At 49.4% G+C, this 72,089-nt stretch overlaps 2 protein-coding genes across 5 annotated transcripts; both read right to left on the reverse strand.

Moving 5' to 3' along the window:
- Positions 1 to 13,430: 13,430 nt before the first annotated feature.
- On the reverse strand, positions 13,431 to 43,033 carry TOR4A (torsin family 4 member A). 4 transcript variants are annotated; one of them, XM_066580026.1, is made up of 3 exons: positions 43,015 to 43,033; positions 18,541 to 18,603; positions 13,431 to 15,086 (listed from the first exon to the last, which is right to left on the reverse strand). In XM_066580026.1, the coding sequence occupies exon 3, from the start codon at positions 15,015 to 15,017 to the stop codon at positions 13,764 to 13,766; it is 1,254 nt and encodes a 417-aa protein (XP_066436123.1). In that variant the 5' UTR covers positions 15,018 to 15,086; positions 18,541 to 18,603; positions 43,015 to 43,033; the 3' UTR covers positions 13,431 to 13,763. The 4 variants fall into 4 exon arrangements, with proteins under 4 accessions (XP_066436123.1, XP_066436120.1, XP_066436119.1 ...); XM_066580023.1 differs by lacking the exon at positions 43,015 to 43,033 and adding an exon at positions 36,722 to 36,858; XM_066580022.1 differs by lacking the exon at positions 43,015 to 43,033 and adding an exon at positions 20,495 to 20,671.
- Positions 43,034 to 67,000: 23,967 nt separating this feature from the next.
- On the reverse strand, positions 67,001 to 69,954 carry LOC136579990 (putative uncharacterized protein DDB_G0285119). The gene is made up of 6 exons (XM_066580130.1): positions 69,930 to 69,954; positions 69,389 to 69,841; positions 68,999 to 69,327; positions 68,488 to 68,898; positions 67,901 to 68,379; positions 67,001 to 67,649 (listed from the first exon to the last, which is right to left on the reverse strand). Exons 1-6 carry the CDS (start codon positions 69,952 to 69,954, stop codon positions 67,001 to 67,003), a joined length of 2,346 nt encoding a protein of 781 aa, XP_066436227.1.
- Positions 69,955 to 72,089: the final 2,135 nt, after the last annotated feature.

The following is a 72,089-nucleotide window of genomic DNA, read 5'->3' on the forward strand; positions in this document are numbered from 1 at the left end:
CGTCTGCTATTGCTACAAGATTATCTGTTGCTGACTCCTGGCTTTCTCTCATGACTATGTTACCCACCTCATCTCACCATCCTCTTGTACTGTATACCGTGATTACCTGTTGCTGACTCCTGGCTTTCCATCTGACTGTCAGGGTAAAATTCTAAGTACAGCACCAATCAGGCCCACCCCACTTGCCCCGCTGCCGGTGGTAAGAAGAGACACCACACGGAGGTCTGGTATAGTTTCTCACACGGGACATGGCTCTCTGCCGTGCTTTATTACAGATTACATGAGATCTTATACCCTTTGTCCCATCACCAGCAAGGGGTGATGGGCTCATAACCATATATGGGAAGTCCGGATTTCCGGCCTGGGACAGTGAAAGTTATGTACATTTGAACATCTTGATATGGGCTTCTGGGAAAACAGCCAAGCACGCGGCCTTCGTCCGATTATTCTTTGCTGTGTTTAAAGATACATTTTGTCTTCGCCTGGCAAGGCCTCTTGGCATATCTGATGTAAGGCGACATATAAGTTTTTTTCTCATTTGGAATTGAATAGAACTTGCATATAGGTATAAAGCATAAAAAACATATGGCAATATATACATATACCCTCACATGACTACTCTCCAGTCCTGCGACTGCTACACCTGAGGCTCCACCTTAGTGCCTGAACCACTACAGCAGGTTTAGAGCCCATTAGTGAGGTCAGCAAAGGAGCGTATTGGTCACTGAGGGGTTAAGGTAATCCAGTCCGTGTATTGTTTATCCCTTTTACACAGTTATGGCTACGAGTGACGTCCTTCACCCCAATTTCTCTACGTCAGAGGTGGGGGTCTCCGACAGGGACGTGGCAAACTCTTGGTAACGTCTCTCCTCATATCGCCTGTGTGTTTCTATGTATTTAGGTGGACAGTCCTCTAGCAGCCCACGTGACTTTATGAAGACCTCTCCCAAAACAGACATTGTCTCCTTGCCCTCAATCAGCGCCCAGCCCTTTGAGGCCCCACGCCCGCACTAGGGTGCTAATGCCTGAGCGCTAGCGGCTTGGCGAACTTTTACACTGTCTATAGGGCGCTGCAAGAGACAAGATCACACAAATCTCTGCGGCCATCGAAAACAATTGGTTGCATCTCGCAACGCGCAGAAGTCGTGCAGGAGAATCATCCATGTAAATACAGGCTCTCTGGGAGAGATTGCTCATACTGTTGTCAGGGGAAAGCTGTGCAGTTGCAGAAGTCACAGCGACCGCCAGTGTTGTCACGGAGTTTCTCACTGAGGGTCATTGATGCGCAGCGTCCCAGTCGCACCCCGCAGTTCTTGTTTTCCTGCTTTCGCAACATCATTACTTTTTCAATTTTCGGGTGACGTCTACATGAGCAGTGGTGTCATCCAAGGTACCGTATAACGTGCTGGAAGACTTGTAAGAAATGTATAAGTGGGGTGCAATGAAAAAAAACACACACAATTGCACCGTTTTTGGGGATGGGTTATGTTTATGGCATTCATGTTACACCTTGTCTTTATCCTGCGGGTCGGTATGAGAACAACGATACCAGATTTATAGAGATGTTCGTATAGTAAGGCCTCTCTCACAGGCGTCTGTTAAAACACTGTGTATTAAATGCGTTTTTGAATGTGTTCGCTAGTGTTTGACAGCTTCTTCACGCGCCCCATCATTACAATGCTGTAAGGGCTTACTTTTGTGGGGCAGTTTGTATTGGCACCAGGTTAGGAAACCTAAGACTATTTGCTAGTTTTTTATTCAATTTTTTTCTTGGGAAACAGAGTGACCAAAAAAGAGCAATTCTGCCATTGCAGATTTTTTTCTGATGGCGTTAGTCATGCAAGATTAATAATGTGATATTGTCAGAAATGAAACCAGGGCGTCCTGCACTCCAGCCGGTGGCTCTCACTACTGAGCCATCCAGCCTGTGGACAGCACCCTTGCTAGACTCTCAGCCTTGTTCCCTGATCCCAGTTATCTAGTTCCTGCCTCCTGGTCCTGACCCGCCTCTGTTCTAGATGGCACTTCCTATAAAAGCCTAGCCCCGCCACTCCTCAGTGCGTGATTATTCTGCTCCACAGCATTGATTGATCAGCTACCCTTATGCCTGCTATTGTAACAAGACCTGATACTAACATCTGGCTTTTCATTTGACTACGTTACCCGCCTCATCCATCTGTACTGTAATGGAGTCTGTAGTGGCCACTCTAGGAAGACAGATTACGGAGCTCCAGGAATTTGTGCCTCCTACCAGGAAAAGGTTGCTAGTATGCAGCGAGAGATTGAGGGATTACACAGGCAATTCCTGGAGATACGCAATCCAGTGCCAGACGTCTGCATGCCACTGCCAGCTAAATCTGCAGAACCTTGGTTTCCCAAATCCATGCCAAATCTATTTTCAGTTGCAGCCCACCTTGTTTACCAGTGACCGGAAAAAGGTACTTTTTATCAATAACCTCCTCACTGATGAGTTGCTTGCCTGGGCCTCGCCATACATGGAGATCAATAGTAATCTTCTTGATAGCCTCAATGCCTTCACGATCGCTATGGGTCAAATCTTTGATGATCCGAACCGCTGTGCTATGGCCAAAGGGAGGTTACACAACGTACGACAGGGATGACGTTCTATGGAGGAGTATATGGTGGAATTTCGTCACTGGGCGAATGATACCGCGTGGAATCCAGCTGCACAACAGAGCCAATTCCATCGGGGATTATCTGAGTGGCTAAAGGATGAACTTTCCAGAGTGGAGACCCCTGATAACTTGGAAGACTTCATTCAGCTGTTCATCCCGATTGACCAGAGACTTTACAAGCAGCAAAAAGAGAGACAGCGGGAACTCCTCTGGGTTACCTACAACCTCTTCCAGTTCTTTCCAGGCCATAAGGATGTATATCGATGGACTTTATAGTGGACCTACCCTCCTCCAAAGGATTGACTACCATCTTTGTTGTCGTGGACCAACTCGCGAAGATGGCTCACCTCATTCGCGTAAATAAGATTTCCACCGCCGAGCACATTGTGGAGTTGATGATCCAGGAAGTTTTCCGACTACATGGAATCCCTGATATCATCTCGGACAGAGGGGTTCAGTTCACCTCGAACTTTTGGAGACACTTCTGCATGGCCCTGGGAACCCGTGGGTCTCTCTTCTGCCTTTGATGCTCAGTCTAATGGCCAGACCGAGAGAACAAACCAGACTCTGGAGCAGTATCTCTGCTGCTTTATCTCTCATCTTCAGAATGACTGGATGGATTATCTATCAACAGCTGAGTTCACGTATAACAATGCCCAAAATGGGTCCAATGCCCAGAGCCTGTTCTATGCCAACTACAATATGCACCCTGTTTTTATTCTTGGCCTTTTTGCTAACACTCCTGTCCTGACAGTCAACCACAGACTGGCAGCATTGGCAGACATTCAAAAGGAATTAAAGGAGGCTTTACGGGAAGCTCAGGAGGCCTACAAAGAAATGGCAGACTAACACCGTCAAGCAGCTCCCCTTTTCTGGGTTGGAGAGGAGGTATGGTTATCCACCAGGAATCTGAAGACTCATATGCCTTCTCCAAACTTTGGCAAACGTTTATCGGACCTTTCCCAATTTCAGCGAGGGTCGGCCAGGTGGCTTTCCACTTGAAGCTCTCAGGCAGCCTAAGGATCCATCCAGTCTTCCATGCGTCCCTACTAAAGCCATTCCGGAAGAACACTTTCATGGGGAGACAGCAACCGCCTCTCCCTCCTGTGAAGGTTCAGGAGCTCGGTGAGTTCATTATTAAAAAATCTTGGAGTCCCGAAAACACTGAGTAAAACTTCAATACGTGGTGCAGTGGCAGGGATACTGGCCAGAGAAAAACTCTTGGAAGCCAGAAGAAAATGTACATCCTCCAAGGCTCACAGGGGAGTTTCACAAAAGGTATCCCGATAAACCAGGCCCTGGGATGTGTGGAGGTCATCCTCCAAGGAGGGGCCAACTGTCAGGACTGTCCTGCACTCCAGCTGGTGGCTCTCACTACTAAGCTATCCAGCCTGTGGACAGTTCCCTTGCCAGACTCTCAGCCTTGTTCCCTGATTACAGTTATCTAGTTCCTGCCCCCTGGTCCTGACCCCGAATCTGTTCTTGATTGCACTTCCTATAAAAGCCTGGTCCTACTATTCCCTCAGTGCATGATTATTCTGCTCCACAGCATTGACTGATCAAGCTCCACTTCTGCCTGCCGCTCTGCTATTGTGACAAGACCTCCTGATACCAACTTCTGGCTTTTCATCTGACTACGTTGCCTTCCTCATCCATCTGTACTGCAAAGCGAGATCTCCCGTTGCTGACTCCTGGCTCGTCACCTACTACTCTCCAGACCTGCAGCTGCTACACCTGAGGCTCCAACTCAGTGCCTGAAACAGCCAAAGATATTTTAATGAATTGGATCCTTACGGATGCAGGGATGCCGATACAGATGGACAGCTATGCAGCATGTCCCGTTGCAGCAGACTGGCAGAATGCTATATGTTGGAGCACCGCACAAGTACACGATACCGATGAACCACCACTCACACACAAACCACATAGTGGGCCGCTAAGGGGAACACTTACTATTGGGACCTGAGAACAGTTAAGAGTTCACAGGGATAGAAAGTGTGACAAGGGGCGGGGCTTATTGGACAACATTGTGACATTGCTCTTGATATCCTCATCGGAGTGCCAATGTGATCAGTCAGCGGTGCTATAAATACTGCGCAGACAATAAGGCATCTGCTTTCACAACACGCATTGACATCAAGCCAGGGTTATGTATGCGATGGGTGTGTAAGTGGAGAGCCGCTCCCATTATCACGGATCACTTCAGTTATGAAATACTGTAACCTTGTGACCTTCGCTGTAACCTGTGTGGAGGATCACCACAGCAGCACAGAGTACTGCAGGAGTGGAGAGCGCTGCTCCTGCTGCAGGCAGTGACCTGCTCATTCATATGATTGTTAGTGAGCGCTGCACACAGGGTCACGAATGCAGAGATTGGCTGTGAGAGGGGTGCAGTCCACAGCAGCACAGAGGACTTCATGAGAATCATGCGGGTCAGAGGGGAACAGTCTGCCCTGATGGAGAGAACCTAGTAGATGCGAAGAGACTTATAACACCGTCCGTGATCCTCCGGGACATGTATGCAAGAGGCAAGATGGAACAATGTCCCCCCTGTGAGCCCCGGGGCGTCACTGAGCTCATCCTTCTGTTGTCTGACGTGTTGCATCACAATACTGAATGGACAATTATATCCTGACAGCAATGACATCACTGGAATCACCGAACAGCTAAATATAGCGCCACCTACATCACCTACTAATCCCGTATACACAGAGCGAGACTATCCGCCCCAGGCAACACTGCGCCCTACAAACACTGCCTATTAATAGCATGAAAAGCAACCGCAAAGTCAACCACCCAGAATGTAATAGAGAGATCACTAATCATCCCTACCGCACTGTAACAAGAGTAATGAGCCATGAAATATAAAACTTATCACATATTGTACAAAGGGGACAGTATCATAGCAGTTATATTCTTGTACATAGGAGCAGTATTATAGTAGTTATATTCTTGTTACATAGGGGGCAGTATTATAGTAGTTATATTCTTGTACATAGGGGGCAGTATTATAGTAGTTATATTCTTGTACATAGGAGGCAGTATTATAGTAGTTATATTCTTGTTACATAGGGGGCAGTATTATAGTAGTTATATTCTTGTACATAGGAGGCAGTATTATAGTAGTTATATTCTTGTTACATAGGGGGCAGTATTATAGTAGTTATATTCTTGTACATAGGGGGCAGTATTATAGTAGTTATATTCTTGTACATAGGGGGCAGTATTATAGTAGTTATATTCTTGTACATAGGGGGCAGTATTATAGTAGTTATATTCTTGTACATAGGGGGCAGTAATATAGTAGTTATATTCTTGCACATAGGGGGCAGTATTATAGTAGTTATATTCTTGTATATAGGGGGCAGTATTATAGTAGTTATATTCTTGTACATAGGGGGGCAGTATTATAGTAGTTATATTCTTGTACATAGGAGGCAGTATTATAGTAGTTATATTCTTGTACATAGGGGGCAGTATTATAGTAGTTATATTCTTGTACATAGGGGTAGTATTATAGTAGTTAAATTCTTGTACATAGGGGGCAGTATTATAGTACTTATATTCTTGTATATAGGAGGCAGTATTATAGTAGTTATATTCTTGTACATAGGAGCAGTATTACAGTAGTTATATTCTTGTACATAGAGGACAGTATTATAGTAGTTATATTCTTGTACATAGGGGAGCAGTATTATAGTAGTTCTATTCTTGTACACTGGGGGCAGTATTATAGTAGTTATATTCTTGTACATAGGGGGCAGTATTATAGTAGTTATATTCTTGTACATGGGGGCAGTATTATAGTAGTTATATTCTTGTACATAGGGGGCAGTATTATAGTAGTTCTATTCTTGTACACTGGGGGCAGTATTATAGTAGTTATATTCTTGTACATAGGGGGCAGTATTATAGTAGTTATATTCTTGTACATAGGGGGCAGTATTATAGTAGTTATATTCTTGTACATAGGAGGCAGTATTATAGTAGTTATATTCTTGTACATAGGGGGCGGTATTATAGTAGTTATATTCTTGTACATAGGAGGCAGTATTATAGTAGTTATATTCTTGTACATAGGGGGCAGTATTATAGTAGTTATATTCTTGTACATAGGGGGCAGTATTATAGTAGTTATATTCTTGTACATAGGAGGCAGTATTATAGTAGTTATATTCCTGTACATAGGAGGCAGTATTATAGTAGTTATATTCTTGTACATAGGTGGCAGTATTATAGTAGTTATATTCTTGTACATGGGGGCAGTATTATAGTAGTTCTATTCTTGTACACTGGGGGCAGTATTATAGTAGTTATATTCTTGTACATAGGGGGCAGTATTATAGTAGTTATATTCTTGTACATAGGGGGCAGTATTATAGTAGTTATATTCTTGTACATAGGAGGCAGTATTATAGTAGTTATATTCTTGTACATAGGAGGCAGTATTATAGTAGTTATATTCTTGTACATAGGGGGCAGTATTATAGTAGTTATATTCTTGTACATAGGAGGCAGTATTATAGTAGTAATATTCTTGTACATAGGGGGCTGTATTATAGTAGGTATATTCTTGTACATAGGGGGCAGTATTATAGTAGTTATATTCTTGTACATAGGAAGCAGTATTATAGTAGTAATATTCTTGTACATAGGGGGCTGTATTATAGTAGGTATATTCTTGTACATAGGAGGCAGTATTATAGTACTTATATTCTTGTACATAGGAAGCAGTATTATAGTAGTAATATTCTTGTACATAGGGGGCTGTATTATAGTAGGTATATTCTTGTACATAGGAGGCAGTATTATAGTAGTTATATTCTTGTACATAGGGGAGCAGTATTATAGTAGTTATATTCTTGTACATAGGAGGCAGTATTATAGTAGTTATATTCTTGTACATGGGGGGGCAGTATTATAGTAGTTATATTCTTGTACATAGGGGGCAGTATTATAGTAGTTATATTCTTGTACATAGGGGGCAGTATTATAGTAGTTATATTCTTGTACATAGGGGCAGTATTATAGTAGTTATATTCTTGTACATAGGGGGCAGTATTATAGTGGTTATATTCTTGTACATAGGGGGCAGTATTATAGTAGTTATATTCTTGTACATACGGGGCAGTATTATAGTAGTTATATTCTTGTACATAGGGGGCAGTATTATAGTAGTTATATTCCTGTACATAGGGGGCAGTATTATAGTAGTTATATTCTTGTACATAGGGGGCAGTATTATAGTAGTTATATTCTTGTACATAGGGGGCAGTATTATAGTAGTTATATTCCTGTACATAGGGGGCAGTATTATAGTAGGTATATTCTTGTACATAGGGGGCAGTATTATAGTAGGTATATTCTTGTACATAGGGGGCAGTATTGTAACGGTATTCTTGCACAGATGTATAGTCTATTTTACCATCTGTCAGCCACATTTTCCATTATGCAGTCTTTCTTATATACTGTATGATGTTTGCAATGTGCTGTAATGACAATTCTTCTCTGTTGCTCCTAGTTTCTGTCTTTGATCCTGTTGAATATTTCCCTGATCCGGCAATAATGCATTAAGTGGAATAATCCTCGTTTATCTCATGTTGCCTGGTTGGAGCCAGAGGTTATTTGTATAGTGATTAGCGCTGACACCGGGCACAACTCCCCCGCAGCTTGGTAAGGGTCCAGTGTGCCAGGCACATTCCTCGGACAGGTGGGGTGGAGGTTGGTGTTGTTCTGTCTGACCTGAGGAGAGATCTGTCTCTTTAATACCAGTGTCAGGTCATGGCACACGGCACCTGCTATTACTGATACCACACTGTGCCAGTAGGGGGCTCTGCAGAGCCCTGTCAGATTTTATAGTAACAGTCTATGATAGGCGGGAGCAACCACACGTTTGACCCGCAGCGGGCACTGCATGAGGTGTATAAGGCTGGAGCTACATCGTGGCATCAGCAGTGACTCAGGGGTTAATCAGGGTTAACAACGACCCGTAAATTGCAAAAAAATCAAATCTTGCTGGAGTTTTTGCAATGTGAGTGCGGCGGCCGCAGCAAGATGCAGGTCACGACACAACCTGCATTGTACCTATTAGGTTAGGAGATTGCAGGACTGCAGGGTGATATGTGGCGGCGCAACCTGAGCTGCAGTCAGTCGCCATCTAGCGCCAGGCCGGAGGACGGACATTCAGATCAATGGTGTTGGAATGATACAAGGTCCGCTCCTAGTGACTCCGGGGTGGGTCATAGAGGGGGACCCTGCTCCGGGACTTCATCCACTGTGCCCTAACAGGCTGGTAATCCTGGCGCAGACGCTGTAAAGGGCAGAAACTGATGACCAATCCTCAGGACATGAGAGGGAACCCAGCAGGGATAAGAAGCTGCAGCTGCTGGCGAGCAGATAATACCTCTATCACTGCTCCATTATAAAATATACCTGCAGAGACGCCTTTAACCCCTTATTGATGCCACCTATTTGGGTTCTAAGGACGCAACATTTTAGGGGGGATTTTCAAAAGCCCTAACCTTGTTATTTTCCCGCCCCGCGGCCGATGAGGGGTGCTTTGTGTGGCGGGCGGTGGTTTTATTGGTACATATAATAGGCAGGGAGAGAAGAAGCCCGCAGTTCTGTCTTTTTTACAGCGCTAATCATGCAGCATAAACGCCCGGACGCTCTGCGGCGGCACGGTTACAGCCACACCAAAATGGCATCAATTTATTTAGGGTTTTCCACTTTTGCACAATAAAAACCAATTTTTGGGAAATAAATATATATATTTTTTGCATCTCTGTGTTCAAAGTTCCAAAACTGTTTCCTTTTGTTGTCTTTACAGCATTTGCGGGCAGGATGAACGGTGCGTCCGTTTATTGTGCGCCTCATTATGGATGCGGCGATACCAAATGCTTTTTCTTTTTTTACATTTAAACTAAGAGGGAAAAGCGCACAAAAAAGTTTTGTTTATTATTAGATTTTTTAAACATTTTCTTATGTCCCTGAAGAGAACTTGAACCTGTGATGCTCTGATCGCTCTGATAATACACTGCAATGTACTGCAATGTATTATCGCTCATAATCAAAAGTCATGGCCGGACAGTTCCAGCTGGCGCCCACTGTGGATGGCCAAGGCTCAGCTACTGAGCCTGCGACATTCGTGGGATGTAAGTGTATGCCCTGGGACAGGAAGGGGTCAAAACTCTTGTGTGCCACATGCAAATGTCCGCTTTCTGGTCCAGTGGGTGGGCCCGGACCCTTTTCTGGCCGGAGCTTTTTGCTACCCCTCCCCCCGCCTTCCCTTTCACCTCAGCTGCTGCTGTGTAAGTCATCCGTGGCGCACCGTGGATTTTCACGTATGCACCAAACGTTTGCAGACCTACACATGTGCAGATGGGAACAAAGTATCTGCCCCCCTACGGGATACATGATCTACGCATGCGCCGCTCCTCAAGCTTCTGGCGCATGTGTCAAAGTTCAAAGTGCTCTGTGGATGAGTTGCACAGCAGCAGCCGAGGAGCTTGGGCCAGAAGAGACGTCCGGGCGAGCCCACCGTGCCAGAAAACGTCCATCTGCCCGTGGCGGGGGAGGGTTAGCGTTCGCTCACACGTAACTTGAACGCTGCTAGTTTAACGCAATGGAAAATTCCACAGCAAAACCCAGTTTTTCTGCATCAAGTAAGATTCTGCAGCAGTCATGTGATGCCCGGCGATGTGATGCCCGGCGATGTGATGCCCGGCGATGTGATGCCACTTGCGCAGCACATACCCGGTGGCGGCACTCAGTTGCAGTTCCCGGTGTGCGCTGTGGGCACTGGCTGTATTTCGGAGGGGCGAGCGCTGCCCGCTGACATCAGCTGCCGTTGGGGCGGATTTTGAATGAGGTGTATTTTGTCACTGTAGAAAAACTAAAGCATTTAATTTGTGTGTTAACTCACCTTTATACTTGGGGGTGCGGTCAGTAGTAGCCAATCACATGTAGCCTCCTGATAGACAGCAGTCCGCACTCCGCTGCCAGTATTTACAGGGGTTCTGGGCCCCGTATAAAGTTTCGGCTCTTCTAGGATTTCCTGACATTTTCTTAGTTGGTCGGTAAAGATCTTACAGATCATCAAAGGGGTCTGATTGTTGGAAGGTGTCAGTCAGGAGGAGGGGCCAAAATATCTCCAAGGCATTACATGTACCATGGAGCACAGAGGAGACCGTCAGCAAGAAGGGGAGCAAAACATCTCCAAGACACTACATATACCATGGGGCACAGGGAAGCCATCAGCAAGAAAGGGAGCAAAACATCTCCAAGGTGTTGCATGTACCAAGTGAAGACCATCAGCAAGAAGGGAATAAAGGAAAAGAGTTTGGTCCGGTGTCCCCAGTAGAGCAAAGTGTGATTGTTCTCCATAAGAGAAGCCAAGTCATCTTGTAGATATGAGACTACAATGGCTGACATAAAAATACATGATGTTACAGCGAGCTATTCAACCTACTCAGGGGTCTTCTACAGGCTTAATGGAATAGATCTGAAGAGGTATATATATACATATGACAAGGCACAGACATGGGGGGACTAATTAGCACTAAAAACAATACCAGAACAGGATGAGCAGAGCAGTAAATAATGAGCCCACTGATAAGGATGTGAGAGTCTTATGGTCTCTAGATTGATGTTAGGGGGTCACCAGGCCAGCGTGTATCTCTGCTCCAGACTTCTCATATTCTCCACTGATGACAGAAGCCCCCTCCGAGGTTCACTCCGGTCCTGACAAAGAAGGTTATAAACTTCCCAAATTCTTCTGTAATGATGAGTTTTAAAGTTGCCTTTTAATATAGTGATTTCCATATGTTGTATGTTGTGTCCGTGACCAGAACAATGCTCGGCCGCAGGTAAGTCGGTCTTGCTTTCTTTAATCGTGTGGCGATGAGATCTCATCTCAGCTTTCGATTTTTGCCCTGTTTCCCCAACATAAAGCCCCCCAACAGGACATTTACTGCAGCGGATCAGGCACAACATCAGACGTGGAACATGTGAACGCCCCCGGGATCTTGCTGAGAACAATCACATTTTGCTCTACTGGCTAATACGGTACCAAACGTTTTCCTTTCCCCCCTTCTTGATGACGTCTCCACTGTGGCCCATGGTACATGTAATGCCTTGGATGTGTTTTCGTTCCCTTCACCTGACTGATTCCTTCTGAGAACAATCACATCAAAAAGGGGATTAATGGCCCAACAGTGACATCACCAAGAACTGGACGTCCTTCAAAAACTGATGAAAAGACCAGAAGAACATTGTTCCGGAAGGCCGACAGCAACACTAAAGGAGCTGCAGGAGTTTCTGTCAAGTCTTGGTTGTGTAGTCATGTTACAACCATCACCCATGTTCTTCATATGTCCGGGCTGTGGGGTCGCGGGGCAAGACAGAAGACTTCTCTAACAAGACCATCCAAGTCCTGCCATGTTTTACCAGAACCTCCATCCCATCTGCCAGAAGTCTGAGGGGGACGTGTTCTGTCTGAGGGGGACGTGTTCTGTCTGAGGGGGACGTGTTCTGTCTAATGAGACCGAGGGGGAACTTGTTGGCCAGAATTCCAAAAGGGATGTTTGGAGTAAAGCAAACACTGCCGTCACCAGAAGACCCCCAGACCGCAGTGACGATAGTGGGGGCAGCATTATGTGGGGGCTGTTCTGCTGCAGGAACTGGGACTTTAGTCAAGGGGAAGGGGATTATGGACTGTCCTAAATATCAGTCCATGTTGGCCCAAAACCTTCAGGCCTCGGCTGAAAAGATGAAGATGAATAGAAATGTCACCGTTCAATGGGACAACGACCCAAAGCAGACGGACAAATGACCAAGAGAACGGCTGCGCCAGAAGATCGCAGTTTTGGAATGTCCCAATCAGAGCCCAGAGCAGAGGTGCTGCAGCTGACTTCGCTTCTATTGAAATTAATGGGAGGCGAAGCTGGCTATGACAGCAGGGTCGGATGTAGTAGGGTAATAGCTCCCGTGGCCCCTCCACTCCTGTCCCCTATGATGCACCTCCGACCCGCTGCACTGACAGGGCGATCAGCTCATTGCCGGGGATAGCGAGCGACCGGTTCCCAGTGATTAACTATTGATGTCCTGTCCTGAGGCTAGATCATCAATCACTTTTGACTGGAAAACCCCTTTATCTGACATGAATGGTGCCTGATGACCTCTGACTATGGGTCCCTCGGCTTCTGTCATGCCGCTCCCAAAGTTTTACTGGACCAAAAGCCACATGGGCATCCTCTATGGTGCGTGTGGCCTGGAACTTCTCAAAAGTCTTGAGAGAACTGTGATACAACATTGTAAATTGTTGGGCAGATGAAGAATCAACCTCAGTAAAAGTTAAAGGAGTTGTCCAGTTGTAAACTATTGATGGCGTGTCTTTAGGAAAGTCTATCCAAAGTAGATCAGCCAGGTTCCGCAGACTGGGACCCCTGCTAAGCAGCTGTTCTCTGGGCTGAGGTGCTCATACACTGAGTTGATATCTGTAGGAAGCAAACAGCTCTGTTCCCACTGCAGTAGCCAGGCCTGCTATTACAGGCCATTCACTACCTGTAGTACCAATCCTGGCCACTACAGTGAGAATGGAGCTGTCTGCTTCCTGTAGAAATCAGCTCAGTGTATGAGCACACTCGTCCAGCGAGCAGCTGATCAGTGGGGTTCCTGGGCAGATGATGCATCTACCATATGGATAGGCCATCAATAGTTTAACAACTGGACAACTTCTTTAAGGCAAACCTGGCAGTACTTCTCACTAAATAAACCAAATACACCATGAAAATCTTGGTTTTTGTAACCAATCAGACATATCTAATTTTAATTGCATGCATTTTTCAAAAACATAAACAGCCACATTGTGGTACCACAAAAGAAGTCATTGCCTCTCACCAGGCTCTCCCTTTATTATTCATTGCTTAGAATTATCTCCTTGGGAAGCTTCTCCACCACCTCATTAAACTCCACTGAATGAGCATTAGTCCTGTGTACCCTTTGTTCTACCAAAAGAACATAATTTTGTCGACTACTGATGACCATTTCCAGTGGTGCAGTCCATGATGGTCATTCAAGACCCGTTTGAAGGGAAGTATTAGACTCGCAAGTCTGTAGTCTCTGTGATCATGTGTAGGGTTGTAGAAGGTTCACCTTGGCCACCACATGTTTACAGCCAGTGATGGAATATTGCTTGTCTCGTATGGTGTAATATTTTAGCTGTCCTGCCAAGTTCTCGATGTTGTTGTTATCCGGGTAGAACCCTTCCCTTAACAATTCATCCAAGAAGCAATCAGCAATATGACTCTTCTCCAGAAGAATGAAAGGAACAATTTCGGCAACGTCCCAGATGCTATGATGCTTCCTCAAGGAAGATTGTATGATGCTGTGAAGCTCTTGAGGGACATTTAAGATGTCACTAGAGACGTTCTGCAGAAAAAATTTTGTCACCTCATTGCCTCCGATGTTACTAATTAGAATATAAATGGCGTTAAGGTACTCGTTACTTTGGTTTAATTTGAAGTAACCATGCAACATGTCCAGAAGAGACCGTGGCATGAGCTCCATCTCATCAAATATGAAGATGGGTATCTTCTCCTCTATCTCCGCCCGAGTGACCGTGTCTGATATCATAGTGGTGAGCTCAGCCTCACAAGATGCAATATCGCTGCGGTTGGGACAGTTGTGCATCACATAATATTGCAAAACAAAGTCGCTTTCCATGACCGATCGGAAGTGCTTGGCTAGTATCCGACCCATGTGACTCTTACCAACTCCACTAGGTCCATTCATGGAGATCACCAATGGCTTATTATGCCAATGAGTGGCCAGGTAGTCCTTAAAGAGGTCCATTAACTTATCAATGGCAACTTTTTGCCCAAACACCTCCCTCTGCATGGTTTTCTCTAGGCCATCCAGTTCATATTTTAAGACGTTGTCGTCCAGATTTTCAATAGCGTTCAAGATTTGGAAGCAAACGATCCCGATGAAGAGGATGAGGCAACGTTTCGCCTTGCTCTTATGTTCTGTTGGGAGATATTTTTTTGAGTTTCCCGGGTAGAGCACCGGCCTGGACTTCTTGCGCTTCTTCTTGCGCTTTATGCTGCTTAGTGCAACCTGCTCCAACGTTGGAGTATCAAAATTAAAAAACATAGGGCTTTCAAAACTTGTTACACACCTACTGTCGGTGGAGAACTGTCGGCGAACCAAGGAGGACTTGATACCATCTGCAGATCTTTTTCCGGATAGGTCAAGCTGCAGGCGACTTTTCTTCATGTTACGGATCTTCCTGCGTATTCGGATGGCCGCCCGTAGAGAAGGTACCAGTGACATCTTGTGTCCGGAGCCTGAGGGCTCTGAGATTGGCTCCATCACATCCATTTCTTGATTAGCTTTTAGGTTCCAGTTTTAAAAATATTGGAGTGAGAGAGAGAGAGAGCGAGAGCAGTTCTGGAAAAATAAAAGAGAGCAGATCAGCTTAAAGAAAAAACGGGAAAAACCTTTATCTGTCATATAGGAACACTTTACTTTGCCCTCGTGTCCATCTGTCTGCACACTGAGGAACCTGAATGGCGGTATTTTTGCTCTGTTCACATTGTGCCTGAGCCTTCTGAAAGATGTACATCTCTGAATCACCCTGGATTTTAAGAGCTGCTCTACTAAATGGGGGGACATTCTTGGCTGCCTCCGGGGGCAGTGGGACAGTCTTGGCTGCCTCAAGGGGCAGTGGGACAGTCTTGGCTGCCTCAAGGGGCAGTGGGACAGTCTTGGCTGCCTCAGGGGGCAGTGGGACAGTCTTGGCTGCCTCAGGGGGCAGTGGGACAGTCTTGGCTGCCTCAGGGGGCAGTGGGACATTCTTGGCTGCCTCAGGGGGCAGTGGGACATTCTTGGCTGCCTCAGGGGGCAGTGGGACATTCTTGGCTGCCTCAGGGGGCAGTGGGACAGTCTTGGCTGCCTCAGGGGGCAGTGGGACAGTCTTGGCTGCCTCAGGGGGCAGTGGGACAGTCTTGGCTGCCTCAGGGGGCAGTGGGACATTCTTGGCTGCCTCAGGGGGCAGTGGGACAGTCTTGGCTGCCTCAGGGGGCAGTGGGACAGTCTTGGCTGCCTCAGGGGGCAGTGGGACAGTCTTGGCTGCCTCAGGGGGCAGTGGGACAGTCTTGGCTGCCTCAGGGGGCAGTGGGACAGTCTTGGCTGCCTCAGGGGGCAGTGGGACAGTCTTCGCTGCCGCAGGAGCAGCCAGAAATGGAGTAAAATAAGAATCATCCTATGCTCACTCTCTCCATTACTCGGTCACTTCCAAGGACAATCATGTCCTACGTGTCCTTAGCCATACCAATACTGTGACGAAGAATTGGCCACAGTGATCTCGTCATCCACGTGCTGGCTGGCAGTGAAGCAGGGCACCAGAGTGATGCAGGCTATCGGCGCGGGGGACACTAGGGGGCACTCTTACTGTGAGCGGGACACTAGGGGGCACTATTACTGTGAGGGGGACACTAGGGGGCACTATTACTCTGAGGGGGAGACTAGGGGACACTTACTGTGGGAGGGGACACTAGGGGGCACTATTACTGTGGGGGGACACTAGGGGGCCACTATTACTATGAAGGGGGCACTGAAGGACACTTACTGTGAGGGGAGACACCAGGGGGCACTATTACTGTGTGGGGGACATTAAAAGACACCTACTGTGAGGGGGACAGTAGAGAGCACTCTTACTGTGGGGGTCACTGAAGGACACTTACTGTGAGGGGGACACTAGGGGGCACTATTACTGTGGGGGGACACTAGGGGGCACTATTACTGTGAGGGGGACACTAGGGGGCACTATTACTGTGAGGGGGACACTAGGGGGCACTATTACTGTGAGGGGGGACACTAGGGGGGACTATTACTGTGAGGGGGACACTAGGGGGCACTATTACTGTGAGGGGGACACTAGGGGGCACTATTACTATGATGGGGACACTGAAGGACACTTACTGTGAGGGGGGACACTGAAGGACACTTACTGTGAGGGGGGACACTGAAGGACACTTACTGTGAGGGGGGACACTAGGGGGCACTATTACTGTGAGGGGGACACTAGGGGGCACTATTACTGTGAGTGGGACACTAGGGGGCACTATTACTGTGGCGGGTCACTGAAGGACACCATTACTCTAAGGGAAACTAATAATATGAGGGGTCACGAACAGGTACTGTTACTGTGAGGGTGAGTCACTGCTCTTTTACAGTGAGAGGGGCCCTGTTACTGTGAGTGGGGGGGGGTCACTATGGGGCCCTGTTACTGTGGGGGGGGGGGTCACTATGGGGCCCTCTTACTGTGAGGGGGTCACTAAGGGGCCCTATTTTTGTGAGGGGGAGTGTCACTATGGGGCGTGGTTACTGTAAAATGTCCACTAAGGAGCCCTATTTCTGTGAGGGAGGGGCCACTATGGGGCCCTATTACTTTTGAAGGGTCACAGGGCCGGGCTTAACATAAAATAGTAGCAATCTGATGTGAATAAACTAGCTGAGATCGCTGCAAACAATGTCCCTTTGATTGCTCCGATATTGGCTGTTTGGGGGTGTTAGCGGAGCTCGCGGTGCGGCACAGAGGGGCACGTGGCGCTCACTGACCCATCTCTAAAAAATAGTACGCCATGCGGGATGCAAAGCATTGCAAAAAGAAGTATCTGACATTCACGCAGCCTGGTCTGGGTGGCGGAGCCCCGGCGTACGGCTGACCGATCTGACAGGAGGTTTGCGCTGTATAATGCAAACGCAGAAGGCCAATGTGAACAGAGCTTACAGAAGCCCCGCCCCCGATCGTCCGGCGCACTTCATACATGGCGGTCGCCTCTGCAAAAACAGGAAGTGTGCAGATAATGGCCTGACGCTCCTCACACAAGGAAGGGAGGGGGGGGGCTGGTCTCTGCGCAGCTCCTCTCACACAAGGAAGGGGGGGGCCTGGTCTCTGCGCAGCTCCTCTCACACAAGGAAGGGGGGGGGGGCTGGTCTCTGCGCAGCTCCTCTCACACAAGGAAGGGGGGGGCCTGGTCTCTGCGCAGCTCCTCTCACACAAGGAAGGGGGGGGCCTGGTCTCTGCGCAGCTCCTCTCACACAAGGAAGGGGGGGGGGCCTGGTCTCTGCGCAGCTCCTCTCACACAAGGAAGGGGGGGGCCTGGTCTCCTCTTAACCCCTTCAAGACCAGACATTTCTCACTCTCTCCTTCCCCCTCCCCGCCTTTCAGGAGCCAGACCTTGGTATAGTTTCCTAACAGCGCGAGGCGCCTTCTCTGCGGCACAACTTATATCATTAATGTGACGGATAACGAAGTTCTGAAGGTTTTTTATGTTTTTCTATTTTTAACACGTAAATACATTTTGTTTTGCTTCCGATCGCCGTATTCTGAGACGCTCACATATTTCGTTGCCCGGGGTGAGGGCTCGGGTATTTGTGGGGTGAGCTGAAGTTTTTATGGCCATTTTGGGGAATTGTGTCTTTTTGATCACTTTTTGTTCAAAGTTTTTGAAACATCAAAAAGCGCCCCAATTCTGTCATTCTGCCCAAGTTCTCTCTTTACGATCTCCACCCCGCAGGATGAATATTGTGATTTTTTAACACTTTGGCCCGTTACCTAACGGCCGCACCAAATATGTGGGGTTTATTTATTTAGATTTTTATGGGGAAAAAGTTTTGTTTTTTTAACTTGATATTTTTGTTAACTATTAAGAACCTTTATTACATTTTCCCCCCTTTTTATTTGGTTTGATCCCTTGTAGTATACACTGTAATACTTCAGACTTGCAGTATATCGTGATTCCACAGATGGCAACCAGCCATCAGCACCCTCCAGCTGCGTTGGTTGGGGTGTGGGCGAGCACCGATCCGGCATCTGATAGACATTGGCCGTACTTACTTGCCGCCGGCGTCCCCGCGGGTCACGGACCCTGCGTGCCGCTGCCAGAGGGGGATGTCATATCTGAAAGGAAGCAGAGAGGCGTGAGAGTCACGATAATTCAGTCTTATGAGCCGATAAACTAACGTGGTCGGCATGGAAACGTAAGAGAAGTACCAAAGATGATGGGGAATGTAGTACTGTGTGCTGCTCTCAGAGTGTATCACACATGATCTGCTTAGATACACCCGCTCAGTAGACTGTATCACACATGGTCAGTTTAGATACACAAGCTCAACAGATGGTATCACACATGACTGGCTTTGATACACAAGCTCAGCAGACTACATCCTACATCATTGGCTTAGATACAGCTACTCAGTAGTCTGTATCACACATGAGCAGTTTAGACAAATCAGGTTAGCAGACTGTATCTCACGTAACTGGCTTAGATACAACAGTTCAACAAAGAGTAGCACAGCAGACTGTATCAAACATGATAGGCTTAGATACACTAGCTCAATAAATGGTACCACACATAATCATCTTAGATACACAAGCTCTGTAGACAGTATCACACATAATCTGCTTAGATACACTAGCTCAATAGATACTATCGCACATAATCTGCCTAGATACACTAGCTCAGCAGACAGTATCGCACATAATCTGCTTAGATACACTAATTTAGTAAATGGTATCGCACATAACCTGCTTAGATACACTAGCTAAATTGACAGTATCGCACATAATCTGCTTAGATACACAAGCTCAGTTGACAGTATCGCACATAATCTGCTTAGATACACTAGCTCAGTAGATGTATCGCACATAATCTGCTTAGATACACTAGCTCAGTTGACAGTATCGCAAATAATCTGTTTAGATACATCAGCTCTGTAGATGGTATCACACATAATCTGCTTAGATACATCAGATCAGTAGATGATATCACACATAACCTGCTTAGATACACTAGCTCAGTAGATGATATCGCACATAATTTGCTTAGATACACTAGCTCAGTAGATAGTATCACACATAACCTGCTTAGATACATCAGATCAGTAGATGATATCACACATAACCTGTTAGATACACTAGCTCTGTAGATGGTATCGCACATAACCTGCTTAGATACACTAGCTCAGTAGATGGTATCACACATAACCTGCTTAGATACACTAGCTCAGTAGATGGTATCACACATAACCTGCTTAGATACACTAGTTTAGTAGACGGTATCACACATAACCTGCTTAGATACACTAGCTCAGTAGATGGTATCACACATAACCTGCTTAGATACACTAGCTCTGTAGATGGTATCGCACATAACCTGCTTAGATACACTAGCTCAGTAGATGGTATCACACATAACCTGCTTAGATACACTAGTTTAGTAGACGGTATCACACATAACCTGCTTAGATACACTAGCTCAGTAAACAGTATCGCACATAATCTGCTTAGATACACTAGTTTAGTAGATGGTATCACACATAACCTGCTTAGATACACTAGCTCAGTATATGGCATTGCACATAACCTGCTTAGATACACTAGCTCAGTAGACAGTATCGCACATAATCTGCTTAGATACACTAGCTCAGTAGACAGTATCGCACATAATCTGCTTAGATACACTAGTTTAGTAGATGGTATCACACATAACCTGCTTAGATACACTAGCTCAGTATATGGCATTGCACATAACCTGCTTAGATACACTAGCTCAGTAGACAGTATCGCACATAATCTGCTTAGATACACTAGCTCAGTAGACAGTATCGCACATAATCTGCTTAGATACACTAGCTCAGTAGACAGTACCACCCATAATCTGCTTAGATACACTAGCTCAGTAGACAGTACCACCCATAATCTGCTTAGATACACTAGCTCAGTAGACAGTATCGCACATAATCGGCTTAGATACACTAGTTTAGTAGATTGTTTGGTAAATATCTAATACCCAGAGATCTGTGAGTCGGTGGGACGAGCGGCGGTTCTACCGACCAGCAGACATCTGATCACACCCGTCCGATCATCGGGGGCTCCGCAGAGCAGCGCCAGTGATACAATGTACCTCTCCGGCAGGAGGACGGGCGCTCCGAGCCTCACACCGCGCCCGCTGGGAGGGAAGTGAGGAGGAGACGGCTGAAGCTTCCTTATCAGGTCCTGCAGCTTCTCCGACAGCTGAGACGCCCAACTACCGAACCCTCACAGAGGGGGATGGAGGGGGATGGAGGGGTCTCACAGAGGGGGCAGAGGTCTCGAGGGGTCTCAGAGTAGGACAGAGAGGTCTGGAGGGGAACGGAGGGGTGTCACAGAGGGGGACAGAGGAGTCTAGAGGGGGACTGAGGGGTCTCAGAGATGGGAACAGAGAGGTCTGGAGGGGGACAGAGGGGTCTCACAGAGTTGGATAGAGAGGTCTGGAGGGTTCTCAGAGAGGGACAGAGAGGCCTGGAGGGGTCTCACAGACGGGGACAGAGAAGTCTGGAGGGGTCTCACAGAGGGGGACAAAGAGGTCTGGAGGGGGACAGAGGGGTCTCACAGAGTTGGATAGAGAGGTCCGGAGGGGTCTCACAGAGGGGGACAGCGAAGTCTGGAGGGGTCTCACAGAGGGGGACAAAGAGGTCTGGAGGGGGACAGAGGGGTCTCACAGATTTGGATAGAGAGGTCTGGAGGGGTCTCACAGAGGGGGACAGAGAGATCTGGAAGGGTCACAGAGGGGGACAGAGAGGTCTAGAGGGGTCTCACAGAGGGGGACAGAGGTCTGGAGGGGTCTCACAGAGGGGGACAGAGAGATCTGTAAGGGTCTCACAGAGGAGGATAGAGAAGTCTGGAAGGGTCTCACAGAGGGGGACAGAGAGATCTGGAAGAGTCTCACAGAGGAGGACAGAGAAGTCTGGAAGGGTCTCACATAGGGGGACAGAGAGGTCTGGAGGTGTCTTACAGAGGGTGACAGAGAAGTCTGGAAGGGTCACAGAGGGGGACAGAGAGGTCTGGAGGGGTCTCACAGAGGGGGACAGAGAGGTCTAGAGGGGGACAGAGAGGTCTGGAGGGGTCTCACAGAGGGGGACAGAGAGATCTGTAAGGGTCTCACAGAGGAGGACAGAGAAGTCTGGAAAGGTCTCACAGAGGGGGACAGAGAGGTCTGGAGGGGGACAGAGGGGTCTGGAGGGGTCTCACAGAGGAGGACAGAGAAGTCTGGAGGGGTGTCACAGAGGGTGACAGAGGGGTCTCACAGAGGTGATAAAAGTGACGCCTATTTATGAAGGACAATTCTGTTCTGCAACGACGCATCAAATCTCCATTATTCCTATTGCAGCAGTGCGACCCCTTTATTACACCCTGATGACCCGTTATTACCCCCCTCTAGTCGCGTTGGACTCCTATCACCTGCAGTGATTTATCGCGGTGTAGATTCCACTATGTGATGAAATCGTTCTGCAGGAATACCGGCCCCTGCGGACAGGAAGCTTCCTGCAGTTGCTGCAGATTAGATGGCGGTGCTGACATGTTCTGACCAGCTGACAGGACGGGGTCAGCGATTCATGCTGCTTGCACCAAATTCTGACCTCCCATCAGCAGCAGAGATCTGGATCCATCTGACCAGGGGATGTTTTCCCGCTGCTTGGTGATACAAGTTTTGCGCTCTTTTGCCCGCTGGAGTCTTTCTGTTTCTCTTAGACACAATGGCGCTGGAACTGGTCGTCCGCTGTTATACCATCCGTGCGGAGGAACGGCGAGTTGTGCGTTCGGACACGTTAGTTGGAGCTCCAGCGTTGTATTCAGCTGACTGTGCAGCCTGTTGGTCAGAACGATTCCTGACATCCTCCTCCGACCCCTTTCAGTGATGAGTTGTTTCCGTCCGCAGGATCCCCTTTACTGGATGTTTTCCTCGATCGCACCATTCTCTGTATACTCTCCACCCCGTTACAAGAGTAACACCCCCCCCCCCCCCCCCCCCGCGGTTGGCAGTGAGACTCCGGCTAGTCTAGCACCGATGACCGGCCTCGTTGGAAGTTGCTCCGATCGCTGGATCTTCCATCTATGTGGATTTTATGCCGCACTCCGGGGTCACGGGGAGAATTTCCATACAGGGAATTCAGTGGGCGTATGATGAAAGTGTGATACTATGTATCTAAGCATATCATGTGTGATACTTCCGTATATCTGACAACCACACTGCACTCCGTTGCTCATCACGTTTCTTCTCGCAAAGAGAACACTTTGGGCCTCATTTAGTAAGATGTCCTCGTTGCCCCCGGCAACCAATCACAGCGCAGCGTTCATCTTACCCCAGCAGCTTGCGTAATGACCGCTGTGCTGTGATTGGTTGCCAGGGGCAACAGGGATGTCTTACCATTAGACGGCCCTGATAAATCGGGCCGAGGATCTCTCCCTTTATCCCCTGTCGCTTCTACGGCAACAACATAAAGCGTCGCATCGGTCCTCGCCCGGACAATGGCATCTGCAGACGTTCTGCTCCGCACCCTGCGTGCCGTATGACATGGTGGTTGTCATGTTGGTGGAGACACAGAGCTGTACCCAAGTATTACCACAGGGGAGTGATGCCACATTGTCCGGGATGTCTCTGTACCCGTTGGTGTGGAGGGTGGTCTTCACTATAACTAATGGCCCTAACCCCCCGCCACCATAACAGAACCTCCTCCAAACCTCACTGTTGGGACGATGCCGTCACGTAGAAACCGCTCTCCAGCCAACCATCACACCCAAGTGCGCCATCCGATGGGAAGATGGTGTCCTGTGATTCATCCACAACACTTGCTTCCACTCACTTACAGTCCGTCGCTCCAAGCCCCGTCGCAGTCACTGCTGTGATGTAGTGTGCAGCCGCTCGTCCATGGTAACCCTTCACATGCCGTTCCCTACGGAGGATTCTGGTACTAATGGATGCCCCATGGCCTGTGAGCCCCCCTGAGTGCGGGCGGATGAGTACAGGGCAGCAGCACACGGTTGAGCGCCGGACACACCTAATAACTGCATAAAACTGCAAGGTTCTTGGCACACAATGTCATCAAATTCATGTGTGCCCATCCACCACATCAAGGCGAACCCGACTGCATGGGTGCCCAGCGCAAAAAACAAGGGTCCGCCGTAGCTTATTGTGCAGCTTCCCCTGTAATGTAGATGTTGGATGTGCAGCCTGTTGCTTCTGCATGCGTGTGCCGTGGCGGAGGAGCGGCTGGTTACACGCGTGCTGCGCCCCATCTGTCCCGGGTGCTTCAGTGGTGGTATACAGCCGGGTAGCCAACCTTCCCATTCATATGGAGGCTGCAGAGCTAGGTACCCATCCGGTAAGGTTCGCCTTGACGTGGCGGATGGGCACACATGAATGTGACCAAATTGCGCGCCAAGAACCCTGCGGTTTCATGCGGTTCGTACAAACAGTTGTGCATATTCTGCAGATGTCAGGTGTGTCCGGGGGGCTGCGGCTCGTGGGTCTCACCATCTCCTCTAGTAAGGGGTCCCTGCAGCAAAGACCAGATCCCTATAAGAGAGGTTACAGGGTGAAGACCAGGGGCCTCCCATGATGTCAGTGAGGCGGGGTCCCGTGCGCTGCACATATACCGCTACAGACATATCATGTAGCACTTCATTATGCTGTAGAGTGCATACTATTGATCAGTGGGGGTCCCGCTGCTGACCGCTGGGATGAGGGGGCTGCAGCGCTCACCCAGGCCCTGCGCCTCCTCGGCTATGTTCGCTCGTTCCGGAAGCCGAGGGCGGTGAATAGAGCTCCTTGTCGGGGCGACGGCACCTTAAGATAAACATAGAGTCTTTTCGGAACACGTGAATTGATGCAGCGACATGTCAGAAGATTGGCGCTGCTCAGTGAGAATACCCTCAGGTTATGAAGCTAATTGTGTGTTCATTGCTGACATCCACGACCCGATCGCGGTCTCGCCCAATCATTAGAACAAGCTTTTCCGGATTACAAAGTGATCAGCACTGCGTCTATAGACACCCGGGTGCCGCGAACCGCATGAAGGGCCCGGTCTCGCCAAAGTCAGGGAATTAAAGAGCTTTACCCACTAGAGACCCACTTTGCCCACAGGATGGCGGATAAATGTCCGATCACCGGGGGTCCGACCTCTGGGACCACCATGTGTTCAGAGTGAGTGGGATCCTGACGCGGACCATACGTGTGGGGCGGCTCTCTGACGGCGGACTGTCTCATCAGGTGCGGCACCGGTTACTTTCTGAGGGATCGGTGGATCTAGTTACATCGCAGTGCCCGCCGTTGTCTAAAATGTGAAGAAATCTGGAAACCGGAGAACAAACTAAGTTCTACATGCCCGCTGGGGTTCTCGCCCCGGTGCCCCCCGCTCCTCTCCCTCATCGGAGGTTAAACGAACTGTGACGGCCGCCGCGACCTTTAGAGTGACCTCTTAAAGAAACCGTTTTCCGCAGTATTAGTGAACCGCAGCGGCGGGCTCCTAACTCCATCGGCTCACAGGGAGAACATCCGCCGAGGCTTTTCACCATCGGATTACAGTGACTCGTGGTAGTTTGTCCGCTGGTGACCCCGCGTCCGGCCGGGCACAACCTTATTATAACGATCTCATTAAATATAAGAACACCTGGAGGAGGAGTCTAATGAAATCTGTTTTATTGAGCTTCGATATGGAGTCCATGGCTGGAGTTGAACTTTCCACGGCGTTGGACACTTGTGCCCGTGGTGTACCACCTCTCCCTTGGGCACGAGGTGTGGGTAGAGGTTACCCACCAGTGTCCTGACCCGGGCCTATCCCACTAGGGGCTACTGCCTCAGAACGCTCATTGCCAAGACTCAGCTGGAACCACCGCGCACCCCGGCTTCACCTGCGGGATGGTGAAGTGGTGCTGGTGGGCCGCCGCCGAGCTCCCCGCAGGCTGGGGAGGACTTGGGTCCCCGATGGATAGTTTATGGATCTGACAGGTTTCTGCAGAGGTCAGACTTCCCAGTGGGGGTCGTTGGCGGCTCGTTAGCAGCAGGAGTGATGGGGTTAGGTTACCTGGAAGGACTGGTTTTCCGCATAACATGACGAGATCTTGTGAAACTCTACAGTAAGAGGTCAGTAACCGGTTCTACCCGTCGGCCACCGTATCGCTATGCTGCCCAACAAACCTCCTGCCCCGTAAGAGCAGTCCGAGGTGAAGGCGGGTTCGGCGCCGGGTACTTATACATCAGTATGTTACAGGGATTTATAAGCCGTACGTAAAGTTACTGCGGACCAGCAAGCTTGGTAGAGCGTCCAATACAACATGTCGAACTCAAGGTCCGCCGGTCGAATCCATCCCACCACGCCATGTTATGGCCCCGACACGGAAGAGCTTTTTCTTTATCGGAGGTCCTGAGCTGTGAGTACGGCGCAGTGACATCACATACATATAGGCCCCTGTGAGTACGGCGCAGTCACGTATCGCACATATAGGCCCCTGTGAGTACGGCGCAGTGACATCACATACATATAGGCCCCTGTGAGTACGGCGCAGTGACATCACATACATATAGGCCCCTGTGAGTACGGCGCAGTGACATCTCGTACATATAGGCCCCCATGAGTACGGCGCAGTCACATCTCGTACATATAGGCCCCCGTGAGTACGGCGCAGTCACGTATCGCACATATAGGCCTCTGTGAGAATGGCGCAGTCACATCTCGTACATATAGGCCCCCGTGAGTACGGCACAGTCATATCTCGCACATATAGGCCCCTGTGAGTACGGCACAGTCATATCTCGTACATATAGGTCCCTGTGAGTATGGCGCAGTCACATCACATACATATAGGCCCCTGTGAGTACGGCACAGTCATATCTCGCACATATAGGCCCCTGTGAGTATGGCGCAGTCACGTATCGCACATATAGGCCCCTGTGAGTACGGCGCAGTCACGTATCGCACATATAGGCCCCTGTGAGTACGGCGCAGTCACGTATCGCACATATAGGCCCCTGTGAGTACGGCACAGTCACATTACATACATATAGGCCCCTGTGAGTATGGCGCAGTGACATCTCGCACATATGGTCTCTTGTGAGTACGGCGCAGTGACATTTCGTACATATAGGCCCCTGTGAGTACGGCGCAGTCATGTATCGCACATATAGGCCCCTGTGAGTACGGCGCAGTCATGTATCGCACATATAGGCCCCTGTGAGTACGGCGCAGTGACATCTCGTACATATAGGCTCCTGTGAGTACGGCGCAGTCACGTATCGCACATATAGGCCCCTGTGAGTACGGCACAGTCACATCTCGTACATATAGGCTCCTGTGAGTACGGCACAGTCATATCTCGTACATATAGGCTCCTGTGAGTACGGCACAGTCATATCTCGTACATATAGGCCCCTGTGAGTACGGCACAGTCACATCTCGTAGATATAGGCCCCTGTGAGTACGGCACAGTCACATCTCGTACATATAGGCTCCTGTGAGTACGGCACAGTCACGTATTGCACATATAGGCCCCTGTGAGTACGGCACAGTCATATCTCGTACATATAGGCTCCTGTGAGTACGGCACAGTCATATCTCGTACATATAGGCCCCTGTGAGTACGGCACAGTCATATCTCGCACATATAGGTCCCTGTGAGTACGGCACAGTCATATCTCGCACATATAGGCCCCTGTGAGTACGGCACAGTCACATCTCGTAGATATAGGCCCCTGTGAGTACGGCACAGTCACATCTCGTACATATAGGCCCCTGTGAGTACGGCACAGTCACGTATTGCACATATAGGCCCCTGTGAGTACGGCACAGTCACGTATAGCACATATAGGCCCCTGTGAGTACGGCGCAGTCATATCTCGCACATATAGGCCCCCGTGAGTACGGCACAGTCATATCTCGTACATATAGGCCCCTGTGAGTACGGCACAGTCATATCTCGCACATATAGGTCCCTGTGAGTACGGCGCAGTGACATCTCGCACATATAGGCCCCTGTGAGTACGGCACAGTCATATCTCGTACATATAGGCCCCTGTGAGTACGGCACAGTCACATCTCGCACATATAGGCCCCCGTGAGTACGGCACAGTCATATCTCGTACATATAGGCCCCTGTGAGTACGGCGCAGTGACATCTCGCACATATAGGCCCCTGTGAGTACGGCACAGTCACATCTCGCACATATAGGCCCCTGTGAGTACGGCGTGATCTTGAATTGTACATGAACTTTCGTTTCGGTGACCTCTGCAGAACACTTTTGTGATTAATGTGTTGTAACCTGGCGTTGGCGGCCGCCCAGCCGCTGTGTAATAGTCGCCGCGCTCCGCTTGCCGCTTCCTGCCTCTTGTCTTTGCTTCATTGGAACTGTCAGTATTTGATGCAAAGTGAATTGCAATAAGGTTGTTCCCGCCCCCGTGTCGGTGTGACCGCGCGCCCGGCGCTCCTGTAGAGCGTCCCCTAAAGCCCCCTAATAATAGAGCCAGCACACGTCTATAATGCCGCAGGTAGTCCTCATATAGTACTGTGCCAACAGAGTCCAAGCCTCGATGCCCCTCCAACCCTGCGGTCCTATAGTACTGCCACTCACCATACCCCTGTCACTGGCTTAAAGGGGAATGCCACTAAGGTATCTCATTGTTTGCCTAACGGCTGGAATACAGTGGATTCCGCATCTCTCCATAATGGAGTTGGAATCCCTTTGGGGCTGCTCTCCGGGATCTTTGGCGCTGCTCTCCGGGATCTTTGGCGCTGCTCTCCGGGATCTTTGGCGCTGCTCTCCGGGATCTTTGGCGCTGCTCTCCGGGATCTTTGGCGCTGCTCTTCGGGATCTTTGGCGCTGCTCTTCGGGATCTTTGGCGCTGCTCTCCGGGATCTTTGGCGCTGCTCTTCGGGATCTTTGGCGCTGCTCTTCGGGATCTTTGGCGCTGCTCTTCGGGATCTTTGGCGCTGCTCTCCGGGATCTTTGGCGCTGCTCTCAGGGATCTTTGGCGCTGCTCTCCGGGATCTTTGGCGCTGCTCTCCGGGATCTTTGGCGCTGCTCTTCGGGATCTTTGGCGCTGCTCTTCGGGATCTTTGGCGCTGCTCTCCGGGATCTTTGGCGCTGCTCTCCGGGATCTTTGGCGCTGCTCTGCAGGATCTTTGGCGCTGCTCTCCAGGATCTTTGGTGCTGCTCTGCAGGATCTTTGGCGCTGCTCTCCAGGATCTTTGGCGCTGCTCTCCAGGATCTATGGCGCTGCTCTGCAGGATCTTTGGCGCTGCTCTGAAGTCTCTTTGGCGCACCACCCCTGCACTTTTTAAGTTTTTCCATATCAGCCATACACTAATAGTGCTGCCATCATGACCTGATAACACTGCAGACACCGTATAATAGTGCCAGCTATATAGGGTCATTATTACTGTTCCTAATATGCATCTGGAAAGTCCTCGCACCCCTCACTGCCTTACGTTATGTTGTGTCCCCCATCATTCTGCGCTCAGTCCCCCACAATACAGAATCGGAGAAATCCTGCAACTCCCCCTGCAGAGACATAAGTATTCACACCCTGGACTCAGTATAAGGCTGCCAGTCCACGGCCGGGTCGGAAGATCACTAGCGGGGAGGAGGGGGGAGCACTGACAGGTCTAACAGATGGGCTCACTGCCGAGAATGGTGGCGAATCGTGGCAAGCCACGATTTGAATCCCGCATAGTTAGCCTATGGAAAAGCGTGTAATGCGAGCTCCAGGGGCGATTTATCACCGCAGATCTCACAATGACATCTCGCCCGTGGACAGCCAGCCTTAGTCCGAGCCCCTTTGGCAGTGATCCCAGTATTCAGTCTTCTTGGGGATGACGCCACAAGGTTTGGATTCGGGGATTCTCCCCAGAGATGTCCCATTGGGTTCAGGGCTTTGGCCGGCCACTCAAGGACATTCACAGAGTTGTCCCCACTCCTGGGTTGTCTTGGCTGGGGTCTTGGGGTCCTTGTAAGGTGACCCTTCTGCCCGCTCTGAGGTCCTTTGTGCTCTGGATCAGGTGGTCATTATCTCTGTACTTCGCTCCATTCAGCTTTCCATCCACCCTGACCGGTCTTCCCTCCCCTACTTGATGCTCCACCACCAGGCTTCACTGTAGGGATGGTATTGGGCCAGTGATGAGCAGCGCCTGGTTTCCATCCACCCTGACCGGTCTCCCCTCCCCCAGCATGATGCTCCACCACCAGGCTTCACTGTAGGGATGGTATTGGGCAGGTGATGAGTGGCGCCTGGTTTCCATCCACCCTGATTGGTCTCCCCTCCCCCTGCATGATGCTCCACCACCAGGCTTCACTGTAGGGATGGTATTGGGCAGGTGATGAGTGGCGCCTGGTTCCTTCCAGACAGAACGCTTAGAGGCCATAAAGTTCCATCAGAGCAGAGAATCTTGTTTCTCGCAGTCTGAGGGTCCTTTAGGCTCTCTTTGGTAACTCCATGGGGCTTTCATGTGTCTTACTAAGGAGGCTTCTTTCTGGCTGCTCTGCCATAAAGCCCAGATAGGTGGAGGCTGCAGGGATGGTTGACCTTCTGGAAGTTTCTCCCATCTGCACAGGATCTTTGGGGCTCAGCCAGAGTGACCGCTGGGTTCTTGGTCACCTCTCTTGCCAAGACACTTCTCCCTCTTAGTCTGGTGGGTCTGTGGCTCAAGGAAGAGTCTGCATTGTTCTTCCATGTAAGTATTATCGGGCCGCTGGGCTCTTGGTCACCTCTCTTACCAACACCACTTTCCTATTAGTCTGGTGGGTCGGTGGCTCTAGGAAGAGTCCGGGTTGTTCTTCCATGTAAGTATTATGAGGGCCGCTGGGCTCTTCGGAACTTTCAGGGCAGCAGAAATGTTTTTGTAGGTTCTCCAGATCTGCGCCTCCACACAATCCAGTCTCTGAGCTCTGCAGGCGGTTCTGTCTTCCTCATGGATTGGTTTTGGCTCTGATCTGCATTGTGAGCGGTGAGACCTTATATAGACGGGGGTCTGTTATGTCCAGTCAGATGAATTACCACAGGTGACTCCAATCAAGGTGTAGAAACATCTCAGAGATGATCAAATGTAATGGGAGCCCCAGAGCTACAAGTGTCACCAGGGGGTGTGAATACTTCTGTCAGTGCAAGGGGGGAGTTTAACATTTTAAAAAAATTTCTCGGGTTTTGTTGTACTTTGTCATTATAGAGTGCTGAGTGCAGAACGAGGGGGACACAATATAACATGTACGGCAGTGAGGGGGACACAACATAACATTTAAGGCAGTAAGGGGGACACAATATAACATTTAAGGCAGTAAGGGGGACACAATATAACATTTAAGGCAGTAAGGGGGACACAATATAACATGTAGGGCAGTGAGGGGGACACAACATAACATGTAAGGCAGTAAGGGGGACACGACATAACATGTAGGGCAGTGAGGGGGACACAACATAACATGTAGGGCAGTGAGGGGGACACAACATAACATGTAGGGCAGTGAGGGGGACACAACATAACATGTACGGCAGTGAGGGGGACACAACATAACATGTAGGGCAGTGAGGGGGACACAACATAACATGTAGGGCAGTGAGGGGGACACAACATAACATGTAGGGCAGTGAGGGGAACACAACATAACATGTAGGACAGTGAGGGGGACACAACATCACATGTAGGTAAGTGAGGGGGACACAACATAACATGTAGGTAAGTGAGGGGCACACAACATAACATGTAGGACAGGAAGGGGGACACAACATAACATGTAGGACAGTGAGGGGGACACAACATAACATGTAGGACAGTGAGGGGGACACAACATAACATGTAGGACAGTGAGGGGGACACAACATAACATGTAGGACAGTGAGGGGGACACAACATAACATGTAGGACAGTGAGGGGGACACAACATTACATGTAGGGCAGTGAGGGGGACACAACATAACATGTAGGACAGTGAGAGGGACACAACATAACATGTAGGGCAGTGAGGGGGACACAACATAACATGTAGGACAGTGAGGGGGACACAACATAACATGTAGGACAGTGAGGGGGACACAACATAACATGTAAGGCAGTAAGGGGGACACAACATAACATGTAGGGCAGTGAGGGGGACACAACATAACATGTAAGGCAGTAAGGGGGACACAACATAACATGTAGGGCAGTGAGGGGGACACAACATAACATGTAGGTAAGTGAGGGGGACAGAACATAACATGTAGGTAAGTGAGGGGGACACAACATAACATGTAGGGCAGTGAGGGGAACACAACATAACATGTAGGACAGTGAGAGGGACATAACATGTAGGACAGTGAGGGGGACACAACATAACATGTAGGTAAGTGAGGGGGACACAACATAACATGTAGGTAAGTGAGGGGCACACAACATAACATGTAGGACAGTGAGGGGGACACAACATAACATGTAGGACAGTGAGGGGGACACAACATAACATGTAGGGCAGTGAGGGGGACACAATATAACATGTAGGACAGTGAGGGGGACACAACATAACATGTAGGGCAGTGAGGGGGACACAACATAACATGTAGGGCAGTGAGGGGGACACAACATAACATGTAGGGCAGTGAGGGGGACACAACATAACATGTAGGTAAGTGAGAGGGACACAATATAACATGTAGGACAGTGAGGGGGACACAACATAACATGTAGGGCAGTGAGGGGGACACAACATAACATGTAGGTAAGTGAGGGGGACACAACATAACATGTAGGACAGTGAGGGGGACACAACATAACATGTAGGGCAGTGAGGGGGACACAATATAACATGTAGGACAGTGAGGGGGACACAACATAACATGTAGGTAAGTGAGAGGGACACAATATAACATGTAGGACAGTGAGGGGGACACAACATAACATGTAGGGCAGTGAGGGGGACACAACATAACATGTAGGTAAGTGAGGGGGACACAACATAACATGTAGGACAGTGAGGGGGACACAACATAACATGTAGGGCAGTGAGGGGGACACAATATAACATGTAGGACAGTGAGGGGGACACAACATAACATGTAGGGCAGTGAGGGGTGTGCGGACGTGCCGGACACGCTGTATAGCGCTGCTGCCTGCAGTATATGGACACATAATAGGAAACTCCGTAAAACGCCTTCTGCGCCCGCTGACTCCATTTTTCGGCGCAGCACCATGACATACTCCTCTCTGCTGCTCTGTTTTGTTGCTGTTATTTCAGCGCTGTCCCCGCGCCCCCATGCTTTTTGGCATAGATTGTCACACTATGAGGGCGGGGGAGGGGAGGCTTTGTGACAACCCTGACTTTGCAGTTACAGTATTGTGACATGGCCTGTGGTTAACCCCGCGGCTTCCTGTGCTACTGGATGGCTCACGCAGTAAAAGCCTCTGTACTTACTAGAGATGCCACCATGATGTGCCCCCGGGAGCTGCAGTAGCCAATCCCCCTCCTTCACCTTCACATCCCCCTTCCCCCACGTTTCACCCCCGTGCATCCCCAATGTACGACTATGGCAGAGCCCACCGCTTGTTGAGGTCATACAGGAGACTCTCCTGACCCCTTCGGCCCTCCTGCTGTAATACCGCCCCCCACTGGGCAGAGATCAAAGAAGAGAGGGCAATAATAAAAAAGGAGGCATGTCTGTTATGGTGGACTGTGCGAGATACCGTGAGAGTCCCCCCCCACTTCTAGGTTGTCATCCTCTCCTCGGCTTCCTGTATGTAGATAGATATGAGATATCGCTTCATTTTAGACATTATCGCCCCGACCGTAATGGAAATTCGTTGTGACAGGCCGTACGGTTGATGGCGGCAGCCGGTTGGTGGTCATAATGCGGATAAGAGCGCACAGGAATGACTTTATCACTTCTGATAAGATGTTCGTCTTCCTGCGTGATCTCCACAAGTAACCGCCGGCCTCCAACTGCTCGTTATCACTTCAGGCTGGCAGCAGATCTGAGGAGGTGAATGTAGATCCGTGCCAGAGCCACGAGTACACCCCTTATCACAGCACGAACCAGACATTAGTAGAGCTGACGCACCGGCCAGCGCCGCCCTCGGTGCAGGGCAACAAGTCCCCAGCAGATACAAGTCTTGGAGGTCGACTTCTGTTTATCTTGCTGGGTACAAGCCCAATACTCTGCTGCCTCTGATTGGCACGGTAGCGCAGCGGTCAGCGATGTTCACAGCGGTTTGTGCAGCAATGATCGTTGCTACAAGCGCTCGGCCGCTAAGGCTGCAGTCACACATAGCGGAAAACTGGCACTAAAATCTGCATTGAATTCTGCGTCAAAAACTGGAGATTTATGGAACTATCTAAACAAAAACTGTCTTTGTTGCCATTGGCAGCCAATCACAATGCAGCTTTCATGTCCCCTCAGCAGCGGAGGAGGACAGAGGGGTCTGGTGAAGGACTAGTGGGGGCAGAGGTGACTCGAGGGGAATAGTGGGGTCTGGTAAAGGACTGGAGGGGGACAGAAGTGGGACAAAGGGGTCTGGTGAAGAACTAGAGGGGGACATAGGGGTCTGGTGAAGGACTGGAGGGGGACAGAGGGGTCTGGTGAAGGACTGGAGGGGGGCAAAGGGGTCTGGTGAAGGACTGGAGGGGGGCAAAGGGGTCTGGTGAAGGACTAGAGGGGGACAGAGGGGTCTGGTGAAGGACTGGAGGGGGACAGAGGGGTCTGGTGAAGGACTGGAGGGGGACAGAGGGGTCTGGTGAAGGACTGGAGGGGGACAGAGGGGTCTGGTGAAGGACTGGAGGGGGACAGAGGGGTCTGGTGAAGGACTGGAGGGGGACAGAGGGGTCTGGTGAAGGACTGGAGGGGGACAAAGGGGTCTGGTGAAAGACAGGAGGGGGCAGAGGTGACTGGAGGGGGATAGAGCGGTCTGGTAAAGGGCTGGAGGGGGACAGAGGGGTCTGGTGAAGGACAGGAGAGGGACAGAGGGGTCTGGCATTGGCTTACTCCCCTCACTACATACAAAGCATGCGCACACTCGGCTGAGCATGCATATGTAGGAGCGGTCAGGAGAGATAACAATTGTTATTCGCTGCCTATTACTAAAGTCCTTCGGCCGTTGCTTCCTCATCGTTAGCTCAACGCTTCCATTTGCTCTTCACAATGAACGTTTATGTCATTACTTCCCCTCAGCCGCTCCTCCTGGATATTGGGCTTGGGGAAGTCGTGTCCTCGCTCCAGCAAAGGTCAGCTCACCTAAACTTTTCTCTTGCTGACTGCCCCATTACAAGCGGAGATGCAGACAGAGCTGCGCCCACCCAAAGGTCATCCCGGAGGCGGTCGGATGGGGCGGGGGCGCTGTCACCTCCATCGTCTGGTGATTCAAACACACTAGACTGTAATTCTCTGCAGTCATTAAGAATAATGTCAATTAGTCGGCGATTAGTCAGGAAGTTTTGTTATTGCGGGAAGCTCATGGGCCCTGAAGCCGAATCTGCAGCCGGGGCCCCAACCATCAGGTGCCGTTCATCACTCTGCTCTGCACTCCCGTTAGTAGGACCACCTTAACCAAAGGGCAAACGATGCATCTGCAGGGCCCCCTGGCAGTGGCAGGCCTCCTGAGAGTGGCACCTCTGGCAGTGGCAGGCCTCATGAGAGCGTCACCTCTGACAGTGGCAGGCCTCATGAGAGCGTCACCTCTGACAGTGGCAGGTCTCATGAGAGCGGCACCTCTGGCAGTGGAAGGCCTCCTGAGAGTGGCACCCCTGGCAGTGGCAGGCCTCCTGAGAGTGGCACCCCTGGCAGTGGCAGGCCTCCTGAGAGTGGCACCTCTGGCAGTGGCAGGCCTCCTGAGAGTGGCACCTCTGGCAGTGGCAGGCCTCCTGAGAGTGGCACCTCTGGCAGCGGCAGGTCTCATGAGAGTGGCACCTCTGACAGCGGCAGGTCTCATGAGAGTGGCACCTCTGACAGCGGCAGGTCTCATGAGAGTGGCACCTCTGGCAGTGGCAGGCCTCATGAGAGCGTCACCCCTGGCAGTGGCAGGCCTCCTGAGAGTGGCACCTCTGGCAGTGGCAGGCCTCCTGAGAGTGTCACCCCTGGCAGTGGCAGGCCTCCTGAGAGTGGCACCTCTGGCAGTGGCAGGCCTCCTGAGAGCGGCACCTCTGGCAGTGGCAGGCCTCCTGAGAGTGGCACCTCTGGCAGTGGCAGGCCTCCTGAGAGCGGCATCTCTGGCAGTGGCAGGCCTCCTGAGAGTGGCACCTCTGGCAGTGGCAGGCCTCCTGAGAGTGGCACCTCTCGCAGTGGCAGGCCTCCTGAGAGTGGCACCTCTGGCAGTGGCAGGCCTCCTGAGAGCGGCACCTCTGGCAGTGGCAGGCCTCCTGAGAGTGGCACCTCTGGCAGTGGCAGGCCTCCTGAGAGCGGCACCTCTGGCAGTGGCAGGCCTCCTGAGAGCGGCACCCCTGGCAGTGGCAGGCCTCCTGAGAGCGGCACCCCTGGCAGTGGCAGGCCTCCTGAGAGCGGCACCCCTGGCAGTGGCAGGCCTCCTGAGAGCGGCACCCCTGGCAGTGGCAGGCCTCCTGAGAGCGGCACCCCTGGCAGTGGCAGGCCTCCTGAGAGCGTCGCCCCTGTATTGAATTCTGCGTCAAAAACTGGAGATTTATGGAACTATCTAAACAAAAACTGTCTTTGTTGCCATTAGCAGCCAATCACAATGCAGCTTTCATGTCCCCTCAGCAGCGGAGGAGGACAGAGGGGTCTGGTGAAGGACTAGTGGGGGCAGAGGTGACTCGAGGGGAATAGTGGGGTCTGGTGAAACATATGGAGCAAACAAGGAAACATACGGACCGCACACAGAAACATAGGGACCGCACACGGAAACATAGGGACCGCACACGGAAACATAGGGACCGCACACGGAAACATACGGACCGCACACGGAAACATACGGACCGCACACGAAAACATGCGGACCGCACACGAAAACATGCGGGCCACATATGGAGCAAACAAGGAAACATACGGATCGCACACGGAAACATACGGATCGCACCGGATGAGAAGATGGAAGAGATATTATACACTTGTGTGAATTCAGCCAAGTAGAGCGCACTACAAGTCCCAGCCGCCCTCCCCCTACCGGCCATGTACTACTACTCCTCCCATCCTCCTGCCGCTCGGTGACACACTGTAACAATGCAACATCCACACAAATGATGAATAGGGGAGGGGAAATAAAGCGGGGGTCACTGGGGGTCTATGCCCCTACATACCTGTGCCCGCCTCACACCCGCCTGGCACTGCTGCTGCTCTCTGCATGGGCTCATCCTGCTCTAAGCTCTGGAGGCTGACACCAGCGAGAACGAAGCCAAATTCACCTCCCCCTGACACTCAACTTCTGCAAATGCTGTGCTGGGAAGCAGCTGGTGCGACGTATCCCGGCCCGCAGGAATGTGCGCCTCTCCAGGGCTAGAAAGGCGCATTCTTCTCATAGGACGGGCGAGCCTCAGGTGGATACTGTGCAGGGGGCCACCCAGCTTTCCTGCAGCCCTGAATGGCAAACACAACTGGATGCGCAGCAGAGCTCGGGAGGTTTGCTGGGAGAGTTGGGACAACATATGAGGCAGCGGGGGGACTTGTTACCCAACTTTCCCAGGGTCCTGAATGGCAGATCCATTACTGGGGCTCCATGAGGGGACATTGCAGTCAGTGATTGGCTCCTCAGATCTTGTGTTAGGATTGTTGCTTTTCTCGTTTATACGGTGTCTTATCAGCTTTTATAGATATTTAACCCCTCAGTGACCACAATACGTCTTTCTACTGACCTCACTAATGGGCTTCATACCTGCACACACAGTGGTGGCTCAGCTGACTACTGACGGCCCGGCTCCTGCTCTAACCACCGGGACTAGAGAAACCTCAGATCCTGGCAGTTTAACCCCTTACATGCCGGAATCAACAGTAACTGCAGCCTGTAAACAGATGACAGGGGGCTCCTTTTGTCACCCATCGGACCCCACAGGGAGATCACAAGATACCAATGGGTTCCCGTGGCAGCCAGAACCCTGGCAAAGGCCTCCATGACTTCCATATAACTCAGCTTACTATGTCCCGCCTCCGGCAGAGTCTTGTATACTGCTGTCACAGGCTTAGTTGAATGCACTGCATAAGTAATGCAGTGTACTATCCTAGAGGTCCCTTCCAGGGCCAAAAGGAGCATAAAAAAATTCAATAAAGTTTACTTTAAGAAAAAAAGCCCAGTTAAAAAACACACATTTTTCTCACAAAAATACCCCGTAAAAATAATTGTCAAAATAGTTATTTTTCTTCTGCTCACCTCTCAAAAGACACAATAAAAACCAATCCAGCCGTTACCGGGAGCGCGAAATGAACAACAAGCCCCACAGAGCGCCGCTGCGGGGGGATAACAATAGACAGGCTGTTACACTGCGGCGCTGCGGGGGGATAACAATGTACCGGCTGTTACACTGCGGCGCTGCAGTCGGTAATCCGCAATCAGCACACGGTTGGGGGGCGGAGTTACACTAATCAGACTGATCAGATGACAAAGTTATCAGGTTATTTTTACGGAATGACGTAAAAAAAAAAAAAACAATGGCGACATTTCTGGACACTTCTTACATCCCTCTGAAAAAACTGCAATAAAATATCTAAAACAGATTTGTGAAACTATTGAGTGATAATCTCTGCAGAGTCACGAGCAGCAAGAAAACCCGGACTGAGGACTGAGGACTGAGGACTGAGGACAGCGAATGTTTACTGACGAGCCGCAACATTGTCATAAGTAAGCTCTGTAATCACACAGGCCGGCGACCCTGACTGCTGGACCTGAGTCACAATGTATCACTTCACAGAGCTTCAGAGCATCACCGCAGGGACACTCCTCTCCACAGATGCATCCCGAATATAATAAGGCATTCCTGATTAATACATTATATGTCCCCCAGAGTGCGGCGAATAACATCTCCAACACATTATATGTCCCCCAGAGTGCGGCGAGTAACATCTCCAACACATTATATGTCCCCCCAGTGTGCAGCCAGTAACATCTCCAACACATTATATGTCCCCCAGAGTGCAGCCAGTAACATCTCCAACACATTATATGTCCCCCAGAGTGCAGCCAGTAACATCTCCAACACATTATATGTCCCCCAGAGTGCAGCCAGTAACATCTCCAACACATTATATGTCCCCCAGAGTGCGGCCAGTAACATCTCCAACCCATTATATGTTCCCCAGAGTGCAGCCAGTAACATCTCCAACACATTATATGTCCCCCAGAGTGCAGCCAGTAACATCTCCAGCACATTATATGTCCCCCAGAGTGCAGCCAGTAACATCTCCAACACATTATATGTCCCCCAGAGTGCGGCCAGTAACATCTCCAACACATTATATGTCCCCCAGTGTGCAGCCAGTAACATCTCCAACCCATGATATGTCCCCCAGAGTTTCCAAGACTGATGTTGCACTCCCCTGGGTGGGACTCTGCCTTAGGGGCTAACCACCGTGTTCTTAGTTCCATCCGTTTCGATTAGGGAGTTGCACAGTTTGTCCCATCCTGACTGCAGGTCTCCGGGCCGGTACTCAGGGCAGGATACCCATGTATAATTCCAATTTGGAGCCCTTCATTTAGGATGAGACAGACTCCCTATTTGAAATTTTTGACTCCATCCGCGGTGCGCGGGCTCCACCTACGACTACACACAAATGTTATATATATATGTAGCGTCTGAGGAGCCGGCCCGCAGCCGAGGTGATAGTGGGGTAGATTGAGGCCTTGTCACGGTGGCTCTACCATTTGCTCCCCTGGGGGTAGCTCAGGTCCCAACCTCATAACCGCTGGGGGAGATCACAGGGGAAGTAACCGGCGGTTACCTCAAATCCATTTGTCACACGTGACGCCACCGTTCCGTCCTCTGCAATGAAACTTGATGATGAAATAAAGTAGTTCACTCACAGGGAAACTTTCTGAACAAAACCGGGAACAGTCGGTAAAGTCCATTTACTGTTAATTGACAGAGTCCAAACCACATCAACAGTCCTGGTACAGATACAACAACTCAGAGTGGTCTGACAGGGAGGATTCTCGGGGGATCTCATGTGATCCACAGTCCCAGTTATCTGTGTGATCCCGCTCCCGGCGACTCTCTCTCTCTACCAGTTCACACTCACATTAGTTGTGTTTTCCTTGGTTTGAAGCGGCTTGTCTCACTCTCAGCAGCCCTGAGGTTTCCTGGGCAGGCTGGGCCCCGGCTGGGCATCAGACCATCGCTCGGCCTCCTCCATGCTCCACACACGGACTGACCAGTGTCTGTGTGGCTCACTCAGTGACTTGCTTCTCTAACTCTCCAGACTACTATACTGACTTCTCCAACAACCACAACAACTCTCCACACATTGTTGCAAACACATCCATATATAAAACATAGTCACATGACTCACAAAACTATACATTTTCCAGACATGACCCAGACATTAACCCATTCAGTACAACAACTCTGGGCCACTACATATAGAGGATGGTTTCATTGTTATGTAGTGATTGAGGGGAGCAGAACTTTTGCCCCAGGACCCATGAGCCTTTAGCTCCACCCGTGTATTAAACAGATGGGTAAGAGGACCCCTTCTATACTGCAGATGATGCTCATGCAAAGAAGTATAAGGCCAGAGTGTCATCAGTAAAACCTCCTTTCCTCTGGAGTTATCTTATTGCTTTGTGCAAAAGGGCCGCAGAGTGTGCCAGCACTGTGCCCCATGTCTGTACTCCGCTGTGGTCTGCAGTGTGCCAGCACTGTGCCCCATGTCTGTACTCCGCTGTGGTCTGCAGTGTGCCTGCACTGTGCCCTATGTCTGTACCCCGCTGTGGTCCGCAGAGTGCCTGCACTGTGCCCCATGTCTGTACTCCGCTGTGGTCCGCAGAGTGTGCCTGCACTGTGCCCTATGTCTGTACCCCGCTGTGGTCCGCAGAGTGCCTGCACTGTGCCCCATGTCTGTACTCCGCTGTGGTCCGCAGAGTGCCTGCACTGTGCCCTATGTCTGTACCCCGCTGTGGTCTGCACTGTGCCCTGTGTCTGTACTCCGCTGTGGTCTGCAGAGTGCCTGCACTGTGCCCCATGTCTGTACCCCGCTGTGGTCCGCTGAGTGCCTGCACTGTGCCCTATGTCTGTACCCCGCTGTGGTCTGCACTGTGCCCCATGTCTGTACCCCACTGTGGTCCGCAGAGTGCCTGCACTGTGCCCTATGTCTGTACCCCGCTGTGGTCTGCACTGTGCCCCATGTCTGTACTCCGCTGTGGTCTGCAGTGTGCCAGCACTGTGCCCCATGTCTGTACTCCGCTGTGGTCTGCAGTGTGCCAGCACTGTGCCCCATGTCTGTACTCCGCTGTGGTCTGCAGTGTGCCTGCACTGTGCCCCATGTCTGTACTCTGCTGTGGTCTGCAGTGTGCCTGCACTGTGCCCCATGTCTGTACGCCACTGTGGTCTGCAGAGTGTCTGCACTGTGCCCCATGTCTGTACTCCGCTGTGGTCTGCAGTGTGCCTGCACTGTGCCCCATGTCTGTACTCCGCTGTGGTCTGCAGTGTGCCTGCACTGTGCCCCATGTCTGTACCCCGCTGTGGTCCGCTGAGTGCCTGCACTGTGCCCTATGTCTGTACCCCGCTGTGGTCCGCAGAGTGCCTGCACTGTGCCCTATGTCTGTACCCCGCTGTGGTCTGCACTGTGCCCCATGTCTGTACTCCGCTGTGGTCTGCACTGTGCCCCATGTCTGTACCCCGCTGTGGTCTGCACTGTGCCCCATGTCTGTACCCCGCTGTGGTCTGCAGTGTGCCCTGTGTCTGTACCCCGCTGTGGTCTGCAGTGTGCCTGCACTGTGCCCTATGTCTGTACTCCGCTGTGGTCTGCAGAGTGTCTGCACTGTGCCCCATGTCTGTACTCCGCTGTGGTCTGCAGTGTGCCTGCACTGTGCCCCATGTCTGTACTCCGCTGTGGTCTGCAGAGTGCCTGCACTGTGCCCTATGTCTGTACTCCGCTGTGGTCCGCAGAGTGCCTGCACTGTGCCCTATGTCTGTACCCCGCTGTGGTCTGCACTGTGCCCCATGTCTGTACCCCACTGTGGTCCGCAGAGTGCCTGTACTGTGCGCTATGTCTGTACCCTGCTGTGGTCTGCACTGTGCCCTGTGTCTGTACTCCGCTGTGGTCTGCAGTGTGCCAGCACTGTGCCCCATGTCTGTACTCCACTGTGGTCCGCAGAGTGCCCTGTGTCTGTACCCCGCTGTGGTCTGCAGTGTGCCTGCACTGTGCCCCATGTCTGTACTCCGCTGTGGTCCGCAGAGTGCCTGCACTGTGCCCCATGTCTGTACTCCGCTGTGGTCTGCACTGTGCCCTATGTCTGTACCCCACTGTGGTCCGCAGAGTGCCTGCACTGTGCCTCATGTCTGTACCCCGCTGTGGTCTGCACTGTGCCCCATGTCTGTACTCCGCTGTGCTCTGCAGTGTGCCTGCACTGTGCCCCATGTCTGTACTCCGCTGTGGTCCGCAGAGTGCCTGCACTGTGCCCCATGTCTGTACTCCGCTGTGGTCCGCAGAGTGCCTGCACTGTGCCCCATGTCTGTACTCCGCTGTGGTCTGCACTGTGCCCCATGTCTGTACCCCACTGTGGTCTGCACTGTGCCCCATGTCTGTACTCCGCTGTGGTCCGCAGAGTACCTGCACTGTGCCCCATGTCTGTACTCCGCAGAGTGCCTGCACTGTGCCCCATGTCTGTACGCCGCGCTGTGGCGCCCACCGCTGCTCTATAGTTGCACCTCATTCCTCTTTCCATGAACCAGTTTTTCCTCATTTTTTCTATAACACCGAGCTGCCCGACAAACACACGCCGGCGGCCAACAGAATGCGGCCCCACAGGACAATTAGACGATGTAATAGTTGTTTCAAGGGGATGCCCCATCTGAGCAGTCGGCCCCGTCCAGAGTATCAGTGGGACCCGCAGAGATCCTGAGATTTTAACCCTGATGCGTCAGAAAGTTCTTTGCTCCAGTCACTTCAGTTGGACCCCGGAGAGCGGAGTCTGAGTGCTTGGTGGTCTTCGATGTTCCCATTGAAGTGAATAGAAGGAGAAGCATGGAGGGGCACATCTTCCATCTGCAGGAACTTCAGGACGTGCCGGGCCTGAAATCTCTGAATCAGAGTTCCAGCAGTCGGACCCCCAGCAATCCCTGTCTGCTGAGATGGGAATACCCTTTTAATGGAGGCCCTAATGCAAAGAGCTTATATACCAGACAACCAGGAGTCCCTAAAACGAATCCAAGGGAACCGTATAGCGGTAGAATGCCGGAGACACATTTCTGCCCACAGCCCGTACGCCATGTGATGAAACACATCTAGATGGGGAGGAATGTCTGCAGATGATGTACAATCTGGAGGGGTGCCAGAATGAAGTGGAACAATAAGCCCTTGTTAGTATTCTAAGTGTTGGGTGATGATAGCGTGCTGAGGAAGCACCGCCGAGCCAGCCCGCACGAGCAGTGCGCTTCACAAGTACCTGCAGTAGGCTTCACCTGCTCCTTGTAGTCCAATGTCTTGTAGGGCAGTTCAGGACGGTGAGACGAAAAAATTTAATGTTGTGCTGCCACTGTGGGTCAAGAAGTGAGCGGGCGGCGGGGAGATGCTGCCTGTGCAGTGTAACGCTCATGCAGTGGCAGGCAGCAACACGTTGCGGTGTCTGAGGAGTGCATGGCATCGTCGAGGAGGCAGGGCGCAAGGAAGGAGAAGATTATCCAGTTATACGTCTATACAGTAAACCATAGGAACAGTGACTGCGATGGCTGCCCTGTCATCATCCTTTAGGTAGTGCGGCTGAGGCGAGTCACAGGGGGGCATCATGATTGACATTGCTTGTAAAACGGAGGCCTATAGGGGACCCCCATGGAATGCATGGGATCTCCTGCCCCTCAGACGTGGACTTCCTCATCCTGCAGCAGAAGTTTTTAGCCAGTTCCAGGGGTTAATTGTCTTTATTCGCAGCGGTCGCCTCGGCCTCTGATGGCTGAGAGTACCGAAACGGCGTAGGACAGTCTGGCTGTTTCTATCCTCCCAGCCGTCAGTGGTCATGGCGGTGAGACGGGCTGTTGGAACCGCTGGTCTTTAGGCGGTGTCGCTGGTGGTGGTTCCTTGCAGGTTCAGGATGGCGCAGCAGACAGAGACCAGATTTTTTCATACAAACAAACTTTACTAAGTGAACTGGCTTACTAGTTGGGCTCCATAGGAGGCGCCATACTTTACATATTGCATACTAAGTCAATATTAATTCTCTAAAAAGAGACAGTAAGCTATTGATCTACTACAACCTAAAGTCCACCTTTCATCACTTGATGTCCCTCGCCGCCATAACAGAGGTTCACAAAGTACTTCGAACTATTCATCACTTGACATCATCAGCGCTCCATATCTACTCCTACTCCATACTATTTCTTGAAGGGTCTCACAGACCGTAAGTGCCACAGTATGTCACTGCTGACTCAAACACATCGTAGGTGCAAAAGGACATCTCTTGTAGACTTTGGTCCCACTTCATCCTAAGCTGGCGCACCCCCAATGCCCTGAGGCACCTCGTCTCCTTACATCGCTTTACACATCAATGGACAACTTGTAACTCTCGTAATGTCACTTCCCAATTAACTACAGTCCCAACATAACTATTAACCCCGGGGGAAATACTCCCCCAGTCTATATCCATCCCTAGACATAGTCTCTAATAGTGTGAGCACACGGACATCGTTAGACTGGTTTTACATCTCTTGTAGCTGTCGTTGTCCCTGGGTCCAGGCTGTTGTCTGCTTCTTCAAGGACGAAGTCCCCTACGGGAAGGGTGACTCCCTCATCTTCAATGCAGCCTGCTGTCATTTTCAGCCCCTGGTCATCAGGTCCTTTTGGTGTGGTGCTGTTCCTCTGGCACAGCATGGGAATAGTGTGAATGCCACCCACTGTCACTACAGCCGCCATGTTCTCTCTCCTAGCGGCTCTCACTGCTGCTGGGGTCACTCTGCTCTCTCTGGCCGCGTCCGCTGCAGTCTGGTGGTGCATCAAAACTTCTGCATCACCGCAGGGCAGAACCTCCTCTTCAGCCTCTCTGCACACACTTGTCAGTGCTTTTATCTCTGTCACTCGGCCAGTCTCCCCCAGATCCCCTCCCGGCTGGGTATCGGACAGGAAGGGGCATTCCATTCATTGCCAATGGGATGGCCGAGATATTCAAGTGGCACCCAGGTATTTCCGCCAGCCCTATTGGCCCCATTGAAATTCCTATCTGTAAGCCTGGACCACCATGATATAGTAGCACCTCAGCGCAGATGTCGGGTTCATGTCTTACCCCTTTGTCTCTGCGCTGCTACCCTGCGGGGGGGGGGGGGGTCCTATTGCCGATATCTTTATGGAATTCACTATATGAGCCATATTTCTGTTATCTGGCAGGTGGATATTAGTCGGCTCCGGGCCCCTACAGGGAAGGGAGTGTATCTGCCATGTTATATTAGTGAGGTATTGACTGGAATAAGGACTGCTGCTTATATCTGCTCCGTACAAGAACGGTTCCGTTTACGGTTCTCCTTCAGTGATTGGACTGTTCGCACACGTAGAATCTGTTCTGCCCTTTGTGATGAATTGTTTGCATTCACTGCGTTGTTCCTGGGAGCCACAATTGGTCTTTAGCAAAGCTGAGGCTGGTAAGCGTCCCTCCCTCGTGCCCATATCTGCGCAGCGCCAGGAAGGGGTGTTCTGTGCAGGAAGCCGATGTCCCGCCGTGACGCTTCTGATTTTGAGCCTTTGTTGAGGGCGGTAGATCCTAGAGAGGCCTCTGACTTACCTCTGCGGCAGCTTTAGGGTTAATGTAGTTGTTGCAGTCCTGGCTTCCATGCAAATTTACATTTCATTTATTCACTGCAAGTTCTGACTTTGTACTTTGTGCCAACTCTGCTGGTAGTTGCTACAATGTATCCATCTGCAGGCTGGGATGTTTAACCCTTTCCAATCCAGTGTCAGACCTCAACAGACGTTCAGATTTCCCGACGATGTAAGGCGAGGTCCGATACATGTATCTATCTCATATCTATCTCCTATCTATCTATCTATCTATCTATCTATCTATCTATCTATCTATCTATCTATCTATCTATCTATCTATCTATCTATCTCATATCTATCTCCTATCTATCTATCTATCTATCTATCTATCTATCTATCTATCTCATATCTATCTATCTATCTATCTATCTATCTATCTATCTATCTATCTATCTATCTATCTATCTCTGCATCTATCTATCTCCTATCTATCTATCTATCTATCTCATATCTATCTATCTATCTATCTATCTATCTATCTATCTATCTATCTATCTATCTATCTATCTATCTATCTATCTATCTCCTATCTATCTATCTATCCGTCTCCTATCTATCTATCTCCTATCTATCTATCTCCTATCTATCTATCTCCTATCTATCTATCTCCTATCTATCTATCTATCTATCTATCTATCTATCTATCTATCTCATATCTATCTATCTATCTATCTATCTCCTATCTATCTATCTCCTATCTATCTATCTATCTCCTATCTATCTATCTATCTATCTCCTATCTATCTCCTATCTATCTATCTATCTCCTATCTATCTATCTCCTATCTATCTATCTATCTATCTATCTATCTATCTATCTATCTATCTATCTATCTATCTATCTATCTATCCATCTATCTATCCATCTCATATCTATCTCCTATCTAGCTATCTATCTATCTATCTCATATCTATCTATCTCTCTATCTATCTATCTATCAATCTATCTATCTCCTATCTATCTATCTATCTATCTATCAATCTATCTATCTCATATCTATCTATCTATCTATCTATCTATCTATCTATCTCATATCTATCTATCTATCTATCTATCTATCTATCTATCTATCTATCTCCTATCTATCTCCTATCTATCTATCTCCTATCTATCTATCTATCTATCTCGTATCTATCTATCTCATATCTATCTATCTCATATCTATCTATCTATCTATCTATCTATCTATCTATCTATCTATCTATCTATCTATCTATCTATCTATCTATCTATCTATCTATCTCCTATCTATCTCCTATCTATCTCTCTATCTCTCTATCTATCTATCAATCTATCTCCTATCTATCTATCTATCTATCTATCTATCTATCTATCTATCTATCTATCTATCTATCTCTCTCATGCCGCCCATCGCCATGTACTATCTTGACATGTAGACCCATAGAACATGCTGTGACTTTTCTTATGTGCAAACTTTACTCTATTCTTGTGAGTGGCAACATGGCTGCCTGTGGGATATTGGTACAGTGTATTACGCATGCAAAACCTGCGCACGTAATACTCTATTACCATACACTGGTGTGAGACCGCCCCTACTGCCTCTGTGTGTAACCATGATGGTTCTCATTCCTGTCAGCAAGCAGAGATCTTGAAAATGGTGAGGAATTGATATAGTCAGAACATGTCAGCACCTCCGTCTAATCTGCAGCGACTACAAGAAGCTTCCTGTCCGCAGGGGCCGATATTCCTGCAGAACAATGTCATCACCCAGTGGGATCTACACCATTAAAAAGGGTTGCTTTTTGGAGTCTCAGGCGCTACTAGATGGGGGCTAACAAAGGGGCAGTCTGGCGTATAAAGGCCTTTGCAAATGTCCCTCATGGTGTATGGCTGAGGTCAGAGAGCGCTACGGCGTTGGTCTCAGAGCTCGCAGGATTTGGGAACACGCTCCCCCCAACTCCAGTGACTCTTTGCAGGACGTGGCTTCCTATCCGGAGCGGACCGCGCCAATGTCTGAACGTGACCCCTTTAATAAATGCATTGTGCTGGAATGTTCGGCGCCCGTCCTGTGCAGCGGTACGCGGGGAGGAGAGTCTTCGCTGGCGCTGATTATTGGCCTCGCAGACCGTGTTTATACAGATGCAGAGCGAGGTTTTATCCCGCCGCGGACAGATGTTTACACAAGATGAGGCTCGTAAGGATTCCGCAGAATCTCATGGCGTGCGGGGGGGGGGGGGGGATGTGAAAGTCTCAATGTAATGAGTCCGCTGTGAACGCCCTGCAAGCTCATAGGCCCGTGCCAGACAGGCGAGAGCGTCGCCTCATGTCGTCTACATCACAGCGAAGCTCCTCAGCTGCCGACTAACAGGCAGGACCCTAGGAAAGCTGGGTGACCATCCTTCATGGCTTTCGTACCGCAGCCGGCAGCTTCACAATGAATCTTCTGAACACGTGAAGCTCTCTAAGCTCCTCGCCCGTGACGCCCGCTGCAGGAAAGTGTCAGTACCCTGGCAGGGTGGCATTGGGTGTTCATGGGTTCTGCTTCACCTCCGCTGCAGAGTGTCCCTTTAACATCCCTATATTTCTATATGAAGCCTCCGGGCCCCGCAGCGGCGGTGACATCAGTCCTTCTATATCACCCCAATGTCTTATGTTACAAAAACTGCACTAATGTTCTTTAACCCTTTATTAGCAGCCCAAAGTTATAGAGGTTTCCAGTTTTATCCACACTGACCGCCCTTATTACCGCCATCTAGTCACGTTGGGCTCCTCTGGCCTCCAGCAGTTCATCGCTGTGTAAATCCCACTCAATGATGAAACGGTTCTGCAGGTATACCAGCCCCTGCGGACAGGAAGCTGCTTGTGGTGGCTGCAGATTAGATGGCGGTGCTGACATGTTCTGACCGGCTGACAGGAAGGGGTCAGCGATTCATGCTGCTTGTGCCAAATTCTGACCTCCCATCAGTAACAGACATCTGGCTCCATCTGACCAGGAGATGTTCCTCCGCTGCTCAGTGATACAAGTTTTGCGCTCTTTTGCCCGCTGGAGTCTTTCTGTTTCTCTTAGACACAATGGCGCTGGAACTGGTCGCCTGCTGTTATACCATCCGTACAGTTGGCGGTGAGACCCCGGCTAGTCTAGGACCGATGACCGGCCTCGTTGGAAGTCGCTCCGATCGCTGGATCTTCCATCTAATGTGGATTCACACTGAAACTGATCCGCGGAAAACTTGTCATGTGATTTTATGCCGCACTCCGGGGTCACTGGGGGGAATTACCATACAGGGGAGCGCCAATCCTGAGAGTCCGGAGGGTGTAATAAAGGGGCTGTAAGCACTAAAGTATGTGCAATCGTTATTAAACCTGTCTATTGATGCACCCCTTCTCTAAAGAACAGCTCTTAAAGGGCCAGCGACCCGATATCGTTAGCTTATTATAACAGTACAGCAGCGTTATAAGACGCATTGCTGATATCAGTCGGAGGTTCTCAGCGCTGTGTGACCTACAGTAGGACGGAGGTCATGTTCCCTGCCTTTTCAGTCACTTAACTCATCGCTGTCAGATTTGCAGAATCCATAGCGACATGTGGTCTACATCTAAGGAGAATCCTCCTCACTTTCACTCCAATCTGTGGAGTCTTACAGATACAGAGACTGGAAACAACTCCCCCCCCCCCCACGGCCCTGATGAACCATTGTCATTTGTGTCACTCCTGTAACCTCCCCGCTGTCATCAGGACCCTCTCCTCTCTGTATACACGTATCTGTTCTTCCTTCGTGTAATGGGGGGCCATTTCCATCTTTATGGGGTTAAACACCTTTTGAGGCTCCTCGGTTGGTAACACAACTAAAAGTCATCCTAGGATGTCGGTTAACCCATTGGACGCCATTTCTCCTATAGCCTGTAGTGTTGAGTGCATTACAGTTGTGATTGAATTGGTGGTAAGGCCGGCGGCACACGAGCGGAGGCACATTCATTTTCTGGAATTCCCTGAGGATGTTTGCCCTCAGTGCCCCTATAAAGCAATACAGCCCCCTCTGTGCCCCTATAAAGTAATACAGCCCCCTCTGTGCCCCTATTCAGTAATACAGCCGCTTCTGTGCCCCTATAAAGTAATACAGCCGCCTCTGTGCCCCTATAAAGTAATACAGCCCCCTCTGTGCCCCTATAAAGTAATACAGCCGCTTCTGTGCCCCTATAAAGTAATACAGCCCCCTCTGTGCCCCTATAAAGTAATACAGCCCTCTCTGTGCTCCTATAAAGTAATACAGCCCCCTCTGTGCCCCTATAAAGTAATACAGCCCCCTCTGTGCCCCTATAAAGTAATACAGCCCCCTCTGTGCCCCTATAAAGTAATACAGCCGCCTCTGTGCCCCTATGCAGTAATACAGCCCCCCTATGTGCCCCTATAAAGTATTTCAGCTGCCTCTGTGCCCCTATAAAGTAATACAGCCCCCTCTGTGCCCCTATAAATACAGCCGCCTCTGTACCCCTATAAAGTAATACAGCCGCCTCTGTGCCCCTATAAAGTAATACAGCCCCCTCTGTGCCCCTATAAATACAGCCGCCTCTGTACCCCTATAAAGTAATACAGCCCCCTCTGTGCCCCTATAAAGTAATACAGCCACCTCTGTGCCCCTATAAAGTAATACAGCCTCCTCTTTGCCCCTATAAAGTAATACAGCCGCTTCTGTGCCCCTATAAAGTAATACAGCCGCTTCTGTGCCCCTATAAAGTAATACAGCCCCCTCTGTGCCCCTATAAAGTAATACAGCCCCCTCTGTGCCCCTATAAAGTAATACAGCCCCCTCTGTGCCCCTATAAATACAGCCCCCTCTGTGCCCCTATAAAGTAATACAGCCCCCTCTGTGCCCCTATAAAGTAATACAGCCCCCTCTGTGCCCCTATAAAGTAATACAGCCCCCTCTGTGCCCCTATAAATACAGCCCCCTCTGTGCCCCTATAAAGTAATACAGCCCCCTCTGTGCCCCTATAAAGTAATACAGCCTCCTCCGTGCCCCTATAAAGTAATACAGCCCCCTCTGTGCCCCTATAAAGTAATACAGCCCCCTCTGTGCCCCTATAAAGTAATACAGCCCCCTCTGTGCCCCTATAAAGTAATACAGCCCCCTCTGTGCCCCTATAAAGTAATACAGCCCCCTCTGTGCCCTATAAAGTAATACAGCCCCCTCTGTGCCCCTATAAAGTAATACAGCCCCCTCTGTGCCCCTATAACGTAATACAGCCGCCTCTGTGCCCCTATAAAGTAATACAGCCCCCTCTCTGCCCCTGTTTGGAATGGTCCCGTACTATACAGAGGCTCATCGGTCTCTATGCTGTATTTTCCATCACTCTGGCATCTGCACAGTTAACTGGGAGAGTAAACATTCTGTTCATTTATAGAAAGAGGAAGAAGATTATTGCTGCGAACATTCAAATACTTCTCATTAACTTGGTGATTGAGTGTCCTGGAAATTGTTCTCTAGAGGGTTAATTACCATCGAGCACGCAGCGCCCGGCCGGTAGATGGGGTGGGGGGTTATTTGCCTCCTCAGGACGCAGGGTGTGTTCTTTCCTATGGTTGGGCCAAATCAAGCACCGATATGATTTTGTTCCTTGGGTCACTTTTAGTCCACTTGTTGCTCTTTCTCTGCCATGTCTCCATCAGAGTTCAGCTCGGCTCAGTTGGTTTTTCTTGCCTCCGGATCTTAGTGCCCTCCCTGTTTCTCAGGGTGTCAAGCAATCGGTGTGGGCCCACAGTGCTACAAACTGATGGGACCTGGGAACCCCTGCTTGCTGGACTCATGGGGATTCCATCTGTTGCTTTTGTATTAGAATCCTAGAATGTTGGAGTTGGGAGGGACCTCCGGGGTCCTCTGGTGGTTGGCTGCCGTTGGTGGCATCGAGTCTATAATGGATGGCTGGTTGGCTTGGTCTCTATAGAAATGATCCTGTTTTCTGTCCAGAATATTCATTGTGCGCCTTGTGATTTCTATTGCATGAGTTTATATTAGTAAGTATGTATCAACACGATCGGGTAGAGTGAACTATGGTTGGACTGATTAGGGGCGTCCGAAGATTCGACTAATCCGCATGGAAATGTAGATGATGTGGTCTCGCGATTCCATCTAGGTTATGCGCATGCGCAGCACACTTTCACTGAGCCCCACGAAGAGTAGCGTCCATGTGAGATATGTCACAGGATGAAGTTCCGTTAGCGCTGGCTGATGCAGAATCATGTGACCAGTGATAGTGGTCACGTGATGTGGTGATTGCGCTTGCGCAGTCCCGACGGTGAATCCTCCTGCGGCCATGATAGTTTTTCTATCCGCATCTCCCCTATATGGATTATGGTCATGTGGGACATGTCACATGACCGTGAGGGTGTTCCGCTTGCACATGTGCTGTGTGATACAATAGTAGTTGCGCCTGCGCTCTTCCTAGCAGTGGATGCCATCATGAATCTACTCTTCCTATCTTTACCCCAGGGGTGCGGCTGTCACCAGTGCCATGACTATACAAGGAGCACACTCACCAGGTATGGGCGGGGCTTATATAATAATGTGATGCTATTGGTTTTCGGTCTGTATATATTACATGTCTTGTATGTCAGTTGGTAGCTTGACAAAGACCCTTCTGTGTCTCTGGGTCGAAACGTTGCTGCTTTGCTATGCTTAAGTTGTGTACAATAAAGTAACTTCCGCTTTGGTTGTGTTTTAATCTGCACCTTTCTTGATGCTATATGGAAGTTGTATTCTACATTTGGATAATTTGTGGATTGTGGTCCTGGTCCATCCAGAGGCGGGCATCTGACTTATACCCCCAAGAGGTTTGGTGGAAGGAGTGCTGCTGGAGCTACTTACCTTACACTTGTAAATCATCCCAGGCAGATGTCTGTCCGGCCTCTGAAGACTTCCATTGGAGAACTCCGCACCTCCCGTGGCAATCTGTTCCACTCATTGATCCCCTCACTGTCTAATATCTACTCTGTGTCTCCTCCCTTTCAGTTTCATCCCATTGCTTCTATTCTTTCCTTGTACAGATGAGAATAGGGCTGATCCCTCTGCACTGTGACAGCCCTTCAGATATTTGTAGACGGCTATTAAGTCTCCTCTCAGCCTTCTCTTCTGCTAAACATTCCCAGATCCTTTGTAGTGGCCCAGAATCCACCCTGGTCCCCTCCATAAATGTCATACATGTTTATCCTATGTAGATGTGCAAAGCTTGTCCTGTCATATCCAGTATGAGTGTTGCACAGCTGCGGCGCTTGAGAGGTTAACTATAATAAAATCATTGCCTGCATGTATATGTATCAGTTTGTCATGTCATGTGGTGTGAGTGAGGGTATAAATAGGAGTGTTAGAGAGCTGAAAGAGGAGTCTATCTTCAGGAGTTAAGAGAGAGTGCCAACACAGAGCCGCATGGAAGCACCTTTAGCTGCCATGTAGGTAAAGATGGAAGAAGAAAAGAGATATCCCGCCATGATTGGAGTGTGGATGTGAAGGGAGTGAGCCAAAAACCCTAAGAGAGAGCATCCCCCAATAATTCTGTATAAATGAACCTATCATACAGGTACCAGTTCACGCTACAGGCTTTTCTTGTGCGGCCGTCCAGAGTTAGGATCACTGTACAGAGGTACACCATTGAGTCATACCCACATGCCTGCCGTGCGGTGTTGTACAGATAAAGTGGACTGTAGGGTCGGTTTCATCCTCCTTGACCTCAGAGCTCTAGCCTGTGTTCATTTAAAGTGAATTATACCTGCACTGCCTTGAATACCTGTTGTGTTAAAGTTTATTCCTGAAGTAAAAGTTATACCGTGCCCTAACCGTTCCTGGGGATCCGAGGTACAGTACTATACACAAGTCTCTGTGTTCTTTTTAACGCTATGTAGCATACCGGTGTGTGGGAACGGTGGCATCACAAGTGATAACTATTACTACCCCCCTCATCCTGTTTATTGGCATTCCCTATCCTAGGGGTGCCGAAGCTGCCCTGCGAACCTGCTCTGTCCTTGTCTGCGTCTCATCCCTCTGGGACCAGAGCCTGGTAAGTGCCGCTGTGACAAGCCAGCACTTATCCCTCCCAGCTCTTCACTGCCCAGGGTCACCCCTCTGGGGTGTTGCACCTTTACCCGTTCCTCATAGGACATGATTTGCAGACCGCTCACCATTTTGGTAACTCTTCTCTGAACTTGCTCCAGTTTGTCTATGTCTGTTATAAAGTGGGGTGCCCAGAACTGGACACAGTATACCAGATGAGGTCTGACTAAGGAAGAGTAGAGGCGGATAATCACCTCCCGTGATCTAGACTCTATGCTTCTATTAATACATCCCAGAATTGGACCCAGTATTCCAGATGAGGTCTGACTAAGGAAGAGTAGAGGCGGATAATGACCTCACGTGATCTAGACTCTATGCTTCTCCTAATACATCCCAGAATTGTGTTTGCCTTTTTGGCTGCTGCATCACATTGTTGACTCATGTTCAGTCTATGATCTATTAGTATACTCAAGTCTTTTTCACATGTGCAGCTGCTTAGCCCAATTCCTCCCATTCTGAATGTGCTTTCTTCATATTTCTTGCCCAGATGTAGGACTTTGCATTTCTCCTTGTTAAATACCATTCTGTTAGTCGCCGCCCACTGTTCAAGCTTTTCTAGATCTTTCTGAATCCTCTCTCTCTTCCCTTCTGGCTTTGTGACGTCCTGTCTTTTCTCGCACCACAGACCTTATATGTGAGTTTTGCAGTCACATGTACCTCTGTGAAGTCAGCACCCCATCTTTCAAAAAAGTTTATTTTTTTATAAGTTCTGGATGCACCCCAAAGAGTTCTAGAGTTCCCAATTAATTTTAAAAATAGTTCTAGCAAATTAGGCGAAAAAATCAACAAATGTATCTCTGTGGTGCTAACTTCCAAAAATGATATTACTAAATCAGTGAGAACTTTGTAAATATTGGTTCTAGAGCTTCGAGTATTAAGAGTTTTCTTCAGAACTCTTGAGGTGCTACCCAGAACTCTTATAAAATCGCGGGATTTTAAAAAAAAATTATTTACACAAATCCGCAGCGGCGGCTTCTGCCGGCTTAGACGCAGCGGATTTGCCATCCCGTGTGGACAAGATTTCTGAGATTTCTCAGCTGTCATTCAGCTGAGAGCTGCCCCTGATTGGTCCCTGCGCTGAGCCAATCAGAGGTAGCACTCACTCACCCATTCATGAATGGGTGTGAGAGCTGCCTCTGATTGGTCAGGCGGGGATTTTAAAGCCCCGGCTGTTGAATACTACTCTGAGCAGTTCAGGAGAACTGCCGGCCGGCCGCGGCTGAACTCCGTCTGCCGGGACCAGGTGAGTATATATATTTTTTTGTTTTTACACATTTCTGGATGAATTTCAGGGAAGGGCTTATATTTTTAAGCCCTTCCCGAAAATTCATCGCGAGATCGCCCGCAGCTCATTGCTTTCAATGGAGCCGGCTGCATTGCCGGTTCCATTGAATTCAATGCGCTGGACAGCTGCGGCCTGTTTCTATTGAAACGCGGCTGGGAGCAGTTTTTGCGGGCGATTTTTTTTTTTCAGCCCCGGTCACGCGATTTGCGGATGCGCATCTGTCTTGCGATCCGCAAATCGCGGGAAAAAAACGCCCGTGTGACCAAGGCTTGATTTTCAAATGCCGGATCCAAAAATTTCAACGTTATGGGTAAATAAATTTTTTTTTTTTGAAATCCCGTGATTTTCCAAGAGTTCTGGGTAGCACCTCAAGAGTTCTGAAGAAAACTCTTAATGCTCGAAGCTCTAGAACCAATATTTACAAAGTTCTCACTGATTTAGTAATATCATTTTTGGAAGTTAGCACCACAGAGATACATTTGTTGATTTTTTCGCCTAATTTGCTAGAACTATTTTTAAAATTAATTGGGAACTCTAGAACTCTTTGGGGTGCATCCAGAACTTATAAAAAAATAAACTTTTTTGAAAGATGGGGTGCTGACTTCACAGAGGTGTCACATGTCTTATCCTTGATTGGTGCAAGTATTTAGCGCATCTAGAATTCCTTCATGTGAACGCTTCCAGAGAAAACCATTGTTTCTAATAGACGCAATCTTTTCACCTCTAATGCGCTAAAACAGAGGCCAGATGTCAATGAACTTGGTTCCTATAAAACCTAGAAGGTGTCCGGCGGAACACAAGGAGCCGTACCGCAGCACGGACGGAAAATAAGAGCTCTGACCGCTGGAACACACAAACCATTTACTGCTCTTGGACTAAAATTAGTCACTAAGGGGTTAAAAGGCGCAGAACGAGACTCTCACCTATTTATGTCCTTATGGGATGAGCTTATGGGCTGAAAGTAAATGACCCCTGGATGTAAGTACCGTACTTACCTTCCCCGTCGTTCCCCCGATGTGAGCGCTGAATGCATGATAAGTAGTCCGCCCATTATATAATTAGAGCAGGCGGACTACTGAGCAGCGGCGCCGATCGATGCACTGAGTGGCGGCTTCCAGTGATGACACCGGGGGAACGACGGGGACGGTAAGTATAACACATCCGGGGACTCAGCGGGTCACCTACCGTCAGCCCATAAGGTGAGTTCATTGGGATAGAAGTAGGTCACAAAGTCTCCTTAAGGCACCGGACCGCTGCGCCAAATATGTTCACACAGTTTGACATAAATTCAAAATCTCCAATAAAAAGTCACATTTCTAGGAGCATTTTTCCAATTTTAATGTGACTGTTGGCGGGTAACAAGTGAGGGTCCTGCACAGCGGACGCCTCCCGATTAAGGATCCACGCCCAACAATATTAATGCAGCGCGCTGTGTGCGGTCCGTGTGCCGCTCTGCGCCCCGCCCCGGTATGATACAATGTATCAGTCCCCGCAGTGTCACTGCGTTGTTTACAAGCGAGTTGTTTTGTTGCAGATGGTTCGCCGCCCATCGCTCCGGTTCTAAGAGGTGACTGAATACGGAGCAGAGAACAAGCAGCGGAATGATGTGCAGCGAGGCCCCCGCGCCCACGGGCCCCTTTAAGTAACATATTGGGTGGTTTTGCAGTACGGTGACTCATGAAGAATCTTCAGAGGATGTTTACATACAGCAACCGCAGATTACCACCCGATAAACAGGAGAGAGAAGCAACATCTACACTCAGGTCCTATATGTCAACCAAGATGGCCGCTAATCCAGTACCTCCCCCCCCCATAGTTGTGATATACGCTGACCGCCCCTTTATTACCCCCATCTAGTCACGTTGGACTCCTTCGCCTTCAGATCCACAGCCATTCATCGGGGCGTAGATCCCACTTAGTCATGACATTGTTCTGCAGGAATACCGGCCCCTGCGGACAGGAAGCTTCTTGTAGTCCCTGCAGATTAGATGGCGGTGCTGACATGTTCTGACCGGCTGACAGGAAGGGGTCAGCGATTCATGCTGCTTGCGCCAAATTCTGACATCCCATCAGTAACAGACATCTGGCTCCATCTGACCAGGGGATGTTTTCCCGCTGCTCAGTGATACAAGTTTTGCGCTCTTTTGCCCGCTGGAGTCTTTCTGTTTCTCTTACACACAATGGCGCTGGAACTGGTCGCCCGCTGTTATACCATCCGTGCGGAGGAACGGCGAGTTGTGCGTTCGGACACGTTAGTTGGAGCTCCAGCGTTGTATTCAGCTGACTGTGCAGCCTGTTGGTCAGAACGATTCCTGACACCCTCCTCCGACCCCTTTCAGTGATGAGTTGTTTCCGTCCGCAGGATCCCCTTTCGCTGGATGTTTTCCTCGATCGCGCCATTCTCTGTATACTCTCCACACCGTTACAAGAGTAAACCCCCCGCAGTTGGCAGTGATGCCCCGGCTAGTCCAGCACCGATGACCGGCTTCGCTGGAAGTCGCTCCGATCGCTGGATCTTCCATCTAATGTGGATTCACACTGAAACTGATCCGCGGAAAACTTGTCATGTGATTTTATGCTCCGGGGTCACGGGGGGAATTACCATACAGGGGGCGCCAATAGTGAAAGGGGCGGGGCTCTAATAAAGGGGCGGTCAGTGAACACCATAATAACAGGTTTAGGGCTTCTTCAGACTCTGAATTTATGCAGGTATTTCGCCTCGTAATAAAATTGCTCATAAATGGCGACGCTGCGGAGCGCTGGATCTCAGCCGGTTCATTTAGGCGACCAATTTATTTATTTTTTGCTGCGTTAAATAATAGCGCCCGGAATAATAGCGCTACACGACTGTTAGTGGGCGCCGGTATTATGCGGCACGTGAATAGATTGGTCGTGCCCCATCTGTTCCCCTAGACTTCTATGGCAGCAGGACAGAAGGGAGGGGGGGGAGTGACGCTGCGGAGAACGCTGCGAACAGGAGGCCGCTCGCCGTAATGAGGCCTGTTGGTCCCCCGAGCTTATCCTGCCAGTCGCTTGTTTCCATCACTTCACGTATTTTTCAACATTAACGCTGAATGTGAACGACTTGAAATACGCGAATAAAGATCGGGATTTGATCGCAGCACATCTTGATTCCCGCGCTAATACAGCGTGTAACGGCGAGCGTAAGAACGGATCCGCCGGTGTGAAGGAGGCCGCAGATTGTAGCTGAACTTGCAACCTCTGTAATCTCCATCTGCGTGTGAACACAAGACTGTAACGCCGTTCACACGCTGATTGCGCTTCCTCATTCGCAGCCGTTCACACGGTGTCAGCAGATAAACCTCTCGGAACTACTAAGAGGAGGAAATCTAGTGATTTTACTGGCGACTGAGAGGTTCCGCAGCAGCCGCTGCCTCCGTATCAGCAGAAATGACCCACGGGGACAAAAAACGTAACATCAGGTATAGTTGTGGTCCTCTTGGTTATTACATGGCCGGCTCTGCGCACTCTGGCTGCGGCTGCGAACCGCGAATTACCACATTACTAAACACAACGCTCACACGGAAACAGCAGCCGTTGTTTTCGGGGGGGGGGGGGGGTACATGGGCGGTTTTTCTCCCGTAGAAGCGCTGCCAGACAGAAGACTCGCAGCACGTCCCATTTTTTGCTCTGGGCGAGTTACAACTCACATCGCGGTCCTCACGCGTCCGGGCGAGCTTCACGGAGCGCATTGTGGTTTTTAAACATTTTATAATTGCAAAAACACGCATGAAAATCACGCGTCCGGCGATCCGATTTTCTCACAAATCACATTAAGCTGCCAGTGAAAACCGCATTATAAGGCTTAAAGACCCGGGCGCAAATGTGCCCGCCGCAGCGGAGGGTCCCCGCGCATCAACAGTGGAAAGGGACGGTTTAAACCAACAATAATCCGGACGGCCCGCCCCTCTGTTCGCGCACGCGGTGATATCACACAAAAAACACGGCTGGGAAAACAAACCAAATCAAAAAGAGAGAAAATCCCGGCCGCGTGTTTAAGCCCCTTTAAGCGCAATATCGTTCCCTGGAGTGATATCGCGTTCGCCCGCGTGTCCCCAGCCTCAGGCTTCTTCACACGACTGCATTCGCACACGTTAAATCTGCACACGCTAAGTACACAGGATAGAACCCGTTGATTTTAATCCCCGTTGTGTTTCGCGCGCATTTCACGCAAGAGGGCGGGTGCGACGCTGCGCAAAACTGAGGAAGAGGACATCTGGAGCTCATTAGGCTGCAAATAGCCATGAAATCCACAGAAAAGGAGTCCCGTGCGAGTGAACCCGCCTTCCGTGCGCAAAAGTACAGTAGTATTGCGTGTGAAGTAATCGGATGGAGGATCCCAGACATCAAGACATTTTTCGTGTTTCTCATTAACGCTACGGTCAGTCTGGCGGCGGCGGGTTGTATGAGATCGCAGATCAGATCGACTGCAGTGAATGGGAACAGAGCTGCAGTACCAGACACAACCTACAGACAAGGGTGGCGCTGTGCTGGGAAGAAAGCAGCCCTGTTTGTCTGACCCTGGAGACCCCTTTAACCAACATCCATGACACTGGATACAAGCGAGTGCCGTTCAGTGTAGAGCGTCTCCGTAGCCGTTATTTTAGCACTTTGATACATTGAAGTAAAGAAGCGGCGAGACGTCCGGATATAAAGTGTCACCTGACCGCGAGCCGCAGCACGGAATATGTCATCATTTACAGCCAGAAAAGGCGTGGAGCGCGATAGACGGGAGCGCCCTGAAGTGACCCCTCACAGTACAGCGGGAAAAGGGAAGTCAATTACAACACCAAAGTCTGAGAGGTGCAAATACTGGTAGGAGAGGTGAACCATGGGGCATTGTGCTAGTTATTACCCCCATCTAGTAGCGTTCGGCTCCTCTGGCCTCCAGCAGTTCATCGAGGCGTAGATCCCACTCAGCGATGAAATCCTCCTGCAGGAATATCGGCCCCTGCGGACAGGAAGCTTCATGTAGTCGCTGCAGATTAGATGGCGGTGCTGACATGTTCTGACCGGCTGACAGGAAGGGGTCAGCGATTCATGCTGCTTGTGCCAAATTCTGACCTCCCATCAGTAACATAAATCTGGCTCCATCTGACCAGGGGATGTTTCTCCGCTGCTCAGTGATACAAGTTTTGCGCTCTTTTGCCCGCTGGAGTCTTTCTGTTTCTCTTAGACACAATGGCGCTGGAACTGGTCGCCTGCTGTTATACCATCCGTGCGGAGGAACGGCGAGTTGTGCGTTCGGACACGTTAGTTGGAGCTCCAGCGTTGTATTCAGCTGACTGTGCAGCCTGTTGGTCAGAACGATTCCTGACATCCTCCTCCGACCCCTTTCAGTGATGACTTGTTTCCACAGGATCCCTCTTCGCTGGATGTTTTCCTCGATCGCTCCATTCGCGGTATACTCTCCACACCGTTATACATGTAACCCCCCACAGTTGGCAGTGAGACCCCGGCTAGTCTAGCCCCGATGACCGGCCTCGTTGGAAGTCGCTCCGATCACTGGATCTTCCATCTAATGTGGATTCACACTAAAACTGATTCTTATGATTACATAAACGAGCCGCTATACCTGAGGGCGCCCATGGCTTGTGTCTGCATGGGAGAAAATAGCAGTACCATAATTGGGTGGTACAAAGGCAGTGTTGGCGTCTGCACTAGGCCGACCCCACTGGCAGGTAAACAGGGGAACCACTGTGATTCAGTAGAGGGAAGGTCCACATATACCTGCAGCCGTCTGTTTTCCAAGACATGAAGTATATAGCCCATATCCACTGTGATGTCATCACACAGCACATTACATCATCAGAGATCTGTAGATTGAGGTCAGGTATCTGCACCATAACCTGGGAGCTCTGAGCCACGTCCTCAGGAGACTCATGGATACACCTCCTTGCTCATTTTTGGCCCTTACGTTCCACTTTTGAACCACCATCATATAAGAGAACAAATGTTAGCTACAAACTGAGGAACATAAAAAGTAGCAGACAGGACCCCAAGTTATATAGTCCTGCCAACAGGGTGTAGACCACTTGGGGTGCTTGTCTGACCCCATGACGGTCCCTCACAGGTACGGTTCCTCAAAATGAACAAAGCTACATATAAACTCTCAGAAGTGTTGAGCGATGGAGTCACTGATCACATTACAGAGGAGCCTCTCTGAGGTTCCTGCACGCCTCCTCCAGAAGCTTCTCCGCTTAGATCTATAATCTGGCGCCCTCTGCTGGCAGAGATCTTCTGCTTTTCCATTGAACAGCAGAAGCCAGGAGGGCGGCTTATCGAGATCCGCGGCCGCGATCTGCGCAGCTATTAATATCAGGTAAGCTTTTCCATAAACAAACGGCAGTCACAAAGGTAGCGGCTTCACCTGACTCACCTGACTCACCTGACTCACCTGACTCACCTGACTCACCTGCCGAGTCTCCCGGCAACCCATGATTTGTCCTCCTAAATATTTACCCGTTTGCTGATGCAACAACAAAGGAGCGAATTGTTTATTTATTCCACGGAGTTCCGGAGCTCCTCGCGGCGGACGCTGTTTGTGGAACAAGTGAATGTGCGACCGCGATGAGTACAACATCTGAGACGGAGTGGAAACTCCTGAGCGGATGGAGCCGATGCTGAGCGCTGCGACCCGCCCAATTGTCGGTTACCATTATAACTCCTTCTGGCCCCAGGGCATAAATGTGCGTCCTGGCAGGGAAGGGGTTCCTGCGAATGACGTAAAGTCCCATATGTCCTATGGATGCCAGGGGCTCAGACGCTGTGACTGACTGCTGGCTTCCCACTGCAACAGCATAGATACCCGCTGTTAACCCCTTACATGTCACAATCAATGTTGATCACGTAAAGGGTTCACATAGAGGGAGTGGTCCCTCTGTGATGTCAGTGGCCTTCTGCCATGTAGTCGTGGGGAGCCAATGGATTGCCATGGCAACCGGATACCAGACATGGCACTAAGACCTGAGGAGAGACAAGAAAACCAAACTGAGCAGAGCTGGACTGTGAATAAGACAAGTCAGAGAAAGAGCAACAAGCGGACTAGAACTGACCAAAGGAGCAAAGCTACACTGACAAGAACAGGTTAGAACAAGATACTAGAGGCATACAAGGAATTAAGTGCACACAGCTAACACTATAACCAGCAACACGCTGCAGAAGGAGAGAATAACCAATCAGGAACTGCTCAAATGAAGCTGTGCTGAGTGTTGTGGCCAACAGACCCACTAATGAATCAACGGAAGGACGAGTACAGAGCAACTGCCTCAACAACAAGCGGAGATGACGGGATTGTGTGAGGTGGACGTCGCTCAGGTTTAAAGGGCGGCTCTAGTTACAACTGACTCAGACATCACTGCCGCAGTAATCAGCCTTATATAAGGTTTATATCATCGGTTTTGCTAAATCCCTTTTTTCTGTTCTTAATGCCTTCCCACCCCAGGATGCAAATGTACGTCCCATGGATAGCGTGGCATTGCGGGGGCCGATAAGTTGCCATGGCAACTGGACACCAGATAATGGTGTCAGGGTCTGCCATCAACTGTGATCACTATGAGAAGTGACTATACTAGTACACGGTGCAGTCACTATACTAGTACACGGTGCAGTCACTATACTAGTACACGGTGCAGTCACTATACTAGTACACGGTGCAGTCACTATACTAGTACGCGGTGCAGTCACTATACTTGTACACGGTGCAGTCACTATACTAGCACACGGTGCAGTCACTATACTAGCACGCGGTGCAGTCACTATACCAGTACACGGTGCAGTCACTATACTAGTACGCGGTGCAGTCACTATACTAGTACACGGTGCAGTCACTATACCAGTACACGGTGCAGTCACTATACCAGTACACGGTGCAGTCACTATACTAGTACACGGTGCAGTCACTATACTAGCACACGGTGCAGTCACTATACTAGTACACGGTGCAGTCACTATACTAGTACACGGTGCAGTCACTATACTAGTACGCGGTGCAGTCACTATACTAGTACACGGTGCAGTCACTATACTAGTACACGGTGCAGTCACTATACTATTACATGGTGCAGTCACTATACTAGTACACGGTGCAGTCACTATACTAGTACACGGTGCAGTCACTATACTAGTACCCGGTGCAGTAACTATACTAGTACACGGTGCAGTCACTATACTAGTACACGGTGCAGTCACTATACTAGTACACGGTGCAGTCACTATACTAGTACGCGGTGCAGTCACTATACTAGTACACGGTACAGTCACTATACTAGTACACGGTGCAGTCACTATACTATTACATGGTGCAGTCACTATACTAGTACACGGTGCAGTCACTATACTAGTACACGGTGCAGTCACTATACTAGTACCCGGTGCAGTAACTATACTAGTACACGGTGCAGTCACTATACTAGTACACGGTGCAGTCACTATACTAGTACACGGTGCAGTCACTATACTAGTACACGGTGCAGTCACTATACCAGTACACGGTGCAATCACTATACTAGCACCCGGTGCAGTCACTATACTAGCACCCGGTGCAGTCACTATACTAGCACCCGGTGCAGTCACTATACTAGTACACGGTGCAGTCACTATACTAGTACGCGGTGCAGTCACTATACTAGTACGCGGTGCAGTCACTATACTAGTACGCGGTGCAGTCACTATACTAGTACACGGTGCAGTCACTATACCAGTACACGGTGCAATCACTATACTAGCACCCGGTGCAGTCACTATACTAGCACCCGGTGCAGTCACTATACTAGCACCCGGTGCAGTCACTATACTAGCACCCGGTGCAGTCACTATACTAGCACCCGGTGCAGTCACTATACTAGCACCCGGTGCAGTCACTATACTAGTACGCGGTGCAGTCACTATACTAGTACGCGGTACAGTCACTATACTAGTACGCGGTGCAGTCACTATACTAGTACGCGGTGCAGTCACTATACTAGTACGCGGTACAGTCACTATACTAGTACACGGTGCAGTCACTATACTAGTACACGGTACAGTCACTATACTAGTACGCGGTGCAGTCACTATACTAGTACGCGGTACAGTCACTATACTAGTACGCGGTGCAGTCACTATACTAGTACACGGTGCAGTCACTATACTAGTACGCGGTGCAGTCACTATACTAGTACGCGGTGCAGTCACTATACTAGTACGCGGTACAGTCACTATACTAGTACACGGTGCAGTCACTATACCAGTACACGGTGCAATCACTATACTAGCACCCGGTGCAGTCACTATACTAGCACCCGGTGCAGTCACTATACTAGCACCCGGTGCAGTCACTATACTAGTACACGGTGCAGTCACTATACTAGTACGCGGTGCAGTCACTATACTAGTACGCGGTGCAGTCACTATACTAGTACGCGGTGCAGTCACTATACCAGTACACGGTGCAATCACTATACTAGCACCCGGTGCAGTCACTATACCAGTACACGGTGCAGTCACTATACCAGTACACGGTGCAGTCACTATACTAGCACACGGTGCAGTCACTATACTAGCACACGGTGCAGTCACTATACTAGTACGCGGTGCAGTCACTATACTAGCACCCGGTGCAGTCACTATACTAGCACCCGGTGCAGTCACTATACTAGTACGCGGTGCAGTCACTATACTAGTACGCGGTACAGTCACTATACTAGTACGCGGTGCAGTCACTATACCAGTACACGGTGCAGTCACTATACTAGTACGCGGTGCAGTCACTATACTAGTACGCGGTGCAGTCACTATACTAGTACGCGGTACAGTCACTATACTAGTACACGGTGCAGTCACTATACCAGTACACGGTGCAATCACTATACTAGCACCCGGTGCAGTCACTATACTAGCACCCGGTGCAGTCACTATACTAGTACACGGTGCAGTCACTATACTAGTACGCGGTGCAGTCACTATACCAGTACACGGTGCAGTCACTATACTAGTACACGGTGCAGTCACTATACTAGCACACGGTGCAGTCACTATACTAGCACACGGTGCAGTCACTATACTAGTACACGGTGCAGTCACTATACTAGTACACGGTGCAGTCACTATACTAGTACACGGTGCAGTCACTATACCAGTACACGGTGCAGTCACTATACTAGTACACGGTGCAGTCACTATACCAGTACACGGTGCAGTCACTATACTAGTACGCGGTGCAGTCACTATACTAGTACACGGTGCAGTCACTATACTAGTACACGGTGCAGTCACTATACTAGTACACGGTGCAGTCACTATACTAGTACGCGGTGCAGTCACTATACTAGTACACGGTGCAGTCACTATACTAGTACGCGGTGCAGTCACTATACTAGTACGCGGTGCAGTCACTATACTAGTACGCGGTACAGTCACTATACTAGTACACGGTGCAGTCACTATACCAGTACACGGTGCAATCACTATACTAGCACCCGGTGCAGTCACTATACTAGCACCCGGTGCAGTCACTATACTAGTACACGGTGCAGTCACTATACTAGTACGCGGTGCAGTCACTATACCAGTACACGGTGCAGTCACTATACTAGTACACGGTGCAGTCACTATACTAGTACTAGTACACGGTGCAGTCACTATACTAGTACACGGTGCAGTCACTATACTAGTACGCGGTGCAGTCACTATACTAGTACACGGTGCAGTCACTATACTAGTACGCGGTGCAGTCACTATACTAGTACACGGTGCAGTCACTATACTAGTACACGGTGCAGTCACTATACTAGTACACGGTGCAGTCACTATACTAGTACGCGGTGCAGTCACTATACTAGCACACGGTGCAGTCACTATACTAGTACGCGGTGCAGTCACTATACTAGTACACGGTGCAGTCACTATACTAGTACACGGTGCAGTCACTATACTAGTACACGGTGCAGTCACTATACTAGTACACGGTACAGTCACTATACTAGTACGCGGTGCAGTCACTATACTAGTACGCGGTGTAGTCACTATACTTGTGCGCATCAGGCAGTATGCACTGCAGCTATAGAGCGGTCGTGCCTTACATGTTACTTTTAATAAGCGGACGGCCCAAGTCACATTGGCACGGTACGCCGAAGCTCTCTTAGGAGTTCAGGGCTGAGGATAAAAGGGAGCTGGGGAAAGGAGCGCGTCTACTGCTTAACTCCCGTGCAAGCTGTGGCTCTGCCACAACAAGGGACCCTGAAGCTGGGAAGCCCACGAGAGGCAGCGACAGATGTTTGTGACACTGCAGAAATACTGAAGCATAGAAGGTATCACTACAAAAAAGGAGAGCACCAGGGAGCTGCTGATGGCTGGTGATTGCTGATGATTGTTGGTGTTCGCTGGTAATTTTTGGTGATCACTAGTGATTGTTGGTGATCACTGGTGATTGTTGGTGATTGCTGGTGATTGTTGGTGATCACTGGTGATTGTTGGTGATCACTGGTGATTGTTGGTGATTGCTGGTGATTGTTGGTGTTCGCTGGTAATTGTTGTTGATCACTGGTGATTGTTCGTAATTGTTGTTGATCACTGGCGATTGTTGGTGATCGCTGGTGATTGTTAGCGATTGTTGATGATCGCTGGTGATTGTTGATGATCACTGGTGATTGTTGGTGATCGCTAGTGATTGTTAGTGATTGTTGGTGATTGCTGGTGATTGTTTGTGATCGCTGGTGATTGTTGATGATCGCTGGTGATTGTTGGTGATTGTTAGTGATTGTTAGTGATTGTTGGTGATTGTTGATGATCACTGGTGATTGTGGGTGATTGTTGGTGATTGTTGGTGATTGTTAGTGATTGTTAGTGATTGTTGGTGATTGTTGATGATCGCTGGTGATTGTTGATGATCACTGGTGATTGTTGGTGATCGCTAGTGATTGTTAGTGATTGTTGGTGATTGTTGGTGATTGTTGATGATCACTGGTGATTGTTGGTGATCACTGGTAATTGTTGGTGATCGCTGGTGATTGTTAGTGATTGTTGGTGATTGCTGGTGATTGTTAATGATCGCTGGTGACTGTTCATGATCGCTGGTGATTGTTGATGATCGCTGGTGATTGTTAATGATCGCTGGTGATTGTTGGTGATTGTTGGTGATCACTGGTAATTGTTGGTGATCGCTGGTGATTGTTAGTGATTGTTGGTGATTGCTGGTGATTGTTAATGATCGCTGGTGACTGTTGATGATCGCTGGTGATTGTTGATGATCGCTGGTGATTGTTGATGATCGCTGGTGATTGTTAATGATCGCTGGTGATTGTTGGTGATTGTTGCTGATCACTGGTAATTGTTGGTGATCGCTGGTGATTGTTAGTGATTGTTGGTGATTGCTGGTGATTGTTAATGATCGCTGGTGATTGTTGGTGATTGTTGGTGATCACTGGTAATTGTTGGTGATCGCTGGTGATTGTTAGTGATTGTTGGTGATTGCTGGTGATTGTTAATGATCGCTGGTGATTGTTGGTGATCGCTGGTAATTGTTGTTGATCACTGTTGATTGCTGGTGATTGTTGGTGATCACTGGTGATTGCTGGTAATCGTTGGTGTTCGCTGGTGATCGTTGGTGATTGTTGGTGATCTTCAGTGACTGTTAATGATCGCTGGTGATTGTTAGTGATTGTTAATGATCGCTGGTGATTGTTAGTGATCACTGTAATTGTTGGTGATCGCTGGTGATTGTTAGTGATTGTTAATGATCGCTGGTGATTGTTAGTGATCACTGGTGATTGTTGGTGATTGCTGGTGATTGTTGGTGTTCGCTGGTAATTGTTGTTGATCACTGGTGATTGTTCGTAATTGTTGTTGATCACTGGTGATTGTTCGTAATTGTTGTTGATCACTGGCGATTGTTGGTGATCGCTGGTGATTGTTAGCGATTGTTGATGATCGCTGGTGATTGTTGATGATCACTGGTGATTGTTGGTGATCGCTAGTGATTGTTGGTGATCGCTAGTGATTGTTAGTGATTGTTGGTGATTGCTGGTGATTGTTTGTGATCGCTGGTGATTGTTGATGATCGCTGGTGATTGTTGGTGATTGTTGATGATCACTGGTGATTGTTGGTGATTGTTGGTGATTGTTGGTGATTGTTAGTGATTGTTGGTGATTGTTGGTGATCGCTGGTGATTGTTGATGATCACTGGTGATTGTTGGTGATCGCTAGTGATTGTTGGTGATCGCTAGTGATTGTTAGTGATTGTTGGTGATTGCTGGTGATTGTTTGTGATCGCTGGTGATTGTTGATGATCGCTGGTGATTGTTGGTGATTGTTGATGATCACTGGTGATTGTTGGTGATCGCTGGTGATTGTTAGTGATTGTTGGTGATTGCTGGTGATTGTTTGTGATCGCTGGTGATTGTTGATGATCGCTGGTGATTGTTGGTGATTGTTGATGATCACTGGTGATTGTTGGTGATCGCTGGTGATTGTTAGTGATTGTTGGTGATTGTTAATGATCGCTGGTGATTGTTGGTGATTGTTGGTGATCACTGGTAATTGTTGGTGATCGCTGGTGATTGTTAGTGATTGTTGGTGATTGCTGGTGATTGTTAATGATCGCTGGTGACTGTTGATGATCGCTGGTGATTGTTGATGATCGCTGGTGATTGTTAATGATCGCTGGTGATTGTTGGTGATTGTTGGTGATCACTGGTAATTGTTGGTGATTGCTGGTGATTGTTAGTGATTGTTGGTGATTGCTGGTGATTGTTAATGATCGCTGGTGACTGTTGATGATCGCTGGTGATTGTTGATGATCGCTGGTGATTGTTGATGATCGCTGGTGATTGTTGGTGATTGCTGGTGATTGTTAATGATCGCTGGTGATTGTTGGTGATTGTTGGTGATCACTGGTAATTGTTGGTGATCGCTGGTGATTGTTAGTGATTGTTGGTGATTGCTGGTGATTGTTAATGATCGCTGGTGATTGTTGGTGATCGCTGGTAATTGTTGTTGATCACTGTTGATTGCTGGTGATTGTTGGTGATCACTGGTGATTGCTGGTAATCGTTGGTGTTCGCTGGTGATCGTTGGTGATTGTTGGTGATCGTTAGTGACTGTTAATGATCGCTGGTGATTGTTAGTGATTGTTAATGATCGCTGGTGATTGTTAGTGATCACTGTAATTGTTGGTGATTGCTGGTGATTGTTAGTGATTGTTAATGATCGCTGGTGATTGTTAGTGATCACTGTAATTGTTGGTGATCGCTGGTGATTGTTAGTGATTGTTGGTGTTCACTGGTAATTGTTGTTGATCACTGGTGATTGTTGGTGATCGCTGGTGATTGTTGGTGATCGCTGTTGATTGTTGGTGATTGCTGGTAATCATTGGTGATCGCTGGTGATTGTTAGTGATTGTCAATGATCGCTGGTGTTTGTTAGTGATCACTGGTAATTGTTGGTGATCGCTGGTAATTGTTGGTGATCGCTGGTGATTGTTGGTGATTGCTGGTGATCGCTGGTGATTGTTAGTGATTGTTAATGATCGCTGGTGTTTGTTAGTGATCACTGGTAATTGTTGGTGATCGCTGGTAATTGTTGGTGATCGCTGGTGATTGTTGGTGATTGCTGGTGATCATTGGTGATTGTTAGTGATTGTTAATGATCGCTGGCGGTTGTTAGTGATCACTGGTAATTGTTGGTGATCGCTGGTGATTGTTAATGATTGTTAATGATCGCTGGTGTTTCTTAGTGATCACTGGTAATTGTTGGTGACCGCTGGTGATTGCTGGTGACCGCTGGTGATTGTTGGTGATTGCTGGTGATTGTTGATGATCCCTGGTGATCGCTGGTGAATGTTGGTGATCGCTGGTGATTGTTGGTGACCGCTGGTGATTGTTGGTGACTGCTGGTGATTGTTGGTGATCGCTGGTGATTGTTGGTGACAGCTGGTGATTGTTGGTGATCGCTGGTGATTGTTGGTGACAGTTGGTGATTGTTGGTGATCGCTGGTGATTGTTGGTGATCGCTGGTGATTGTTGGTGATCGCTGGTGATTGTTGGTGATTGCTGGTGATTGTTGATGATCCCTGGTGATTGCAGTTCTGTTATAACCCGGATATAACTAAGAAATGGCTGACTGACTTTCAAACAAAGAGAAAAAGACCCTACAACATATGGGGGGCAGCGCTCTGCATCGTACTGCTAGACAACGGAGCGCACAATGCTGACTCAGATATACTCCACATTCTGACATATTTACTAAATACATCCAACCACATAAATCACCCAAACAGGAAGTTTACCATGGATATAAATATCTCCCCGATGGAGAAGGGTGGCGGCTGATGAAATGTGGGGGTCCGAGGTAGGGGTGGGGGGCATTTAATGTCTAACGTATGATTAGTCTGAGTGACAAATGAAATAAAAATGTGTGGGACCAAATTACAAAGTGCTCACCTGTAGCACAGGAGAATCCAATGTAGCTGGCAGCTGCACGCTCCTCTCTAGTACCGGCGGACAGCGCTGTACAGATGGCATGTGGAACGCAGCGCGGCGCCAGCAGACCGCGGGGGAGTACAGATGATCAGGTTACGCGCTTCACAGCCACGCAGCAGCTTCATCAGGCCTGACGATGTCTGCTGTCTCCAGGTCCGGCGGCGTCACGTATTCCACACTTCATAGATTATTAGGGTGCAGTGACTTTAACTGTGCTGCCCGGACACCTCCAAAAAATGTCAGGCCAATGACTGTCCATCTGACGGCTGTTTCCCCAGCAGCGTGCTGCGCGGCTGAACAGTTGTCAGTGAGGGAGGTAAGTTGCAGCCAGGAGCTCTGGCAGTTGATTATCTCTTGGAGAATAAGACTACCTTTACAAAGTATGATTATCATCATCATCATCGCAGGAATCGGTGCGCATGCTGATCATGGCTGTTGTGGGCAGATGCCGGCAGTCAGATACAGCTGACACCTGCGTTGTATGGAGCGGGATCAACCCGCGATTCCATGCAAACCCCAAACCTCCATGATATAACTGTGCGACATGTAGCAACCCAGGGATCATTCGCTTACATCACAAGTAGGCACCAATGGGTTAAACTCCAAATTTCTATTTATTTTCAACTTCTGAGCAATATCAGCTTCAGCTCAGCACTTATGCAAGTAAAGTCAACTTAAATGTCCTTTTCATTAGGTTCAATAAACAGTCCAACTGTGGTTCTCACCCGCTCTCCAGGGCAGCTTCATACAGTTGTCTTCAGGACTCACTCTGCTTCCCCTCAGGACGGTTTCACTCCAACCTTCCTGAGGCACACAAACAGTTTCTCCAGCGTCCAGGTCTCTCTCCAGACCTCTTGCTTCCAGGTCTCCCCCTGGATCTGTCTTGGGCTCTCACAGCCCAAGTCCCTCTCACTGGACCTGTCTCTGGCTTGCAGCCCACTTCACCTCAGCAGGAGGAACAAACACCTTTATCCTCCTTACTGACCACACCTCTGGGTGTTTTCCCCTTGTCTCAGGCACCAGACTGCCTGTCTCTTGCCCCCTAATGGCCATTCTCTGTAGTGCACCTCTACAGACATTAAGGGATTAAAATCTTTCGCCCAACCTCAACTATTGGCGGAAGGTTGCCCCCCCCCCCCCCCCCCCCATACACATCAGAGAGTCAGCCAGCCTCTCCAGTATTGGTGGGTTTGGCAACTAAACTCCAATGTGTATCATGTGATGCTGTCCGCTGTGCTGCTGTATCTAAGCCTATTCTGTGTTTTGCTGTGCTGCTCATTGGGTGTATCTAAGGGACAGACAGGCGCATGTGCACATATGCTTGCCGCTACGGAGTGTATTATACCATGAACCTGTCAAAAGTCTTTTTTTTTTGGCAGTTCAAACTTCATGCTACTGCGTGCGAGCAAAAAATCCCTCTGCACTGTGACAGCCCCTCAGATATTTGTAGACCACTATTAAGTCTCCTCTCAGCCTTCTTTTCTGCTAAACATTCCCAGATCCCTTAACCGTTCCTCATAGGACATGATTTGCAGACCGCTCACCATCTTGGTAACTCTTCTCTGAACTTGCTCCAGTTTATTCATCTCTTTTTTAAAGTCGGGTGACCAGAACTGGACACAGTATTCCAGATGAGGTCTGACTAAGGAGGAGTAGAGGGGATAATGACCTCACGTGATCTAGACTCTATGCTTCTCTTAATACATTCCAGAATTGTGTTTGCCTCTTTGGCTGCTGCATCACATTGTTGACTCATGTTCAGTCTATGATCTATTAGTCTTTTTCACTTGTGTTGCTGCATTCTGTATGTGCTTTTTTCATTTTTCTTGCCCAGATGTAGGACTTTGCATTTCTCCTTGTTAAATACCATTCTGTTAGTCACCGCCCACTGTT

Source organism: Eleutherodactylus coqui, chromosome 10 (assembly GCF_035609145.1).
Source record: "Eleutherodactylus coqui strain aEleCoq1 chromosome 10, aEleCoq1.hap1, whole genome shotgun sequence".
Classification (NCBI taxonomy): Eukaryota; Metazoa; Chordata; class Amphibia; order Anura; family Eleutherodactylidae; genus Eleutherodactylus; species Eleutherodactylus coqui.

What these genes read in the sequence shown, in the direction of transcription:
- TOR4A (XM_066580026.1), bottom strand. Translation starts at nt 15,017, where the DNA reads ATGGATGTGATGGAGCCAATCTCAGAGCCCTCAGGCTCCGGACACAAG.
- LOC136579990 (XM_066580130.1), bottom strand. Translation starts at nt 69,954, where the DNA reads ATGTCAGAATGTGGAGTATATCTGA. An exon ending in GTGATCAACAACAATTACCA is followed by an intron (nt 68,899 to 68,998) that starts GTGAACACCAAC and finishes AACAATCACCAG; the next exon opens with CAATCACCAACAATTACAGT. An exon ending in ATCACCAGCGATCATCAACA is followed by an intron (nt 68,380 to 68,487) that starts GTCACCAGCGAT and finishes AACAATCACCAG; the next exon opens with CGATCATTAACAATCACCAG.